This window comes from Phaseolus vulgaris, chromosome 3 (genome assembly GCF_000499845.2).
Source record: "Phaseolus vulgaris cultivar G19833 chromosome 3, P. vulgaris v2.0, whole genome shotgun sequence".
In the NCBI taxonomy this organism is placed as follows: Eukaryota; Viridiplantae; Streptophyta; class Magnoliopsida; order Fabales; family Fabaceae; genus Phaseolus; species Phaseolus vulgaris.
This window is the reverse complement of record NC_023757.2, coordinates 6,876,659-6,938,890: the sequence shown is the minus strand read 5'-3', so window position 1 is coordinate 6,938,890 and position 62,232 is coordinate 6,876,659. Positions and strand designations below refer to the sequence as shown.

Genomic DNA, 62,232 nt, shown 5'->3' with positions numbered 1-62,232 from the left:
AAAAAAGATTAAGAAAAAACTTCCTTTTGCTAGAGGTGCATGTATTAATAGACCACCAATGTTTGGAGTGATCAACCATAAATTTTGAAAAGTCATAATGAAAATCTTTATTGAATTCATTGATAGAGAGATATGGGATGTTATAGTAAATTCTCTTTTTATTGCTAAGCTTGTTGTTAGAAATGAACTTGTTGAAAAACCTTAGTTTTATTGGTCTGAAAATGAAAATAGAAATGCTCAATATGATTGCATGAAAAAAAATATTATAACTTCTGCCTTGAATCTTTATGAATTCTTTGGATTTTCTCAGTGCAACTCAGTGAAGACAATGTTGGACATTCTTAAAGTCGCTCGTGAAGGAACTATTGATGTCAAGAGAGCCAAAAAAAACATGCACTAATTTAGGAGTATGAGCTTTCATGATGCAACAAGGGGAAACAATTGTTGATGTACAAAAATTATTCACACACATTGTGAATCACTTGATTGGACTTGAAACTTTAATAAGAAGAACCAATCATTAAAGTGTTAAAATGTTTAGACTAGAGCTAACAACCCAAGGTAACAACTATCTTAAAGTCAAAAGAACTACATAAGAAAAACTCTCTATTTATAGAGCTAGAAGTCTCCTAAAGTGACTATTAGAACTCTAAAAAATTCTTCATTCATGGAGTGTCATGTGGCAACTTAAAAACTCTTCATTGATGGATTGTCATGTGGCAACCCGTGTCTTGAAAATCTCTCTAATTGAAAATGGACATGTGGCACAAGGGAGTGGAGAAAGCATGCATGAGGCACCCCATGCGCTTCATGAAGGAGAGGAAGAGTCATCTTGTGGAAAAGGAAGGAAGGGAAAAGGAAGGCACCATGTTGGAAGCTTATCTAGCTTCTTGTGTGTGTCATGTAGGCATCCTTCTTGGATTCTTTAAAGTCCTACAATCCTAGATTAAATGGCCCAAATTTCCTATACATAAATTAAAGATTGGAATTGAAATCCTATTTACTTTATACAATTTTTACAAGGCTACAAAAGGAGAATTCTCTAGAAAAATAACTTTTGATAAAAACTTCCTCTCTTCTGAGCCTAGTTGTTTTGGTGGCAGGATGGTCCTCCATCAGGTGTTCCAAACCCATTTTTGACCCATTTTTATCATATCTCTCACTGCCATGTCTTCCCCATTCAACAAAATCATTCCAAACCAGAGAACTTTAGAAAGAGCCAATGAAAACTCCATCAAGATTTGTCTTCAATTATAGAACATACATCATTTCTTGTAGCAGTATTTCTTTGTCATCAAACATCTTTGAGCTGTTAGATCCCATACCTTGCACCTTACAAGATTTATTGTTCCCAAGAAGGACCACTCCACCTTCTTTCAGTTCTAGGTTCTCAAAGAATTTTTTCACTGGACACATGTGATATGTGCACCCTGATTCCATCACCCAACTCCTCTGTCTACTAGACGCAGACAACGCCAACCCCCTCGCACACTCGTAGTTGTCAAATGCTACAACAACATCAGTAAAATCCATCTTGAAATGCAATTTCTTTCCTTTCCCATTTCTCTTCTTGGATGGATAACTTGACTTGTAATGACCTTTCTTATAGCAGTTAAAGCACTCAAGTTATGTCATATCGTCTAACGAGAATTGCTTCGTCTTCTTCCCCTTTGAATTTGACACATTCAAACTCAACCCATTCTCCTTCCCCTTGAACTCTTGAAACTTTTGAAGCCCCTCAATCCTAATTGAGGCTTGCACCTCCTCTAGGGTAATGGTGTGCTCCTTCCCAAATAGCAAAGCATCTTTAAAGTGTTCATTCGTCTTGATATGGCGTTAAGAAGAAGTAAATCCTTATCCTCATCCTTCAATTTCACCTTAATATTCTCCAGGTCATCCAAGATCTTGTTAAAATCTGCTAGTTGTCCCACCATTATTCTTGACTCGGTCATTTTGAACGACTATAGTCGTTGCTCCAGATAGAGTCTGTGTGCCAACAACTTGATCATATAAAATGACTTAAGTTTCACCCATATCAATGCAATAGTATTTTCCCTTGCGACTTCTCTTAATGCCTTATCACCAATACACATGATTATAAGGCTCCTCACTTTGTTAATCATGTCAATCTTCTCTTTCTGAGACATAAACGCTGACTTGTTCGCCTCACCCTTTAGAGTATTATCACAACCTTGTGGAATCAAGATGGCTTCCATCTTGAGTCTCCAAAACTCAAAGTCGTTCTCCCTCAAAACTTTTCTATATCAAACTTGGTGGCCATTTCTTTATCTTCTTAGCTTTCTTTTCTTATCCCCACAGACGACACCAATTGTTAGGTTCTCAACAATAACGAAGTAAGAAAATGTAAAATCACCATTATTAGCATGGACCTTGAGACATCACCATAAAGAACTTAGGGTGTTTCTTCCTGCACCCCATCAAAAATGTGAAATGATGAAAATGATCCTAGGAGGTCCCTAGTGCAGCCTTGCCTCTCCCCTCTCCTATGTGTTTTTTGTGACACTATTCCCGTGAACATTTCACGTGAGTTTGATGTGCTTTAAGTGGTTTGTTGTATACTGTAGTGTGTAAGAGTGCATATGATTGCATTTTGATGGTTAGTGGCAGGGTTTGGAGCCACTATTCTTCGAAGAAGAAAAGTAAGTTTCATTTTTTTTTTACTTCCAGAATCTCTAATTTAAAATTTTTGCGGAATTGTAAATCCAGAAAGCAATGAGTGAGTGCAAGGTAAATTAAAATTTGTTATTGAAATTCCATAACAAGTTTCCATAATAGACTTTCTGGAATGACCTTTCTGAAATAGGCTTTTGGATTCCCACCACCAAACCCAATCACCTATGTCATACCAATCCCATTCACAACATGAAGATCCTCCTTAGGAAGCTGATACTTGATTAACCACGACCTACCCATAAATGTCAACAACCTTTTGCACCAAATCATTGAAACTCACATCCTTCCTAACTCTAATGATTCTTGTCCCCCCCCCCCAACATATCTCAACATTCCATCACTAGGTCTAGGTAACCAAAAACTGTAGAGAAACTTCACCTTCCTCCCGGACTTCAAATCATCACCTCTGCCACCACCCTCATCCCTGCTACCATGATCCCTGTCACACCCGATCACTCTACTGCCCCAAACCACCCCTCCCCCCCTCCCCCCAACACCATAACCAAAACCATTTGCATCATTGCAGCCTTTGTCCAATCCATTACACCCCAATAAGCTTCCCCAAACTCAAAGCATTCCCGAGCATGACGCGATTGCCAAAGTTGGAACCGTCGTATTGCCACAGGGCTCACATTGGCATGTGAAATTGGGCGAACGCACCACGTTGTACAGGAGGCGAAGCACCCCATTCTAGAACACCCTATACCAAAATGGTTTTTTTCTCCTCTGAATTGTCTATTCTAAAAACAACTTTGCATTACAGAGCACCCCATTCTAGAATGCGTTTTTTGACTTACGAATTTTTGATTCTGGAATTCATTTTACCCATTCCAGAATACCTATAATGGAAGTCATTTTTGGATCTCGATTTTCGGACACTTGGACACCCCATAACAACCAAAAATAGTACAACATAATTCTTTTTTACCTCAAACCACCAATGAAGCCTTCTCAACACACAAGCACATCTACCGTAGCTCTGTCATTTCTACTATCTAAACCTACAACTCACACTGCCATGGAAGCTATGGCAAATACCTTTTCAAATAAAATGCCAAAGGAAATTTGGATATTTTGAAAAATGATGGGGTGTGAGAAGAGGAATGATGGGGTGCAGGAAGACACCCAAAACTTTTTGCAAGTTTTGTCTAATGACAATACAAACTAGGTTGTTTCTTCCTGCACCTCTATAGCTTCTCCTAGCACCCTATAGGTCAGGCGAAGAGACCACTTTGTCCTTAAAAAACATTCAAGATTCTACAATTCGAAAATATTTTTTTCTATTTACTTCTCTTGGATTATGGAATCTGGAAGATATTTCTGGATTCGAAAATACCTTACAAATTCTACAATCCAATTTTTTTTTTAAAAAAAAAACATACATTTTGGATTACAGAATCCGAAAGGTATTCTTGATCCAGAAATACCTTCTAGATTTTGTAATCCATAAATACCTTCCAGATTCCATAATTTGGAATGTAGTTTTTTAAAGAAACTCATTATGGATTATAGATTCTGGAAGGTATTTCCAATTCAAAAATACCTTTCAGATTTTATAATCCAGAATTTTTCTAAATCACCCATTCCAAAATGAAAAACATCAATGTAATAAAGGATATTTTTTATATTTTAAGAAGTATGTGGTGAGATAAGAAGCTATGGAGGTGAAGGAAGAAACAACCTACAAACTCAATGCACCAATTTTCTTTGAACCTTAAAGAAAGTTACCCAAGAATTTCATAGACATCTTTATTCTATGCAGGATGTTTATTCTTGCACCTCCATAGATTCTTGTGACACCCTCATACTTCTTAAAATACCAAAAATAACCCTTATTCTATTGATGCTTTTTATTTCAGAATGGGTGATATGGAAAAACTTTGGATTATAAATCCCATAATGTATTTTCGGATTTAAATTCAAAATGGGTTTCTTTAAAAAAAAATACATTCCAAATTATATAATTCGAAAGGTATCTCCATATTATAGAATCCATAAAGTATTTCCAGATTCGGGAATACCTTCTGGATTCTGTAATCCAAAATGTACTTTTTTTTTAAGAAAAATAAATATTTTTGGATTGTATAATGTGAAAGGTGTTTCTAGATCTGAAAATATCATTCGGATTATAGAATCAAGAGGTATAAATAGAAAAAAAAATGTATTTTTTTACGTATAAAATGATTTTTTGTCTAACCTATGGGGGTGTGAGGAGAAGTTATGGAGTTGCATGAAGAAATAGCCTTATATGCATCCTAGATCTATCAACCTTTCGCCCAATGGGTTTCGGAAGTAACACCGTTCTCCGTTTCTGTGACAGAAAATAACAGCTAAGAATGGCTCCAACACTTGAGGTGGGTCAACAGCAACCTTAAAATTTTCTTAACATGTTTCTCCCCTCTTGTAATTGCCACACTTCCGGTCTCCAAAGAGCAACATAAATTTCAGTAAGCTTCTTCTTCTTATTTGATCTTTTTCGTCCCCTTTCATTTCCCTGAGGTTCCAATCTTCTTGTTTTGTCTTTTTGGAGTGCAAGGGTGATGTGTATGTTGGTTGATTTTCCTCAATATGTGGGTCGGATTGAGTCTCTAGAGTGGCAGAGACAATAACATTGTTCTAACAAATAGGTAGGTAGTTGTCACTGTCTGTTCTGTGCTTAAACTCACATACTGAGACACACCGCAAATACATTAGGAAATGAGTTGGGTTCATTCTCAAATCTGCCATAGCAGTGATGCTATCAACAACCCCGCTAGTATTTCCCCATCTTCTTGTTCTTCTTCTGCACCATTGCCTTACAGTTCTGAGTACAAGAAACAACTGGCGCCTCCTCTATCTTCTTCATCTGGCACTAGAATAAGCCCTGCAATTGTTTTCATCTTTGTCATTCTAGCTGTTGTGTTTTTCATCTCTGGTGTCCTTCACTTGCTTGTTAGATTCCTCATAAGGCACATGTCCTCTTCGTCAATTTCCCAGTCCAATAGGTACCCTGACATGTCTGAACCTGATCCTTACCAGAGGCAGTTACAGCAGCTCTTCCATCTCCATGATTTAGGCCTAGATCAGGCCTTCATAGATGCTCTCCCAGTTTTCCTATACAAAGACATAATAGGTTTGAAGGAGCCTTTTGATTGTGCAGTGTGCCTTTGCCAGTTCTCCGAACAAGACATGCTCAGGCTGCTGCCCATTTGCAACCATGCTTTTCACATTGATTGCATAGACACATGGCTGCTATCAAATTCAACTTGTCCTCTCTGCAGAGGGAGTCTTTATGAGCCAGGCTTTGCCTTTGAAAACCCAGTTTATGACTTTGAGGGTCTGAGGGAGGAACCTGGGGTTTCGGGCAGTGCTGCTGGAGAGGCTGGTTCCTTTAACAAACATGCAGAAAATCACATAATGAGTGGGAAAAGGGTGTTTTCTGTGAGGCTTGGGAAGTTTAGAAGCTCAAATAATGGAGAAGGGGTGGAAAGAGGAGGAGGAGGAGGAGGAGGAGGGGAGAGCAGTACAAGTAATTTGGATGCTAGGAGATGCTATTCAATGGGGTCCTTCCAGTATGTGGTTGCTGATTCAGATTTGCAAGTGGCTTTGTGCCCCAATAGAGGTGATGGTGTAGGTACCAGTGGTGGCAGTGTGAGACAATTCAAAGGTAGATTGGACAATTTTGGGAATTCTTCCACTGACTTGGATGTTGAGGGCAAAAAAATCAACATTGCAAGGAAAGGTGAAAGTTTTTCTGTTTCCAAGATCTGGCAATGGTCTAGGAAGGACAAGGTATCAAGTTCACCACAAAACTATTTGGGTGGTTCTAATGTCACTACTGCAGCTTTGCCATGGATGAATAGAGCTCAAGGTACATGAAGCAACTCAGTATTTTGGGATTCTTACATATTTACAAATGAGTTCATTTTTAGTTTCTTTCATACTTCTGATTTTACATTTTTATTGGTAAAATACTTGTAAATTATGCCATAAACATTCAATCAAGCATTACCCTTTAAATAACAATCATTCTTGCGTGTGTATAAGGAAAAGCATTCCTTTTATACAAAGTTCCATTTCTGTACTGTAAACATCATCCGTTTTACTTGTGAAGCTCTTGGTAAGCAATACATGGTTATGAGCTAAATAACAAGCAGTTGTTAGGTAGCAAAAATCAAAATGACAGCAAATGATTTCAAACATAGTTTTTGAGTGTGGGTCATAATTGTGTTAGTATGACAAAAGTGGTCTTTATTAGCTACAATTTCTTGCTAAGTCAAAATTGGGTGTTGCTTTTTGGATGCTTTGGTTTTCTCTGGAAGTTTGCTTTAATCAAATCCACGGGTTAAAAAGAAGCAAAAGAAACAAGAAATTTCTCTCTCTCTATAAGCTGTCCCTTTTCTTGGTGGGTTTAGCATTTGATTGCCAAGATGAGAAGATGGGTGAAAAGTGAGGTGGATACATTTTCTCATCACTCCACACATCATTACATTCTTTTTTTTCCTGGTAGTGCTCCAAAACCAATTATTCCACATTTGTCTTTTGCAGTTTTGCTAATGATATCATACAAATCCCTTTTTTCATCATCTAAGTTACTAGTTTTGGTGTTATTAGTTTTTCTTTTAGTTGTTGAAATTTATTCTAATCATGTAATTTTCTTTTTAACTACGTTGTTCAAGAGAAACATGGAAGAAGTAAGAAAAGTTTATGACAAAATATTTGTAGCAAGAAAACATAAAGAATAATGCTACCAATGGCCCATGAATTTGATTTGATTTGACTCTGCAATGTGTGATATTATATTATCTCGTATCAAGTACAGGTAGCCAAACTACACAATAAATCCTAAATAGATGAAAAAGTGTGGTGGGCACCAGATGAAAAGTTACACTACCATGAATGTCATAAATATATTAAACTAGTTTTTTTTTTTCTCAATTGAAAGTTAATTATTCAAATAACTTTTTGATGATTACCGAAATATATTATGTTTTACCTTTGATAGAAAAAAAAAAACATTAATTATGGGACTGTATATCTTTCCAATTTTCATGTGAATTGTACTAGACAACTGCATTGATTATCATGACATGTTTGATTTTTATTTGACAGCAATGACATGTTTAAAGTTGACCACTCTGGAATCTTATGTCATTTACCTTTCAACTAATATTAATACTGATATTAAATTAGTTATATTATATTAAGATATATTAAAATTAAAAATAAACTAAAATTATATATTATCTACTTATTCATTATAAATATGGATATTTATTTTAAAGAGTATCTTCAAGAATTTATTTCTAAGATTTAACAACTCTCAAATATTTATTAATTTTGCTTCCAAGTTTGTTTAATTTTAAATTTTAAATATTGTATATCAAAATATAAATTATTTATCATAAGTTCAAAGTATAATTTAATATTTAAAATACTTATTCATTATAAAATAATTGTAATTTTCTTCCTATATATGCTTTTGGTGATATTTTTATCAGATACATTTTTAAGAGTTTTAAGACTTGTTATCACTCTCAGTGAAGTATTAGTCATATTAAATTGTATATATTAAAAAATTAGTTTTATTTTAAAATATATTTTTTAAAATTTTAATTTGACAGCAATTACTTGATAAACTTTCTTGTCAATAACTATCTCAAATTATAATATTCCTATTTTATTACGTCTAAAAACTATAATGTGCATAAAATATTAAATATATATATATATATCAATTTTATAGTTATTCAAAAATACATTTTTCTTTACAAAGAATTTAATATATGCATATATTAAACAAATTTTCTTAAGAAATTAAACATTTTATCTGTTCATGGTGGAGTTCTCTCACCTGAAATATTATTTGCTCTCGTGTAAATACATGATCCGATAAAGAAAATAAAACACAACACAAATAATAGGGTAATCTATAAATTTTAAAATTTTCAATAAAGTTTTAAATAAAACAAATTTCATTCACAAATGTATCAATCATCATACATTCTCCATTATCTAAAATCACAAACGTTCAAGTGTCTACAAATTTATCTTAGATTCCACATCACTCATACTAGAAATCCACTGACATCAACACATAGACACTCGACTCTACTTCTGGAGACTTGTGTATTGAAATTAGCATCCATAGACCTGTACTTGTCATACTACTCGTTGTGAATCCACACAGTTATGCACATAATCATCTCAATATCAAATAACCTCATATGATAGGGTAAATTCATATGATCTACTCTAATCAGCTTTGTCAACCTCAGACTCAGTCATATGAACCTTTTTCGACCCTCACCAATCAATATACTCTCCTAACAATCTCAACATAGTATATTAAGAAGTGGACTTTAAACTTAACTCAGCCTCATAAAATCGGTTTATGAGGTGAGATTTGCACCCACTTATATACTACAAAATGTTCTAATCTTTAGTCGATGTGGGATCTTCAACACCCCCCTCACGTCGAGAGTGATAGCTCGTGCATGGAACAATATATTATGGGTGATCCGATAACGACCCGATAGCGAGTGACCTGATAAGTCCAACAAACACTTGCTAGATAGGGTCGAAAATGGTTCTAATACCATATTAAGAAGTGGACTTTAAGCCTAACTTCTTAATATGGTATCAGAACCATTTTCGAGCCTATCCTAGCAAGTGTTTGTTGGGTTTATCAGGTCACCCGCTATCAGACCGTTATCGGACCATCCATAATATATTGTCTCACGCACGAGTGTCACTCTCGTGTGGGGGGGGGGGGGGTGTTGGAGATCCCACATCAAGTAAAGATTAGAGTATTTCATAGTATATAAGTGGGTGCAAACCTCATCTCATAAGCCGGTTTTATGAGGTTGAGTTAGGGTTAAAGTTCACTTCTTAATATGGTATCAGAGCCATTTAAAGTCTATCATAGCGAGAGTTTGTTGGGCCTATTGTCTCACCTGTTATCGGGTCGTTATCGGACCACCTATAAGTATATTCCCACGCACAAGTTGTCACTCTCGGTGTGTTGGAGATCCCACATCAACTAGAGATTAGGACATTTCATAGTATATAAATGGGTGCAAACCTCACCTTATAAGTCGGTTTTATAAGGTTGAGTTAGGCTTAAAGTTCACTTCTTAATACGGTATTTCCTTTCTTGAAAATACTATGTATTGGTCAAACTTTCACATAATTTCCTACTTCATATCACACGCATCAATACACCGTTAAAGATATCACAAAATTCACTTAAACACATAACTAATTACTTTTAACCTTATTTTTAAATAAAAATAAAAAATTTCACTTAAAAACAATAAACCAGGCTTTCAAAAGCAAAAAATAAAAATAAAAATTGTGTTTAGCTTGAGAGAAACTAACTTTGCTTGAGTAAAAATGGGTTTCGCTTGAGCGAAAAATGAACCCGAGAGCTCCCAAAAAATTCACCCATTTTTGTTTGAGCGAGATTCCCTCTCATTTGAACGAAAATGGAACTGAGAACACCTATTTTCATCCTATTTTTGCTTGAGCGAGAATTTTCTCGTTTGAGCGAAAATAGGTGTGGGATCAACCCAACACTCACTATCCCATTCTCGCTTTGTTCGCTTGAGCGGAAGTTGTAGAATAAAACTGCATAACACTGATATTTTTAAGATTTCCAATAACATTCATACTAAAACTTGAATTTTGTCAAACATATCATTCAAAATAATCTCATCTTGCTCAAAGTTGGATATATACTCTCATAAAACTCCCTTATCAACCTATATATCTATATATTAATGATTTCTAACTCAAATTCGTTTAGTTTTCAACATCCAAATTCCAACAACAATTATTCATCAATATTTACATTTCAAAAGATTCACAACACCGTTCAAGAATATTATTTACATCACATTTGAACTTGTAATTTTACCATATCAACAAAATCTCAATCAACACTCTAATTTACTAAAAAACAAACAATCCTGCAAATAATTTTGAAACTGCGTCACCCTCACATCCAGATCTTCTAACCTAGGGTTCTATTGAAAATTAAAACTAGCTTCCCTTAGTTTGGGCAAGTGTTTTCACAAAGAGCTTCAATCCTACAAAGGCTCAAAGGCAGCATAATTTGTACCATAGAGTCTTGATCAAATATCTAACTATATCACTAGAACTCTCAACGAACATGGACTAATCCTGAAGCTAAATGTGTTACATGCAACACGTATCATAACCAAACAAGCCTAAAATTAAAAATTAACTCAAGAGCAAAAATGAACTTACTATTATCTAAAACTCTGATCGGACAATCTAGTAGTATTCGTTGTCATAAACTCAATGGCGGACTTCGATCATCAGTCTGATGGTAGATGATTTCAGAAAGTTAGAGAAAGTATATAAGTGATAAAGAAAATTTCTAAAAAAATGATGATTATTTTTAAATAAAACCTGAATAATTGAGTTTTTTTATTTACATACTCTTTTCACTTTAATAATAAAATATTTAGGTATTATTTAAAATATATCATCTTTAGTAATAAAATATTTAGGTATTATTTAAAATATATCATTTCTACTATGAAACTATTTCCTAGATTTTTTTTTACACAAACAACTCTCCTTTAATCTAAACTTATATATTTAATTTTAACCACTACAAATCATAAAATATGTAAAAGTATTGTATCATGATATAAATTATTTACCATAAATTTAATTTTATATTAAAAAACTATTTTATAATAAATTTTAATATAATGCAATTTATAAACAAAAAATATTCATTATGAAATTTTGATTATATAAAATAAATTTTATTTTATCCATGAAAAAAACTAAAATATTAATAATTTATATATTCAAAACTTTTATTTTTTATAAATATTCGTTATATAAACTCACATATTTATTTTATGCATTTTTCTAGCTAAAATGACTAACATGTGTTAAAAAATACTGAAATAATTTTTTTTTAAAATTAAATTTTTTTATATATAAGATTATTTTTTAGAATTTTTTAATTTAATTTTTCAACTTTTATTAATTTAATTTATACATAAATTAATTTTAACCAATAAAAAATATTTTATTTTTTCCAAACAATTCTTGTGGAGAAGTTTTTTTTAAATATGTCTTATAAGTTATATAATTTAAAATCCTCTACTTAGTAGCCTGTACTAACGTTTTATGATACTATTAATAATGCATAAGTCTAGTTTTATATTATAAACAGAGATTTACACACTCTCTTATTTTATTCTCATTCACTAGTTTGATATTTTTAATTTTTTTTCTTTTTTTTTCGTTTGAATATACGTTCCTTACATATTTTATTATGTATATTTCACAATACTTACTGACTGGTCCAAAAAATTTCTCACAATCATCTCATTTATTATTCTTTTAATTTTAGTAGTACATATGTTTGACTTTCTTAACCATACATCTCTTTTAAATATGACATCTATTAATAATTCTCTATAAATAAAATTTCAAAATAATTTAAATTGTTCATATAAATCTAAATATAATTATAAAATTTTTAAAATTTTAATTTATCATAAATTTTAATTTTTATATATTTATATATTAAAAATATGTTTGCTATAAAACTTAATCATACAAAAATAAGTATCTATATGTGAAATAGATTAGTGAAAAATCTAATTAGGTGATATGATAATACCAATCACTTAATTAGGATATTGAATTTAAGATTTGGATTGGTATAAGATACTGACTAAACAAAATTTATAAAATAATCTGATATAATGGGACCTAAGATCATATGGAAATAAAGTCATATGAAAGCTACAATTAATAGACGTTATATTATTAATACTGTGTTTGAATTGGGTTATTTAGGTGTTGGAGGCGGGGATTGGTGTTAAATGCAAAGTTAAATGACCAATTTGCCCTTTCAATTTTGCATTTCCACTTATGGGTGAAGGAAAAACTATTGGAACCAATATAAAACTAATTTAAAAAAAATAGGGTTAATTAAAATTGTAAAATTTCACTAAAAAACAAATTTGAACCAACTTTGTTATGAATGAATATCAATGGTAAAAAAAGAAATCATTTTTTTTCACATTTAATAATATTCTTTTTGAATGTGGTGGAAAGGATGTTGTCTTCTTGTTTATTTTAAGTGATGGTGGTTGTTTGTGGTGATTGATTGTGGTTGGTGGTAAATGTTAGTAGTTGAAATTAGTTTTGTAATGTTTTTAGTGGTAATGACTCTCTTTTCGTTTACTTATTGTACAATCCGGAAGCCACAAAACTTAGAAAAAAAATAGCAAGATGTAAAGATGTAGTACAAAACTAAAAAAAGAATTATCTTCGCACTATAGAAGAAATTTTTGGTTCTGAGAATTCATAATTTACTTCAGGTTGAAATAACAGTTCATTTCATGGAACCATTGCAAGTGCAACATTAGTTATTTTATGATAAAAATTTTAAGATGTTGTTTGAGAAAAAAACTTCTAATTATAAATTTATTTTATGGAGTAAATTAAAATATGTCAAACGATGTAACTACTCTCTCAAAAGATATTATTGAAGAACAATAAAGGTGTTGCAATTCAAAGAGAGATATGGTACTAGAAGGGAGATATGATAATTTGAAATGAGCTGAAGTTATTTTAAAATGTAAAACTACAGTTCACTTATAGTTATTTAAAATTTTAATAAAGTTAAAATTAATTTTTCATAATTAATAAAAGATAAGAAAAAGGAATGAAGGTGGAGGGAGGATTTGCCTCTAAAAATACTTAGTATTTATCAACCTCTTGGAGCAAGGCAACAAAAAAATTGGAAGGCATTCAACGACGTAATTATTGACTTATAATGTGCCACATTTGTTAGCTCATCACCAACTGAACAACGCAAAATGACGATTCTAAGAAAATATTATGAAAATTAATGAAAGGAAAGAAAAGGACCTAGTTTAAGATGGGTGGTTGGATTTGCTAAAATCTAAATCTCATAAAGAGCAGACACCAACTTTGCAAGACAGAGACCACAATTTTGTACACACATATATATAATTGTTTCTTAAAGCAACTTACCGTCTGAAAGAGATTGAATGAATGGGAATTATATTTGGAAAGTTTGAGGTGCGTGAAGGAGAAGCTTTTAGTTACAAAAACATGTGTTATTGGTTGATTATAATGTGTTTTAAGATGTGATTTTCATAAATTTGAATAAATAGTAAAAAGTATGTTAATTTTTATACCGATGAAGACCGGACAACTGATATCACGTCTCGGTCTCTATTATTGGGTCGACCGAAGTTAGTTAAGGTCCACGTTCGTTGGACCGATAGCTCAAGTCTGATTACGCTCAACCAAGGTCAGCGAAGCTGATCCATGATTAGGAGTTAAGTAATGCAGCCCTAAGCACGGTCAAACTCCCAAACCTGACCCAATAAGGAAGGCTCAGCAAAGATAATATAAATAGCACATATTCAAAAATCAGATACGTTATTATCTATAATGCTCTAATAACCAAGTGTTGAATACCTTTGTTGACTTGAGTTTCGGAGTGTCTTCTGTAGGTACCCTCCAAGTCTGGATTATGAAAAGACCGAGAGTCGAGACTAGTAAGGAAAGCAAAGAGATTGCGAAGAAGGAAGCAGAAAGACCGTCTGTACAACCAACAGAGTAGAAGAAGACTAATCTCTATAGTTCTCTAGGTCCCAACCCCGTACGAAAACAAATTTAATAATTTTAACAAATATTAAAGAGTGTGTTAAAAATATACTATCAACATTTCTCATACCATCAAAACACATCAAAATTATATTTTAAACTAAAGCATACAATAAATATTTAATACAATGCTAAGTATTTTAAAAGTAATGATTTTATCTATGAATTTACATTTTCAAAAGTACTTGATACAAATATGAAAAAGATTTAATTTAAGCAAACCAGATCAACCCATTACTGCACGATGCACGGGTTTAAATTTTAGTAATAACCAAACAAAGTGTTATTTCTTCTTCTTCTTCTTTTAACTAATGAGCGTACTAATATTGTCAATAAATTAATTAATACATCTACTTGATTAGAAAATAAGTGAATGTCTTATCAATTAAGGTAGGTAACAATAAATAAAGAGTGTAGATAAGATTAGCAATTAATACATTGAAAACAATTTATTCGGCGTAATAAGACAGGAAAAATATACGAAATTATGTTTTATGAAAATAATATGAAGGAGTATTTTTTATAAAAATATACTAAATAGATGCATTGTCATCGTATAGTTTTATAGTGAAAAATTTACAAAAATACGTAATTGTTTGTAAATTATTGAGACTATCAAAATGAGTCAACTAGTTTAGAGAGAATAGTTTATTATGAGTTGAGTTAAAATAAGTCAATTCAACTTAGATAATTTGTTTACAAGTTGTAAATTTTATAACCCAGATCAATTTATCACGAATTAAAGAGTTAGAGAGACTGACTCACTTAAGTATTTTTTTTTTTTATCTAACTTGTGTTATAAATCTACTACAATACAATTAAAATAAATTGTTTGGCTCACTTATTTATAGTACCACAATAAAATATTTCATTAAATATGAATTATAATTAAGAGATAACATTATAAAAATAATATATTATAAAGATAATATGTGAAAATTAACGTGTCAATATATAATTTAATTGTACAAACAAATAAATTAAGTATTCAAACTTTTTATATTGAACAACATTGTCTTAAAAGTGATCAAACTGTCAACCTATATAATTAAAAGTAGTAAGCAATTATAAAAAAAAATAAAATGTTTGTTGTTTGAGTCACTAACTCTCTAAACTACAAAGTAATATTAGGTTTATTTGGGATTGGTTTAACCAAGTCCAATTCAAACCTATAGTGGACCAAATTAGCTCACAGGTTTAAAATTATTTAGAAATGACTAATATCACACACACCAAACCGAATTTAAATCTATAATGAACCAGGTTAGCTCATAGATTTAAACATATTTTACCACTATTTAAAAATGACTAATAACACACAAAAAGACACATATGCATATTGACACACACAGACGCACAACCACACACCCATTTGCACATGCACATGCATACACAGACAAATATTCTCAGACACACACACTCAGACACATGTACACACACTCACACACGCACATGCACATGCACCCACCCACACTTGAGCACACACACACCCGCACCCACCCACATGCGCACACTCACACACACATACACATACACCCACGTACACACAAAATACACATAATCACACACACGCACACACATGTACGAACACACATAGGTAAGGAGTATGATTATTTTAGTTATTCTCTTGTTATAATAGAGTGGATAGGAGTATTCAAATATCTAACCCAGATATAATCATTACTTGTTAATCATTATTAATTAATTTTATTTTTATATTTAAAAAAATTAAGTGATCGAAATAAAATTATCTCTCTCAAAAATATTCACTATTGTATAATTTTTTAAAATTTGATTTTATATGCTATATTTTTATTTAAATCTATGAAATTAAAGTTTTTTTAAAAAGATTATATTTTTTAAAACTTGTACTTTATGGTGCAACTTACTTTAGATTTATTGTTTAGGAAGATCAAATTTATATACACTGATATTTTATTATGCAATTTTATTTGAACTATAATTTCAAATTATTATTTTTATCTAAGTTTATATTTCAAAGAATTATTTTTAAATGATTTTATTAATTAAAAAAATAGAAACAAAAATATTTGTACTAAGTATAAAAAAATCCAAAGATATTTTTTCGTGAATACACCGTGAGTAATGAAGCAAGTAATGAGACCAATTATTTTAGATGAGGTAGATAGCAAGTGATACTCATTGTATCTGCCCCCAATCTAATCCTAATCCTAATCCAAAGGTAGAAGCTGACGTGTCACTAAATATGTAAAATTAGCATACTAACTCCTACAAATAAACAAATCTTTAATTTTGTGATATAATTTCAAGTTTTCAAAACATTATTTTATCTTTTAGCATCCGACATATACTGTGATTTGTAAGTGGAATGTAACAACATAGTTGAGGATTTTATTGTGTCATAAGAGATAAAAGAACAAAAAGTGTCATATCCAATTGGGAAGGATAATTGTTGATAAATTAGATGTTTTTTAGTTTAAATGCATGATTTTTTTTACCAACAATAGTATAATTTTAATTTTAATTTATTAAAATAGACAAATTTAAAAAATTATACTAATGAGATAAGTTGTTTTGGAAGCAAAATCATTCTTCCAAAACACGTATTTAATTATTATTTTTTCAAAAATCATGTTTTAGATACACAACTTCTCTTTTTTTTTTTTTAAGGAAGTCATACTTGTACAACTTCTCTTTTCGTGATTTTAATTTTTAAATTTTATTTTTAAAGAAAATATATTTTCCTTTATAAAATATTTTTTATTTAATTAATAAATTAAAATTTAAATATTATAATATTTTTTTAAAATATTCACCCGCGTGCCCACACATATATATTAATAAATAAAATTCACGTATAAAATTTTAATAATCAAATTATCCAAGAAAAAAAATATCAAAATAAAAAATATGTTTATATAAAAAATAGAAAAAGAAAAAAATATTTAAAAAGTAAAAAAAAAAAAATTTAAAATTTTTTAATTTAATTTTGATTTATTAATCAAATAATTTTTTTTAAAAAAGTCTCAAAAACTAATTTTACGTATTTAAAACTCTTTGAAAAGCAAAATATTTTTATTGGAACGTTCTTTCAAATATTTTCTAAAAATCAAGATTCAATATGCATCTCAAAAACATTGTTTATAAAAGGAGTTAATATTTTAGTGGTGATTTTGTTTCTTGGATTTTGTAATTGATTTATTGACTAGGGTTGTTAAGATGATTTTCTTGTGATAAAGTTTCACAAGAGATTTAAGAGATCTTGTAAGACTCAGGTGTAAGAAATTATGTAAATTAATTTCTATAAAGTGACTCACATGCCTTAGAGTTTGGGCTTTGAGCCCAAATATGATTTAATAATAATAATAGAATTAAAGACCCATTGGTTAATGTGAGAAATATATATCTGATGATATACCTAATGGAAAACCTACATCTGATGGAGATTGGGTACTAAAGGCTATAGGGTTCTGTCTCTGCAAATAATAGTTGTCTCACTGTTAACCATCACGAAAGTGTGTGACAAGAACGGAATTGCAAGAGATGGATTGGGATAAAGGAGATAAAGTAACTGCTCAATTAGGATCACTCATGGATCAAGGTAAGTGCCTATTCCTTCTTCATTGTATGTTTTGTGTGAGAATCATGATATGATAAGATCTATTTGTTCAATTTAACGTTTATTCATGTTTATGACTTACATGTGGTATCAGAGCCTTGTTGCTCATTTATGTGATTCTCCATTAATGTTTTTCCAAAATTCAAAGAACCCTAATTTTAAAATTCCCAATTTAAGAATCTTAATTTAAAATTAGGGTTTATAAATTAAGGTTTTCATCCCTCTATAATAGATCCCTAATTGTCCTAAACCATCAAAATTAAAGAACCCTAATTTTAATTAATCCCAATTAAAGAACCCTAATTTTAAAATTAGGGTTTATGGATCAACGTCATTAACGGTGTAAAACGCTTTTGGATTCAAAAGGTTTTACGATAAATTTGAAAGGGAAAGTGAACCCTTTACGCTAATGCATAAACCTTGCCTTCAATTGCATGATGCGTTTCCTGCACCTTAGAATAAAGCTTAAATTCATTCCTGCACCTATTGAATTTAATTAATAATTTATGTTAATTCATGTGCACCTTACGTCATTGGCTGCATTTTATTGTGAATTATGTGGGGTAGCATTTTGGTTCCAATTTTTTTTTAATTCAACTTTACGTCAATTTTTTATTATTATATTTGTAATGTAATTTTAAAGAAATTTTGTTATCTTATAATGTAATTTTATTTGAATTAAATTAAAGTTTAATTAAAGTTTTAATGAAATTTTATTATGTTATAATGTAATGCAATTTACATTTAAAATAAAATTTAATTAATTAATTAAAAGTGAGTAACGGAAAATTAATTTTTCTGTTTATGTATTATTTTTTTTAAATGTAATTTAATTTGCATTAAATTAAAGTTTTAATGATTATGTTCATTAAATTAAAGCTTAATTAATTGATTGAAAGTGAGGAATGGAAAATTATATTTCCGCTTCATGTATTTAATTTTAAATTGAAATTTTGGAATTACTTGTATGATGGATTTGTAATCACCAAAGTGATCAAATCTTTAAGTTTTATTTAATTCCAAATTATGGATGAAATTTTATTTCATATAATGATATTATTTATGGAATTATTTGTATGATAGATTTGTAATCACCAAAGTGATCAAATCTTTAAGTTTTATTTAATTCCAAATTATGGATGAAATTTTATTTCATATAATGATATTATTTATGGAATTATTTGTATGATAGATTTGTAATCACCAAAGTGATCAAATCTTTAAGTTTTATTTAATTCCAAATTATAGATGAAATTTTATTTCATATAATGATATTATTTATGGAATTATTTGTATGATAGATTTGTAATCACCAAAGTGATCAAATCTTTAAGTTTTATTTAATTCCAAATTATGGATGAATTTTATTTCAATTAATGATATAATTTCTGGAATTATTTGTATGATAGATTTGTTAATCACCAAAGTGATCAAATCTTTAAGTTTTATTTAATTCCAGATTACTGATAAATTTTATTCCAATTACCTATAGAATGGATGCTAAATTATGAAGTATATGGGTAAATGGAAATTCATTATTATAGGGCATTTTGGATCACCCAAAGGTTGATTAGTTGTCCTTATAATTGATGGATATGATTGTTGGTAGTGAGTATGTGTCATTAGTTTTGCTTGTATATCCAAAGATAACAAGTGTTTCTAGTTAATGCATATATCTTACCAAATAAAGTTAATACTATTAGCATCATTATGTTTTGTGTATTAATGAATCTCCCAAAGGAGAACATTAGTATACATAGAATGTTTTCTGAATCTGTATAGTATGTTTAGTTTATGACTCAAAGTATTAATGTTAAGCATGTGTGATCAAGTATTGTTCCTGTATCTTTATGCGAATGAGCATAGCAAGTAATATTAAGTCTGCTCTTCCCAAAACTGATGGTGCAAAAGAATTTATGAAATTTGTGGAAGAGCGCTCCCAAACTACTGATAAGTCTCTTGTTGGGACATTAATGAGTATATTAACCACCATGGAATTTGATGGTTCTCGTACTATGCACGAACATGTCATTGAAATGAATAATATTGCGGCAAGACTTAAGTCTATTGGAATGGCAGTGGATGAGAACTATAACATGTTAGTTCAGGAAAAGACTAGATTGAAGAATCGAGGAAACCACTCTATACACTATGTGAACAATCATGGAGCTGGAAAGAAGGTCTTCAAGAAACATGGAAAGGGTAAAGGACCAGTGAAGATAAATGAGTCTTCTACTAAGCTCCAGAAGAAGAATGACAAATGTCATTTCTGCAAGAAATTGGATTTGGTACTCTTTATGATGGATTATATAGATTGAACCTTGATAATCTATATGCTGAAACTCTTATGACCTCGCATCATAATGTTGGCACTAAACGAAGTTTGGTGAATGAATGTTCTGCTTTCTTGTGGCACAAACGTTTGGGACATATTTCCAAGGAAAGAATGGAGAGATTGGTAAAGTATGAAATACTTCCAAGTTTGTATTTTACTTATCTGAATGTATGTGTGGATTGTATTAAAGGCAAACAAACAAAACACACAAAGAAGGGAGCCACAAGAAGTACTCAGCTTCTTGAAATTATACACACAGATATATGTGGACCTTTTGATGCAAGTTCTTTCAATGAAGAAAGGTATTTTATCACCTTTATGGATGATTTTTCACGTTATGGTTATGTTTATTTACTGCATGAAAAATCGCAAGCGGTGAATGCCTTGGAAGTTTATATAAATGAAGTGGAAAGGCAATTAGACAGAAAGGTAAAAATTGTCAGGTCAGATAGAGGTGGTGAATATTATGGAAAATATGATGAAAGTGGACAACACCCTGGTCCGTTTGCTAAGTTCCTTGAAAGACGTGGTATTTGTGCTCAATACACAATGCTAGGTACACCACAACAAAATGGTGTTTCAGAAAGGCGTAATCTAACCTTAATGGATATGGTTAGGAGCATGTTAAGTAAGTCAACTGTACCTGTTTCATTGTGGATGTATGCTTTAAAAACTGCCATGTATCTGTTGAACAGGGTTCCTAGTAAGACAGTTCAAAAGACACCTTTTGAATTGTGGACAGGAAGGAAACCCAGTTTGAGACACCTGCATGTTTGGGGATGTCAGGCAGAAGTTAGAATATACAATCCGCAAGAGAAGAAATTGGATGCAAGAACAATCAGTGGATATTTCATTGGTTATCCAACAAAGTCAAAAGGGTATATGTTTTACTGTCCTACCCATAGCACAAGAATTGTTGAATTTGGAAATGCACGGTTCATTGAAAATGGTGAAACCAGTGGGAGTAATACTTCACAAAATGTGGAGATTAAGGAAGTTAGAGTACAAGTTCCTTTAACTAGTACCTTTACTTCAAGTATTGTTGTTCCTAATGTAGTTGAGTCACTCAACGATGAAGAAGAACAACAAATTAATGATCATGAATAAAACAATGAACCTGTAGTAGAACAACCACAAGAAATAGTATTAAAAAGATCTCAAAGAGAAAGAAAGTCTGTTGTTTCGAATGATTATGTGGTTTATCTACAAGAGTCAGAAAATGACTTAAGTATTGATAATGATCCAGTTTCATTTTCAGACGCCGTCAATGATGATAATTCTGATAAGTGATTAGATGCCATGAAAGATGAGCTTAAATCAATGGCACAGAATGATGTATGGGACCTTATAGAATTGCCAGAAGGATGCAAGAGAGTCGGGTGTAAATGGGTCTTTAAGACTAAATGTGACTCTCATGGCCATATCGAACGTTACAAGGCCCGACTTGTTGCCAAAGGTTTTACTTAAAAGGATGGCATTGATTATAAGGATGTTTATATGGACCAACCAGTGGGGTTCATTGAAGAAGGAAAGGAACACATGGTGTGTAAACTTAAGAAATCAATATACGAGCTTAAACAGGCTTCTAGGCAATGGTATCTTAAGTTCAATGATACTATTGTGTCCTTTGGGTTTAAGGAAAACATCGTTGATCGGTGTATATACCTGAAGGTCAGAGGGAGCAAGTTTATATTCCTGATTCTGTATGTTGATGATACCTTGCTTGCAACTAATGATCTTGGTCTATTAAGTGAGACTAAGAAGTTTCTCTCTAATAACTTTGAGATGAAAGATATGGGCGAGGCATACTATGTGATAGGAATTGAAATATTCCATGACAGATCACAAGGACGGTTAGGTTTGTCTCAGAAAGCATATATTAATAAAGTTTTAGAGAGATTCAGAATGAATAAATGTTCGACATCTCGTGTTCCAATACAGAAAGGAGACAAATTTAGTCTCATGCAATGTCCAAAGAATGACTTGGAACGAAAACAGATGGAGAATATACCTTATGCATCTATTGTTGGGAGTTTAATGTATGCTCAAACTTGTACACGACCAGATATTAGTTTTGCAGTTGGTATGCTTGGTAGATACCGGAGTAATCCAGGATTGGATCATTGGAAAGCTGCAAAGAAAGTTTTAAGATACTTGCAAGGAACGAAGGATCACATGCTTACTTATAAAAGATCTGATCACCTTGAGGTGATTGGATATACAGATTCAGATTTTGCTGGCTGTGTGGATACACGAAAGTCTACATTTGGTTATGTGTATCTTTTAGCCGGAGGAGCGATTTCATGGAAAAATGCGAAGCAGTTAGTCATCGCTGCGTCCACTATGGAGGCTGAATTTGTGGCATGCTTTGAGGCCACAGTTCAGGCTAATTGGTTGCGGAATTTTATTTCAGGACTTGGAATTGTTGACAGTATTGCCAAGACGCTGAAAATTTATTGTGATAACTCCGCAACAGTCTTCTTTTCTAAAAACGACAAGTATTCCATAGGTGCTAAACATATGGAATTGAAATACTTTGCCGTTAAAGAAGAAGTTCAGAAACATAAAGTGTCAATAGAACATATTAGCACTGATCTTATGATTGCTGACCCTTTAACAAAAGGGTTACCGCCCAAAACATTTACTGGTCATGTTGTAAATATGGGCATTATGTCTACTAGTGAATTAAGAATGTTGTTAATGCTTATTTGACACTCTAAGCTCATTGATAAATAAAGTTTCTGAAATTTATGTTGTTTTCTACTTTATGTATATGCATGCAAATTATGTTATTATGGTGTGGAAAACAAATTATGTTGTTATTGATGACAATGACATTATGTTTGAACCTATTATAAATTTCTCACTATAAAGTCATATTAAGGAGAAAGAATGATATAGTAGTACATGGAAGGAAATGTGTTGATTCAAATGACATGTAACCGCCATGACTCTTATTATTTCTGTATTCTTGATTATGAATAATGATAGAACCAATTTATGTAAGGCCTTTTAAATGCGCGTTTATGTCATTATTAAATCGTGAAAGTATTATAACTCATATGAGTCAAGTGGGAGAATGTAAGAAATTATGTAAATTAATTTCTATAAAGTGACTCACATGACTTAGAGTTTGGGCTTTGGGCCCAAATATGATTTAATAATAATAATAGAATTAAAGGCCCATTGGTTAATGTGATAAATATATATCTGATGATATACCTAATGGAAAACCTACATCTGATGGAGATTGGGTACTAAAGGCTATAGGGTTCTGTCTCTGCAAATAATAGTTGTCTCACTGTTAACCATCACGAAAGTGTGTGACAAGAACGGAATTGCAAGAGATGGATTGGGATAAAGGAGATAAAGTAACTACTCAATTAGGATCACTCATGGATCAAGGTAAGTGCCTATTCCTTCTTCATTGTATGTTTTGTGTGAGAATCATGATATGATAAGATCTATTTGTGAACATAAATTGTATGTGTTCAATTTACGTTTATTCATGTTTATGACTTACATCAGGATCTTGTGTTGTGTTGTATTTAATTTTTTTATAGTGTGCTTGTAAGAATGTAAAATTAGTGGAATTGTTTAATTAGGGTGATTAAGTAACTAGATGTAGTTGTTTTGTGAGGGTGAACCAGTATAATTCTTGGTGTTATTCTATTTTCCTTATCTCTTACAACTCATCTAAATTGAATTCTTATTGCATGATTATGGAAGATTAAAAAACATTAAAAATATCATTTATTGAAGTTGAAACTAGTTTTCTTTAAATAAATCATTGTTTCATAGTTAATCTTTCATTTTGTTGACATTGAATATTCAGGCAAACTTAATTGAATTGATTTGATGTTACCAGCCACTTGAACTTGATGATGGATGTGTTGAAGAGTTACTCATGTGGTTAATATTGTGTTGAGTTGTAATTTTTAGGTTTAGGTTGTGTATGAGTGAACATGTGATGCTTGATCTTGATATTTCATGTGCTAAAATTATTTTCAAAAAAGATTTCAGTTTGAGACGGATTTTAACTTGCTATGTTCACAAACCTTATTGACAACACAAAGTTAAACATTGCAATTGACTAAAACAAGGTTTCAGTCGGTTAAAATCCTGGAGCTTTTATCATAATTGAATTTGCTCTGCTTCAACATATTGAAATGTCAATCAATCAATTAAAATCACTAAAAAGGTCATTTTAAATGATTTCAATTGATTGAATTGAAAAATCAATTGATTGAAATCTTTTAGCAACCCATTTTAAATTGTGTTAATCAGTTAAAACATATTTTCAACCAATTGATTTTATTAGTTCAACAAAATTGATTTCTACCTTTTGAGGACTACAAAAAAACTTGAAATAGCTTTTCATATATGATTTTTACACATTTGAAATTCTTTTTGAAAAAGAAAAAGATATTTCTTTGATATCTTTTAAACATTTTCTAAAGATCAAGATTTAAGTGATACATCTAACTCTTGTTGTGAATCACCTAGCATTTCTTCTAGAGGGAGTTAATTTGTGTACTTCATTTTCTAGGTGATTTTGTTCTAGTTATGTTTATTTGATTTTTTAATTGGTTTATTGACTAGGGTTGTTGTTAAGGAAAAATCCAACACCCTATAATTTTGATGAAGTGCAGAAAATCACAAACCATAAAACATGAATCATGCATCATCTAAAAGATGAATGATTTCAACAATAGATCATGTAAGACACAAGTGTTTCATTTGTTAAACGATACAACATTATGCATGTTTTCTTTACATTTGATCAAATGCTCTCATGATTGTGGAGGAAATACCCACTACCTTTGTCTCTCAAAGAGATTCATTAAAGGTGCAAGTCAACATTAAATGATCTATTGGAAAAATAGCTAAAAAGAGTTTCTTTCACCAACCTCCTGACAGAGAGAATTCCAACTTTGACCAAGTTTTTTGCCTTAGGATGTGCACTTTTACCATGAGTTGGTGTAAAAGGTTATGCTACCTAAGGAGATGAGAATTATCATCTATCAAGGATGTTGCATAGAGAAGAAGCATAAATAAAACTTGCATGAAATGCGATCAAGCTTAGATGAAATGAAATGCATAGTGCTAAATTACTACTCAAATGAAGAGAACTTCCCAAGATTGTCAAAAATCAAAAGAGAGATTCTCACACTTAGAGAAAAGAATTTGTCACATACTAAACCCAGAATAGGTTCATGAAAGACACTACAAATGTTCATCTAACAACCTAAGAGAGTAATATTGTTTACTATATACGTTGAAAGATGAAATCCTTTTTCTATAAACTAAATTCAATTGACTAAATTAGGAGAGAGCTTAAATCATATACTCGTCAAAATACATTATCCTCCTTAGTAATTAAACTCAATAATATGTTGATCATTAAAATCTTCAACCTTCCTATCTTAATTAAAGGTAATGGTAATTGTTTGATAAAGAGTACTCTAAAAAATAGCTAAGAGTAGCTTGTGGCCAATGAATTCATCATTTTGAACACCTAATAGTTGTAAAAACCAATAACTAACTTCATTACGATTTCGTGGACGATCCGTGGCAGTGAAGGCGTACGGAATGGAGTTCCGCGTGTGACGTACTCGCTAGATTGCAACACAATGACGTGGAAGGGCCCGTTGGAGCGACACACGGTGTTCTGTGGTGCCCATGTTGGGCTTCAAGATTTGAAGAGGGCGATTAATAAGAATTGTATGTTTGTGGAGAAAGTAGTGTTAAGTTACAAACTCTTTATATTTCATTACTTCAGTTGTATATTTTATCATCAAATAATGTGATTCCATTGCTTCCCATTCAACTATACTATTTTGGGCAATGTGTTTCCATATCTATGTACTCACTCCTTCATAAGTAATGAACACATTCAAATCTACCAAAATTCATCTTCATAGTTCAATTTTTTGGAAAAAATAATGACAAATTATGGATAAATGAGATAAAAGTTATACAATTAAATTAGTGCCATATATACTTCTAATTTTTTTTTTATTAAAGTTGTATTTAATAAATACAAGTTATCAATCAACACTTGAGTAATATTGTTTTTTAAACATGACTTATTTAATTTTGTAATTACCTTATCTATTTTGATAATTCTTTTTTGAGAAACTGAGTGTTAAAGTTTTCTTAATTCTATAAACATATTTTATGCACAAAATTCTTAACTTGTACTATAATATCTAAACTTTCGTTGGATTATATTCACAATTTTATCATTTTTGGAAAAAAACTAAAGAAAAATAGATATGAATGATTATAAAATAATATATATTATCATTAATTTAAGAGACTCTCCAGTAAATTAACAAAAATAAAGTAGATGCACAAATATAATCAAACTCAGGAAGAACTCTGAATCTGTTGATCCATCTATATCTGTGTCTTCATCTAAGTCGATTGACTCTCATCTTGTTCGAGTTGCTTTAGATATTCCTCCTTGACTGAAGGAAATGCTTAGAAAGAACAAGAGAAACAAAGAAGTATCTTCAACTCCTCTAGAGGATGAGGAAGTGATGGGGACAGTGCAAGATAAGATGACGACAGACTAACTTACCCAACGGATCCTTTGAGTATAAAGGTTCGGGTAGATTTATAAATGGACCATTAAAATAATCTAAATTAATAATTGAGATGTCAAGACCATGATCCAAACTTTGACTTCTATACTAGATATCAACATTACAATCCTTGGTTGATTTTGTATGTAATTGATAGATAAGCAAATATGACTAGTATCTTAAATCCGTATGAGGTATTAAACTACTTGCAATGCAACACTTGTAGTCTGAAACCTGAAACGCATTGGCCAAGTGACTACTTTCAAAGAAAATATTTAACACCTAAAGAACTCAACATGATGCAATACTCTTTGCCCCAAAACCAAAAAAAAAATCGATTTTTTCATACAGGATTTTGTACTGATGGAAGATGTGAAGATATGAAGATGTGAAGCCATCAAACTGACCACAACTTGATCCCAAAAAGTGATCCAGTTAATTGCATGAACCATACTGAGACCTCATGAAAGAATGGATCATGAAAATTCCACACAAGACTAAAGTGCGGAAAATATATAGGGGCTTTGTGCATACCCAGAATGACCTCTGACTATCTGGCCTCATAACTCACGAGGAAAGTTGCTGATTTGTCCTTCTTCAAGTGTCTCTTTGCCATTTATCTTGTATGCAACCTTTATGCGCATGACAAGAGGCTTCTGAAATAGAACAAGTGGTAGTCGTCACGTCTTCTCTAAGAAGCATTTGTACACAAAATGTAGAGCACAAAATCTCGATAGGAAAGTCTACCTTTCCATGTTGGCAATTAGTAAGTCTCATATTTTGCTTGATGGACTCCTTTCCACTAGCAGTGAGAATATTGCCGCTAGCTGGATCTAAGTGCAACTGAAGAAACTGAGAATTAAAATACCAAAATAAGTAAGGAGACAAATACGATAGCCATGGTTTGCAAACTGTAAATAGTTAGCACCCAAAAATCGGAACAACTAAACGCATAAATAGGATATCATTCATAGTAGCATTTTATTGCTAGAAGTTCTTATTACAGTCATAGTCATAGTCATGGTCAACCAAAAATCGAAACAACTAAACAGCCTTAAGCTCTGGTTTCTTTAAGTTGTGAAGTTCTTATTAAAGTTTTTTTCTAACCAGAACGGTAGTGCTAAAACAACATTGTGTTGTTTGTCATCCCAACTAAATATGCACCAGGAACAACACCGACTATTTGCAACACCTCAAAATCACATTAGTAAAGAAAAAAAAATATATGAGAAGTGACCAAACTAAAACCCACTGTTTAACAAAAAATCCTATAACAAGGAACAATTCCAATCTCTTCCTAACAAACTAAAAATATTATTCCACTAGAAATAACCCTGAAATCTAGATCCATAATCAGCAAACTTGTGTTTACCTTCCATAAAGATATGAGAAAAATGAAAGCTAAAATGTCAACTCTGTTCAATATAACTCAACCACCTGTGTCTAAGTTGCCAAAGAGTTACTTTACTATTCTAAAAAGCGTGTATTAGGAAATATAATTTAAGTCTAATTCAATCTCACAAAATAAAGTTTGCATCCACTTATATATTATAATTTGTTCGTATCTTTAATCGATGTGGGATCTCCACACCCTCTCATGGTGAGAACTGGACATCATAATAGTGAGACTAATTATTTGTGGGTGTTCAGATAGCGGTGACACAATAAACCTAACAAACTTTGCTAAAATAGGGACTCTGATACTATATTAAAATGTGGACTTTATGCATAATTCAACCTTACAAAATCGACTTATAAAGTTAGATTTGCACTCCACTAATATATTATTTGATCATATCTCTAGTCGATATGGGATCCACACCCAATCCATAATTTATGTCCAAAGCCAAAATTACACCCATCACCTCTGCATATAAAGCATATTGAATTCCCAAAGAAGCAGAGAAACAACCTACTATAAAAAAAACACGGTGTTCCTTTTGCTGTCCCATCTGTATTGCACTTTACCCAAAAACATGGAGGAATCTTATTATAGTTTTGTGTCAAATAAATGAATGAGAAAACATTTTTCCATAGCAACTGTAAATGCGTGGAGCCATAAGCTAATACAATAATTATAAAGATCATTAAACTATGGAAGGAAGTAGACAAATATTATATGATAAACACCCTCAGTATGATGATCTTAACAGTACATGTAGAAACTCTCCCTCAACAGCATATTAAGTAGCATACCTTTGGAACTGCAGCCTGAAAAACAAAATCTGTATATACATTTGAGGTCAAATTTGTAAAGGTGGCCTGAATATTCGTAGTCTGTAAGTTTCCTGGCTGTTTTGAGAAATTAAACACCAACCTCAGGGAGCCACTCTCAAATGCAGTTATAGATGGATAAACCAGTTCATTGTTTTCTATTCAAGACATGAGAAGAACGAGGAATTAGTACTTGGACAAGGTATAAATTACCTGTTTGCTAAACAATGCTTACCTTCTGTTGGTGGGCTGGGGGCAAAACCATCTAATGAATCCATCAAGGGAGCAGCTCCAGCATTTAAAGTTGCTCTAGAAGAAAGTGAAAGTGATGCGAGATCATCTAATGGTGAAACCGGTGCCTTCTTACTAGGTTTGGGGGACAATATGTCCATTTCAGATGAGTTTCTTTGTGCAGGTAATTCAGTTGGTGCAGAAGGCGATCCAATACACAAAAGATCCAAAAGAACATCTGGGCCATTTTTTGAGGCTTGACTAGCATCTAAATATGCAAAAGTAAATGTCAGACATGATATCAATATGTTAAACTGAACTATTCACCAAAAGGGAAACAAAATGATTTTACACTCCACACAAAAATCGAAGATAAACAAAAAAAATGCATGTGTTGATTTTTCCAAGGAAAAAGAAAGCTTCACATATTTCAATTTGTACTTCACAAAGTACTTCTAGCTAATGAAACTAAACCCACAAAATAGTAGATATTTTTAAAACTGAACAACCACCGACTTTTTGGGATGTCTCTCTGCCTCATTTCTTGTGGAGCAACTTACGTATTTGTTGGACAACTTTGCTTAATGACAATTAGTTTTAAGATAAATCTAATGACATCAGAGTAGCTCATTTTGATAATCACCTATTCAGATGGATTACACAATAATCAGAACCTTGTTTAGAGAGTTTACAGCCTGATATCATTGGAGGAGCAGTAGGCTCAGCCTCAAGTATGTTAGTCTTGGCAAGAAGGTCCTGAATGGATTTAGTTTGAGTCATAAGAAGAGACCCATTGGATTGAGTTGAACTTGTATACCAAAGTAATCGAGATTGCAAAGCTGTTTTAGAGAGGAAAAATTGAATCCATTTTCTTAACAAGATGTTGAAGAAAAAAAGGAGAGTTGTCTGTGATAATGGATTGACCCTTCATCTTAAATTTATGAATTGGCCCTTCATCTTAAATTGGTTTAACAAAGGCAAACAAAACCCGACTTGGTCCAACAAGTCCAATCATTTGAACCAAAGGTAAGTATAGATAATACTAATGATTTACCCACTGCCTTTAGAAAAAGAAAAGTGGGCTTGTGCAAAGTAAGCCATCTCCCATTTTGTCTCTACTGAGCACCTTTCCATGCAACACTCGATTTTTCTTTCTCCTATTTAATCTATTCAGAATCCTCACATCAATACATCAATACATGAAGCGTTAAAAGATGAAAATTGGGTTGAGACCATGAATGAATGAAGGATGCATGCACTCATGGTTATCAAACTCGCAAGTTAACTCATTAACTCGTCCTAGTTTATATTGTCACTCACTCTGACGAGTTGAATCGAAAGCAACTCACTTTTGGAGCAAGTTCGATAAACTTGTTGTGAACTTGGTGAATTCAGTTCAACTCGCGAATCTGCAACCGAGTTGGCGAGTTCAGAGGATTTTTTTAACCCAAAACGACCCCATTTCTAAACCCAAAATCAGAGAAACACACCTAGGTTGCTGGTGTTAGGGTTTGTGTTCGTGTTCTGATCGTGAAGTCAGTGCGCCTCTGTTCCGATCGTGGTATGCCTCTGTTCCAATCGTGGTGGCGTTGGTGGTCGCATTTTGTCTGTCATGGTCGTCTCTATTCCGATCGTGGTAGTGCGTCGTCGTCGTTCGCCGTGGTCATGTTGTGTTGTGGTCATCTGGTAAGATTAGTGATGTAACATCTCTGTTCTGTTTGCTTGGCCATATATGTAAGAGAGAACGCAGGCACCAATGCACCATATCTTCAGAGTTTCTTCTTTTTAATTGAAAATATTGGGAGATTAGGGCAATGGCACATCTGCAGTTATTTAGAGTTTCTTTTTTCAATTGAATTCTGTTTTTAATTTCAGAAAATTCCATTTTTTAAATTCATCACTTTTGGTATGTCTAGGAGTGGATCAAATTCAACTTGGGAAACCCAATTGCAACCTCGTTCAGTTTCTCTATGAACGCTGATGACATTCTGTCTTTGTCTGCGAGAATATGGCTCTATTTTATGATAGCATTTAATGTCATTACTATTTGATCATCTGGTTTTATGACAGGAATGACTAAATTATACACCTCCTAGAATAGAATTATGTACATGATAGCAAGTAGGAAATCTAGAATTCAATTTCTATTAGTTTCCTGTTTTGTATCACTGAGAGGTCATTCTCTTAATCTGTGTCTTTATAGCCTCTATTGCACCCAATTCAATTCAAGGAAAACACATTACTTTTCTACACAATCTATGTGTTCTAATAACCAATTTGACTTGTTTATGTCGTGGCTAGAAATTTGTGTCATCAAGTTTCTCTAAAATATGATGGGAAAACATTACTGGAGTTGCTAGCGGAACAAAGATTACAGAACCACCATCAAGCAGCATTATGGGTTTGCAAAGTAGTACCGCTTGAGTAGCTACAAGCGGCAAAGAGGAAGGAGGTGGAACATTTTCTGAAGGCATGGATCACTGTGCTCTTGATACAATATTTAATGAGAAATTTGATACTAAAATGAATATGTACATGCTAAAAAGAGTTGTAACTCTGTTACAAAAACCTATAAATAGATCAAAGAAATACAACGGTTATGAAGGAAAAATACAGAAAAGTAAGTTTATATTTGACAGTAAACAAAAAAAGAGAAATATCTCCAACATTGGGTGCAATTTATATTTTTGTTGGACAACTTTGCTTAATGTCAATTGATGAAATATAACATAACATTAGTTCTTTTGGCTTTTGATGACTCTAATGGGAAAGGACTGCCAAAGTTTTCAAGGGAGCTTTTTCATCTATAGACAACATTTGGAACAGGTATTTTATCTTTCCTTTTATCTGCTGGTCATGGTCTCTATAGGGATGTTACTTTCTTAGATATATACAACCTGATCCGCATGCCCTGTTTCGTGACTAATATCTTAGGTTGTAGGTGTCTTATCATCTTTCTGTATTCTTCTGCACCTCCAAAAAAAAATCTATCTAAAAAAACTGTCAAATCCGTATTGATAAAAAATGGAGCTGCTTATCTTTTTTTATGGAATAATAAACAATGATGGCAATCATTAGATACGAACACTTCATTTATAGAAGCATTATGATAATTTATAAGATACACCGCAAACACTAACCAGACTGTTGTGATGGCAGTGAAAGATCGACACCAAGAAGGTCATGAAGAAGATCACCACCTGAAGAGCTTGGTACAGGAGCATCATCTGAATTTATATCAAGGAGATCTACAATAGGACTAACAGCTTTGGCTACTCCATTTGTACGTGTTGAAGCTGCATCTGGCAAAGATCCAGCCCTCCTAGCAATGAAAGTAGCCTCATCCAGAACTGGAATCCTGTCTACAAGTGTAGGCCTGCACGATGATAAATATTTTCTCTATATGATTTCCAATTAAGGGCGCAGTAGCAATTTAAGCTTTTGATAGAATATATTATACATACATATTGGTTAACCTCACCTAATATTTTGATGCTTCGTAATAATCAAATTGAATTCTATGGATCTTTGCTGCAATTCTAAAACAAAGTTGCCTTTGTACTGAACGACTATTTCCCTGATTCTCCTACATATTGAATGAGAATGTTTTCGTGTCAAATGTATAAATACAAGCAAGATATGAGATTATCATACGTACATAATTTAGTAGCACCCTTTTCTGTAAAAAAAAAAAGCAGAAACATATTAACACATGATTTTCTGATCAAAAGAATATTCATTGATAGAAACTTCTATAGAAAAAAATGTTGAAAACTGTGATGTACATTTCATCTGTTAAAGGAGAAAATTATATATCTTAAAATAAAAAGAAAAAGAAAAATCAACAGTAAAGTATCTCGAGGTAGGAGATTGTAAAAGATATTTAGGTCATTATTTCTAAGAAAATTTTCAAAATAGAGTGAAGTGTAATATGTTAGGGGTAATAACTTGCATGTCTTAGGAGATGGTTGGGTTAAAAAGGATATTTTGGCAATAACCTCTTTTAACGGAAATTAATGAAACATTAACAAGTTTAAAATAAAGTCATACAGTCAAATATGTTAGGTGAGGGAAGTATGTGTTTAACACAAGAGGGAATGACAATATAAAACTCTCGTGTCTTTGAAGAAAAGAGTGTAATTTACTCAGAAAATATCCATTTTAAGTATAATGTAATATATATGTACAACCAAATGAACAGGCATATCATACTCTGAACGAGAAGGAAACCGTGAAGATAGCTTCAATAGGGAAACCAAAGCCATTGCTTTTGTGGTAAGATCCGATGAATGGCGTTTTAAAGCAATCTCTACAACACGCACAACATCTGACTCGGTCACCTGCTTGCATGAAAGAAATGAAGAATGAAAAATTTTAAAAAAAAACAGTAAGAAAAGAATGTTATGAAGATTAATCTTCTAGAATTTTCTAGCTGCTACAATATACATTACAAGCAGAGAGTCTTAGACACATCAATAGCCAACACTCCAATCATTATTAAACTAAGCTACATTGTGTAAAATAATTCAACCCACTTACAAATCGATAGGTACATGTATTTATATCTGAAAAGCTAAGAAAGTTACTGAAAGTGACTAAAAGTTAGTTAGATCTGAGTAACAAACTCTTAACAAACTAAGCACCTAATATCTAATTGACTAACAGTTAGTTTGTCACAGAGAAAAGAATATTCTAATTGTTCTACAGTTGTACAAGAAAGTAAAGAAATACGAAATAAAATTATACACCAATACCCACCCCCACGAAAGCTCATAGGGAGTGAGAAGCAGGCCCTGATTCCAACACTCTGAGCTTGGAACGCAAAGCACTGAATATAGTAGGAGAAATAGCTTAGGTGAGAATGCCAGAACATTGATCACTACATGAAGAAGCTTAACAACCTTTTTCCTGGCAAAGAAAAGATCTAGTTCCATATGCTTAGTTTTGGTATGAAGAATAGGATTATGTGCAAGAGCAACAATGCTCATATCATTACAAAACACAAACAGTGGTGTGAGAAACTTGAAGCTCTGATAATAATGTCTGACTCCAAGCAACTAGCAGCAATATGAGTCAAGCTTCTATCTTCTACTGCAATACTAGATACACCAACAACCGTTTGCTTTAGACCACCAAGACAAGAAATCCGGTCCAAAATATTGAAGCATCTGAAGCACATCTCCTATCATCCGGATCTGATGCCTAATCTACAACACAACATGCATGGATAGTAAAGGACGTTTTGGAAGGAGCAAGTTGAAAATGAAGACCATAGTTAAGTGTTCCTTTAACATGTCTTAGATTCCCTTTTACGACAACCCAGTGTTCTATAAGTTGGGACAAAACTTAGCATATCTTGTTCAGAAGACCCATTTCAGGACGAGTTACAGTAGCATATCTATTGTGAATAGCAGCGGATTATTAGGACAAAAATATCTTCAATATCTCTCCATTATGATTAGGAAAGAGTATTTTTAGAATCTTCCTATTCATTTCAACATATTTTTATTTCTTTATTTTAAAGAATTTGATTATTACAATTAGATATGATGAGAATGTAATTGGTTTTATTGTTTTTAGTAAAATAATTCTTTATTTCTTTACATAACTCAAGTTGGTACTACTAGAGCTACTAATCTTAGGAGGCCTGTTTCTGCTGCCACGTTAACAGTCCATTTGATACCACTGCTGCTCACCATTGCTGTTGAGGTTAGTGATGGGCAAAGAAGTTACGCCCCACCCCAGCGATCACAATGCCGATAGTTGCATCGTCAACAGAGTTGTCCCACATCATCACAAACCACAACCAATATTGACACATGTACCCCACGTGCCTTGCTCTGGCAAAGCCCACTCACCTCCGAGATAAACGGGTCATCAGAACCTTGTGAGCACATTCCAAGTGGTGGTGATGTATCATTTGGCTCCGATTTGAGTAGATCTAATTTTTTTGTTCTTTTTGCCAATCAGGTTCTCTTTGTTAAGTCTGTTTTGTGATTTTTGTTTTCAATATTTGGTATGAAAACCTATAAGGAGGAACTTGCGATATCCTTAAAATCTACACATTCATTCCAGCAGATTTTATTTCCTTTTTAAGAGAATGTGATTGTTACAAATAGAGGAGTTAAGAATGTAATTAGCATGATTGTAATTAGTAAAATATTTCTTTATCCCTCTCATTATTCAAGTTAAAAATATTATACTCACCGTTATTGGATCTTCTACATCAAGCATTCCAACATTATTGATCAGGAAGTCACCATACTCTCCAATGCACCACACTGCAACGCGAACAAGAGTTTCCTGATGAAAAATATTAAGCAATGATATTACATCAATTGCAGTAAAGAAAAAATCCAAAGGATGAACAGACTTTGTGAAAGCAGAAAAGAGCACCTGTTCAGCTGACCTCTGAAATGCCTGGTATAATGCTCTTACTGTATATCCATGAAGTTCAGAAGCATTGCTTATCACAACAATTAAGGCGTGCCAAACTTCATCTTTCACAAAGTTCCCAGCCTACTAGTATAGCATAAAGATCACTATTTGCACTCAATGTGCAACCGAATAAAATGACTTAATATGAACACTACAAGTATCAAAATAGAAATCACAACACAATACATCCAATTTATTTAGTGGTACAAATACATGAAAGAAGCAGTACAGAATTGTCCTTGTGCAAACATTAAATGTTAAAAAAGCTTGGGCAAAAAGCATAATAAGCTGTCATAGCAATCATTTTTTCCTTGAATGTAGCATGCCAATTGTAGAGATAAGAAAAAAAACTTCACTATCATAAACAAAAAAAATACTAATTAATTTAATACCATAATAAACTATAACAGGTCAGTTTTTCCAGATGGAGATTTTAATTCACTAAAAAAGTTTGTTTCATATGTTCATACCTCAGACAGAACCTTGAGCATCTGATCAATGTACCAGATCTTCTCTGAGGAATACCTGAAGAATAAATAAGTAAATACTAATCAACCAAATACTTTTTATAGATGTGTGGGGGCAAAAGACTTTAGTTATAACTTCTAAACTGAGGAAGGTGAACGTATATGACACCTATGTGAAATCTACCAAATTGCTCTTTTTTACCAAAAGGATGAAGAAAGGATACAATATCCACTGCACAAAAGTTGTAAGGTCAAATAAGATGCTTAGTACTGTTAGTGTTACACAGAAAAAAAGGTTTATGATGTTTCTAATGATAATCAATAATTAACAATAATAAAACCTGTTCCACAAAACAAACCATCTTAAAATATTGACAGGTCATGAATGTCCCAAAAAATCATTTCATGATGACAAATAAATGTTAAAACACATAATTCTAATACACAAGCAACTCTAGCCTGCTAAAGCCACCACAAAAAAAGCAGAGTACAAATGATAAAAATAATACATTTTCACTCAAGAAGGAATACCATTGTGAACCTATATGACTCACTTTGAAACTATTGAACAAATTTTTTCAGTAAGGTCTACCCTGAAATCTGGATCACTGACTTCCAGATAGTCAACTAGCACCATTGTTAAGGCCTTCACATTAGTTTCATTCACCAGAATACAAACAAGTTCAAGGGCTCTTTTCCGAATTGAAGCATCAGAATCCTAAACCAAAAAGTCAAATCACTAATGTCGCAAAAGAAAGCTAAGTTTCACCATTAAATAAGAAATAGGAAGAGAGACTGCTCAATTAATTAATACCTTTATACATTCCAGAATTGTTGCACGATGCCTCTGCACTGCCTGAGCATCAACAGTGATAGCCTTTATCAACATGTTTAATCCTACGTATCTGAAGGGATAAGTTTGAAGATTCCAATTCACTTCGATAATGAATACAACAAGAAAAGCAAAAAAGTTTACAAAATTCTTTAAGAAAATGTTGCATAATCTGGAGAATTATGCTGTAATTAAGTGCAGACTCCATTCTATATTTATTAGGACAGATTTGTTAGTGATTTTATTTGATTTGGTTTGTACAGCTTTAAACACCCATTATTTCTAGCTTGCAATTATTTTTTTGGACAGCCTGCTGCAACTTTTTTTTTATCTTTTCTCCATTGACCACCACCTTGTACCATTGACCTTACTGCCACCGCCATTCACCGCTGCCAACCACCACCGCCGCATATCTCTGGAAACCGCCTCCGGCCGCCGGAAACCGCAACCGGAAATTTTTTCCGATGAGTTTTTTTTTGTGAACAGGACCAAATTTTACCAATTTGCAAAACTTAGTTGGTTTTGAGGTCTCATGGACTCCCTTAGAAAGACATCTAGTTATTGTTCCTTCAATATGAGTGGTAAGAGTTCTAGTCTCTTATCCTTTAATGCTTTTAGTACTGAAAATATCTGAATTATAGACTCTGGTGCTACTGATCACATGACATATTAGGTATAACAGTAATAACTGTTTATAACAGTCCTAACTGTTCACTTGTATTCCATACTGCACTGGGTACTATTAATACCCAGGCTGCTCTACATGTAAATTAGAATCTCAAATACTAAAGTTCTCTCAATCTCTCTCTCTCTTCTTCCTAATCCTTTCTCTCACCCTCTTTACTCTTTTATGGTATCCAGAGCCAAAAATGGCCTCATCATCTACCACTGAACCCAATTCTGAAACTTTTTCTGCCAAGCCCGAAGCCCTTCCCCCTCATATCTTTCATACGCCAATTCCTCTAAAACTGGACTCAGAAAACTTCCTTGTCTGGCGGCAGCAAGTTAATGCCACTCTTCGCAGTTTAGATCTTCTTTATTTTCTGGATGGGTCTTGCATTCCTCCACGTCGAAGAAGACGCTTCTCCAATTGTGAATTCCAAATACATCCAGTATGATCGTCAAGATCAAGCAATCTTGGCCTGGTTACTGGCATCAATGACTGCAGGTGTCCTCACCCAGATGGTTGGCATGGACACGTCAGCCCAAGTCTGGGAAAAGCTCCAGACCCATTATGCGTCCCAAACCCGTGCTCAAATCAAGAAGCACAAGCAGCAGCTGCGTACACCCAAGAAGGACCGCTCCATCTCTACCTACCTTCTTGATATCAAGAAAACTGTAGATCAATTGGTTGCTGTGGGTTGTCCCATCTCTACCGAAGATCACATTGAAGCTGTTCTTGATGGGCTGTCTGAAGAATACGACTCCTTTATAACCTCTATCACATCCCGTCTTGACCCTTACACGGTTGCAGACATTGAAGCACTGCTTCTTGCTCAAGAAAATCGTATTGAACGAAACAAACAATCTGTTGATCACATTCTGCAGGCAAATGTTGCTTCTGTCCCATCCTCCTTCTCTCCCTACAACTCCAGTTCTACACATTCTTCCTCCTTTTTCCGCCCCTCTGGTCACGCCAAACAATGGTTCTACTCTAAACCCCGCTTTCAGTCATCCCAGAACTTCCCCAAGATATCTTCTACTGCTTCCTCTTCTCGGGTTCAATGTCAAATCTGTGGAAAATATGGGCATACTGCCCTTCACTGTTGGCATAGGTTTGATTCTTCCACTCCATCTCAAGTTACTGCTAATACTGCTCACTTTCCTTCATCTTTTTGTGATGATGAACCTTCGATCCTCAGGACTCCCAAAAATCTCCATGATCCCCTTTGGTACCCTGATAGCGGTGCTTCCCATCATCTCACTGCTCATGGCACCAATCTTTCCACAACAACTCCCTACACAGGTTCGGAAAAGGTGGCTGTAGGTAATGGTTTCCAGCTTCCTATTACTTCTATTGGTTCTGCAACTTTTACAGATATTAATACTCATCATACCTTCTCTTTACACCACCTTCTGCATGTTCCTACTATTTCTAAAAATCTATTAAGTGTTTCCAGGTTCGCCCGTGATAATAATGTTTTCTTTGAGTTTCATGCTGATGTTTGCCTTGTTAAACGTCAGGGAACCAACAAAATCCTGCTCCAAGGCAAGCTTAAAGATGGTCTTTATGTGTTTCCCAATCTAGTTCAAACTGCATCATACTCTGCTTACAATACTGCACTCTCTGCTGGCTCTTCTGCTTATCATTTGTGGCACTCCCGGTTTGGTCATGCCCAACCAAGAGTGATTCATCAAATAATGAAGATGTGTAATATACCCTTTACTGCTAAACATGAATTTTGTGAATCCTGTGTTGTTGGCAAGTCCCATCAGCTTCCTTTTAAAGCCTCTCAAACTATATACTCTAAACCTTTACAACTTGTTTTCATTGACATTTGGGGGCCATCGGCTACCCCTGCCACTAATGGTGCTCCTTATTATATCTCTTTTGTGGATGCTTACACTAGATATGTTTGGTTCTATTTAATTCATGCTAAATCACAAGCTCTCACTGTTTTTAAATCTTTCAAAATATATGTTGAAAAACAGACTGGTTTTCCTTTGTTAAGCATTCAGACTGATAATGCAAAAGAATTTCTCTGTTTTAAATCCTTTTTGCTATCCAATGGCATATCTCACCGTCTAACTTGCCCTCACACTCATGAACAGAATGGTTCTGTGGAACGCAAGCATAGACATATTGTTGATATTGGTTTGACTTTACTTGCTTGCTCTAAATTACCCATGCATTTCTGGGGCTATGCTTTCACTGCTACTGTATCCATTATCAATGTTTTACCCACACCTGTTTTAAATAATCAAAGCCCATACTATTTGTTGTTTAACACACACCCTGATTATGTTTTTTATAAAACCTTTGGATGTGCTTGTTATCCTTTGCTTCGCCCATATAATAAACATAAAATGAGTTTTCGTTCATCTTTGTGTGTGTTTCTTGGCTATGCATCCAATCACAAAGGCTACATGTGTCTCTCTCCCTCTGGGCGTATGTATATTACTCGCCATGTTACCTTTAATGAATCTGTTTTTCCCTATGCTGATTCTTCTAACCTTTTTTCTTCTGTCTCTCCACCCACAAATAGCCCCTCCGATGCTTCACCTAGTTTAACTGTTTTTCAGCAACCAACTTTCTCTGTGTCACAACCAGCTCTTCCTGCCTCACAACCCATCGCCTCTGCCTCTTCACATGACCAACCTGCTTCCTCTGCATCCACATCTTCTCACTCTGATTTGTCTTCCACGGTTTCACCCCCACAACATTCTGCTCCTCACAACACTCACCCTATGCTTACACGTGCGAAGGCTGCCTTACTTGGTCCAAGTGCTTTCACTGCTGTCCCTGTGTTGCCTCTCCCAAAATCCACCAAAGAGGCCTTACAGCTTCCCCAATGGCTTGCTGCCATGCAAGAAGAACTTGCTGCTCTAAACACAAACAACACTTGGATTCTCACTACCCTTCCTCCTGGAGTTCAACCCATTGGCTGCAAATGGATTTTCAAAATAAAATACAATGCAGATGGCTCATTTCAGCGCAATAAAGCTCGCCTCGTCGCCAAAGGTTTTCATCAGCAATATGGTTTTGACTATTTTGAAACATTCAGTCCTGTGATAAAGCCTGTCACCATCCGTATTATCCTTACTCTAGCCCTTCAACTAAACTGGTCTGTCAATCAAATTGATATTAATAACGCCTTTTTGTATGGTGACCTTGAGGAATCTGTCTACATAAGTCAACCTCCTGGTTTTGAAATTGGTGACTCCAACACTGTCTGCAAACTTACCAAAGCTCTCTATGGGTTGAAGCAAGCACCTAGATCCTGGTTTCACAAGCTAAGTACCACTTTGCTTTCTCTTGGTTTTCATCCTACTAAAAGTGACACCTCTCTTTTCCTTCACTTCCACAACAATATTACTCTCTTTGTCCTAATCTATGTTGATGACATACTAATCACAGGGAACTCTAACAGTGCCATTCAGCGTCTTATTCACTCTCTCAGTCAGCACTTTGCCCTAAAGGACCTTGGGACTCTTCATTACTTTCTCGGGATTGAAGCCACTTGGACGTTGGATGGCGGCTTACATCTATCTCAAACTAAATACATTCAGGATCTCCTTCGTAAAACCAACATGCTCTCTTCCAAGCCTCAACCAACACCTATGCTCTCCACTACTCGTCTAACAATAGACGCTACCACTGTTGTAGATGATTCTTCATTCTATCGCTCAGTGGTAGGCTCTCTTCAATATATCCTCATCACTCGTCCTGAACTCGCCTATAGCGTCAACAAAGCATGCCAGTTCATGAACAACCCTCAACATCACCACTGGAATGCTGTTAAACGTATTCTTCGTTACCTAGCTGGCACTACCACTCATGGTCTTCATCTTCGGCGCCCTTCTCAACTCACTCTCAATGCCTTTGCTGATGCTGATTGGGGTTCTGATCCTGATGACAGGAAATCCACCTCTGGCCTTGTTGTCTTTCTCGGCTCGAACCCTATTGCTTGGCTTTCAAAGAAACAAAAGGTTGTCTCTCGCAGCTCCACTGAAGCAGAATATCGCAGCATTGCTGCTACGCTTGCTGAACTCAAATGGATCCAGAATCTGCTCACTGAACTTCGTCTTCCTCCTACGCTACCCACCATTCGCTCGGATAACCTTGGCGCTGTTCTTCTTGCATCCAATCCTATTATGCACTCCAAGACCAAGCATTTTGAGCTTGACCTCCATTTTGTTCGTGATGCTATTCAACAAAAGCAACTGCACCTTCTACATGTCCCTGCCACTTTACAGATCGCGGATGTTTTCACGAAACCTTTAAGTGCTGGCCCTTTTTCAGCCTTCTCACATAAATTAATGGTGTATCCTAAACCATCAATTTAAGGGGGGGATATTAGGTATAACAGTAATAACTATTTATAACAGTCCTAACTGTTCACTTGTATTCCATACTGCACTGGGTACTATTAATACCCAGACTGCTCTACATGTAAATTAGAATCTCAAATACTAAAGTTCTCTCAATCTCTCTCTCTCTTCTTCCTAATCCTTTCTCTCACCCTCTTTACTCTTTTATGACACCTCATTCCTCTTCTTTTTCATCCTACACTGCTTCATCTGGTAACCAATATATTACTGTTGCTAATGGTTCCAATACCCCCGTTACTAGTTGTGGTAACATTTACCTTCAACCTTCATTTCCTTTAAAAAATGTGTTTTATGTTCCCAAACTATCCAATAACCTCTTGTCTATTCAAAAGGTTACCCAAGATTTAATTGTGCAGTGGTATTTTTTCCTTCCCATTGTGCTTTTCGAGATCTTGCCACGGGGAAAACTATTGGAATTGCTAAAGAGCAGGGCGGGTTATATTATTTACAGCATGAAGAAAATAAAAAGTGTGCTAGACTACAGGCACACACTTCTAATCTTCAGCAAGGCCGTGAATCTTGGTCATCCTCTCAGATATGGCTTCACCACAGACGTCTTGGTCATCCTCCATTTAATACCCTAAAGTCCTTATTTCCTGTTTTATTTACAAAAGTGTCTGCTGAGTCTTTTCATTGTGATGTTTGTCAGTTTGCTAAACACCATCAGACAACTTTTCTTCCCAATGGTAATAAAAGTTCTAAACTTTAGATGTATGCGGACCTTCACCTATTCCTAATATATCGGGTGCAAAATGGTTTGTTTCATTTATTGATGATTGTACTCGTGTTACCTAGTATTGTCCATCTTCTCCCTTCACTCTCCATTGACAATGTACTCGTTTAATTTATTATTCCATAGTCGTCACATCTATTCTCTTGATTGTCTTATTTCTTTCACTCAAGATTTTGTTTTCTTACAAGACCAAATGTGAGTCTCGGGACCTATATCAACTACAACCTTTGCTTATGTCGGCTTGATGGTGAATTCCCCTTCTCTGATCCATGCTCAATAGGGCCATCGTATCCTTACCAAGCTTCAACACCTTGTACATAGAGATGGGATCAAGCCCATATATAAAATACATCAAACATCATGTATGGTTTCATTCTAAATCCATCATTTCATCAATCATCACTTATCACCTTGGCTCATAAAGGATATTGTTGAGAAACAGCTGGGCTAGAGAACCAAAGACTAAATATGACACGCAATTTAAAAAGTAAAATAAAAAATACTAGTGAGAGGTGTGTCCATCAGGTGACAGGTATGCACAGATCTTGCTTCTTGTTAGGTTAGGCCATGATACTATGTTAAGAGTGAAAAATATGAAAAATTTAGTGAATCTGATTCCCATTAGCAATTTACAAAACATATCTAAAAAAAAGCATATTGTTGTCATAATTTAAATAAAAATATGTTGTACAACTATGATCTCCTTATTTGCATTCTTTATAGAAAAAACTTACATAGAAACAAACCTGATATTGTTGTCTCGGTGGGACAAGAACTTTCCTAGAATATTGATGGCAAGCACCCGTAAGCCACCAGTATCTTGAACGCTCATTATTGTTTGAACACACTCATATAAAATGGCATTCCCAATGATTTTATTTGACTCGATCTTTGTAGCCACCTAAAAGAAATATCAAGGTAAAGAAATGACCATAATTTAGAGAGACAAAACTTGGTTGTTTATAATTAGCAACAATAAATGTAGCGTAGCGAAGTGTCATAGACAATGTATTTGGCTTGAGTAACGGAAAGGACAGATTTGCTCCGATGACAAAGCACAGCCAGAATCCCTTCTTTTCAGTTATTTCCCTCTTTCACTCCAATCTTATGCATTCCAAGCTAACATGCGTAACTCAAGCTTAGAAGCATATGTGGGATTGGGGATTGAATTGGAGTTTTGGGTTTTCAAGTTCTCAATCAATTATAAGGGGTTATGAAAATGGAAGATACTCTGCTGTTTTTTATGTTTATTCTTTTCTAGCACGTTTAAACACAGAAAAAGGTATTTCAAAATTACACTCTAAATCATTTTGTTTGACAAAACTCCCAACAAAATAACACATAGGTTGCCACGTCATCAACCTTTGTAATGGAGGTAATAGATACAGACTAAAACCAGTGTTAAGAGACATAATTTGGTTGTATTAGGGAAATGTATGATCTTATTATATCGAACAGGGATATATGATATGGTTTGATATAGGGAAATATTTGCTAAAATAACTCCCATTATTAGTTATTGATTTTATTCCTTACTTTCAATATAAATAAGAGTATTCACGTGTGTATACAAGACAAATAACTACAACCACCCTCCCTCCAACCAAATTTTCAAAAATTTGGAGGACTAAAAAGTGGAAAAGAAAAATTTGACTAAAAAAAAGTCGAACTTTAAGGGACTTATAATATATTTAAGTCTATTTTCAATTACTTGATTCCTTAGAATATTCTTTTAGAACTTATTACATATGGACTCAAACTAACTATATGGACTCCTGTTTTATAGCTTCACTAGTGTAAGCTAAACCAAAATGTGCTTTTATATTGTTCAGTGATCTATCATGGAATTATTATAAATACCTCTTAGCTTCTGTAGCTTTCTATTAATCATGTCTCCCCCCTCCCCCCGACTACATTTAAAGTTTAGAGTATTGAACTTTCAAATGAATACATGTTAAAATATGATTAATAAATTAATGTTTTTTAAAGGCCAAAACCAACTATTAAAGCATAAAACCATTTTTAAAGGCCAAAATTGGAAGTTTTTTTATTTTAAAAACCGATTTTGGCTATAACTGATCATATAGCCAGTTTTTAAAAAATTAAAATCAGTTTTACCAAACCAAATACGGTTATGGAAAATATCACCTGGTTTGGTTATAAAATGCAATTGTCAAATATGGTTATGGATTGGGTCATATATGGTTACTATATGAACACCACTACTTTCTCTAGGCGTACCTTGAGATAGCAATATTATTTACAGAAACAAATGCTTCTTCCTTGGAGAGTACAAAATAGACTGACAAATAATATCTAGTCTAGTGCAGAAGTAGTGGCAGGGACTATGCCACAACAAAGGCGCTATAGCCTACTAGTTAAAACCCTGCTTCTAATGCATCCATTTCCTCAAGAACAAAGTTCTCCATTTTTCATCTTCAAAAACTTTGAAATTTGAATATTATCCAACCAAATCTGTAACAAAAACTCTATCTAGGGAACAAATTAGCATACTAAACTTTAACTTTCAAAAAATAAAAAGAAAATAAAATAAATTAAACATGAATTTAATTCTAAAAATGGAAAAAGATTTAATGAATTAATAGCACAGCCAAAAAGGATCAGAGTAAGACATGAGAATTAAGAAATAGCAAAGCAAAAATGTAATAATGAGGGAAAAAAACTTTGGATGCTTTACGATCTGATCAATACTCCTAAAAAATTCACAAGACTTTATGACAATTTCATCTAAACTTTTGTAAAAGAAGTTAAAAGTATAAAAAGCAAAGAATGCTAAAATAGGACTTCGATCCGTAGAGACACCAGGCACTCTGAATTACTCTTGTACCTTGTGCATCTAGTTTTTTCAAATTTCACAAATATCTCGTCATCATCCAAATTGTATTTTCCCTATTTTTCTCCAATAAAACTTACTTTTGAATTTAAAAGGAAAAAGAAAAACAACAAGGAAACAAAAGTTTCCTTCAATCCTTTATTAACACACCTGCTTTATTTTGTCTTGGCACGTAAGGCAGAATAATTTGCTTTTATCAAATTGAATAAAAGTCGAGAAAATATCCAAACAGCATATACAATTTTCAACAAGGTTATTAACAGAACAACACCGAAATGACATTTTAAATCATTTCTGAAGTAGAAATACAATATAAAACCATAAAACTGACATTGAACACTAACCTGGGCAAGTATGTCATTCATAGAATCACTAGCATCTGCATCACCTTCACCCAATACCCGCAACAGTCTTAGCAATCTGATATGCAGAAAAGGGTCCGTGAAACCACCAACATCATACTCTGGTGAATAAGCATTGTTTGCTAAATCCTTTAGAGCTCTGACCAAACCATCCATGCATTTCTACGATAATTGTTCAAATTGTATTTTAATATAACAAAATCTGACCTCAGTCAAATAAAACACCCTAAGATGAAATATAATATAAAGTTATGCATATGAGCCTAGTTTGCATGCCTTTACATAAATAAATAATTCATAGAATTTGAGCTTAGGACCTAACTCAACTGCAAAATAACTAACCTATAAGATGAAGATTGCCCAAGCCTTATAAGCACTAACTTAACCCATATCTACATTTTTATTAGACTTGACACTTATCTATAGTTGATATGTAATCTCAACTACCTAAACATAATTGACATCCTACTGACTCCATTATATGACACTTCACTCAGCCTTGAAAACCAATTCCCATGGTGAGACAGACCCTATCTACAGGACCCAAGTACATATTCACCACGGCATGATCCACAATTACTAGTGATTCCAACATCAGGTTCACTTTGGCAACATTAAGAGTTCTAATAAATCTAATTCTAATAAGATATGTCAATATACTCATTACATAAGGAAGCAAAATAAAAAAGAATAAATTTTAAGAGATATGTTTTGTATTCTTTTAATCATAAAAAAATGTCACTTTACTTTTTTCTTTTTTTTTCCAAGATATGTTAATAAAATAGTTAAACAACCTTTTTTTTATAAAATTCATATTAGGCATCACTATGAATTTTGACATCTCGGCTAGGTTGATACATCAAAGTCCACTAATCATCTGTCATCACATGAACCATAACATAAAAGAGAAGAAAAGAATACAAAACGTGGGGGACCAAACTAAGACAAGGAGGCATAACAGAGTACCAAAAAATGTCTAACTTATTATCAACACTCAAATTAGCCAATTTATCAGCACAATTATTTTCTTCCCTAAAAATATGAGAAACTTTGAAATCCATGCGAACACATAGTTGCATACATCTTCTCCACCTCTCTCTAAGAGTCCAAGAAACCACTTCCACAAAAGGAAAAGCTTGACAGAGCAAAGTAGAATCACTCTCCAACCAAAGCTTTCTGAAACCAGCCCTCTGAGCATGTTCAATGGCAAGAGAACTCAGCATACAAGGCATTATGATTCCCCAAAAAAGTAGAAAAACCACCAATATATTTTCCGTGACTCCCAATGAAGATACTCGCACAAGCAACAGGGTCTGAATGAAGACCCCTGAGCAGCACCGTCAATGTTCACTTTAGTCCAACCCACATGTGGGAAGTTAGAATACACTTGTACAGGAACATAGACCTTACCAAGTCTGATGCTAATGCCAAAGAACTTCAAGACAGTGAAGTCATCCATCTGATTAGACATACATTTTTTAGACCTATTACCTAAAATACGAATGCAGACCTTAACCAAGTGAATGGTACAGACCATACTGATGCACTGTTGAAATCTGGTATGATTCATCATCCTCCATATCATCCAAAGATAGAAGGTGATAGCGACAAGCTTAATGTGCTTAATAATAGGGCTATCGGGAGACTTAAGAAAAGTAATAAAACCAGAACATGAAAAATTATTAACATCAGGAAAGATATTCTGAAGCCAAGACCAAATAAAATAAACATGGTCAATACTCTCCTCTTGCTCCCTGCATAGAGAGCACATAGAACATAAAACAACATCTCGTTTCTGAACCTCATTATCAATAGGAAGCCTCTTATGAATGACTTACCAAAGCACTAGAGATTTGGCAGAAGGAATGGAACTAGACCAAATTAACTTCCCCCTGTCCCAAGGAGAAGGAGGAGAGAAAAATATTCCTGGCAGTTTTCTGATTAAGAACCCCCGCTGTCCTCCATTCTCCAATTAGGAACATTAAGCAAATCGGAGAGCACCAAATAATTAATAGAATGAATATCAGGATGTCTACAAATATCTGGAGAAAGATACCAACCAGGTCCTATCCAACCATCAGCAACAGTAGAGGTAAGACTAATTCTTTCAAGATAAGGCACCCTAGTAATAAAGGAAATGCATTTAGAAGAACACCATAAATCATTCCAGAAATTAATTTGATCACCCCTCCCAATAATCCAGAAAGTGCTGTCTAAAACAGAATCAAAATACTCATTAATTCCAGGCCAAATAAACGAAGAATGACAAGAAGAAAACTTCAAATTCTTAGATTTCAGGAATCTGGAACACATAATAATAGACCAAGGCATATTAGTGTAGGCAAAATCCCAAGCTAAATGAAGGAGATAGGCTTTGTTTTCCACCTGCAGATTAAGCACTTGCAAACCCCCATCTTCTTAGAACTGCAACAAAATTCCATTTAATAGTAACCAAACTAGCCTTATTAACATTCCCAGTCCAAAATTTCTAATCCATCTGTTAACCTCTTTTAAAAGAATAAGAGGCCATTCATAAATTTGAAAATTGTATGTCATAATACCAGAAATAACAGAGTTAACTAATTGGATCCTCCCCATCATGTTTAAACTTTTACCATTTATTTTTAACCTTATTAGCCAAGGCTTAAAATAACGAGACTTAGGAGCACTAACAAAAATCGGAACACCAAGATAATTATAAGGAATAGACCCCCTATTGCATCCTAAAATAGTTAATTCTGTCATTGAAAGAAGGAGAGTTATCAGCAGTGAAGAAAAGACTTTCGGAAACATTCATCCATTGGTCAAAAGAGGTACCATATGCTTGTAAAAACTCCATAAGTTTGATCAAGGATTTATTGTTAGTCCTACAAAAAAACAAAAAGATCATTTGCATACAGAACATGTGATGAAAAAACAATCCCTTTAAGACCAGCCATAGGAAGAATCTACTGCTCAAGAACCAACAGAAATAATTCTCTACTAAGCACCTCTTCAGCCAAACAAAAGAGAAGAGGAGATAAAGGATCTCCCTGCCTAACACCCCAGCTGCAAGAAAATACCCAACCAAATTGCCATTGATTCTTATAGAAAGAAAAGCAGATTTAATAATGGTATGAATCCATTTGATAAAGATCTAGTGAAAACCAAACTATTGTAGAACCTGCAACAAAAAAACTCCAGCTAAGAGTGTCAAAAGCTTTGGGAATATCAATTTTAATAGCAACATTATCACCCTTGACATTATCACTCTTTAATATTCCACCCTTTGATGAAATCATTTTGATAGTGAGAGATGATCCTACTACAAACACCAGCAAGTCTGTCAGTGAGGATTTTAGAAATTACTTTAAGTTAGCAACAACAATAGGCCTGAAATCCTTTATAGAAACAGCCCCCTGAATCTTGGGAATAAGGAAAACAATATTGGAATTCGTGCCAGGAAGGATCCAACTTTGAATAAAGAATTGCTTAACAGTGGCACAAACATCAACACTAATAATATCCCAACAGCCTTGAAAAAAAGAACTCCCAAAATCATCCGGACTAGGAGCACCATCCATGTTAAGGCTAAAAAAAGATAGCTTAATTTCCGCATTATCCGGAACTTTAGTCAAGAGCAGATTCTGATCTTGATTAACAAGAGGAGGAATATATTTAGAAACCAAAGCAAAAATTTGAGCCTGAGTAGCATGACTAGGACCAGCAGCATCTAAATCATTATAGAAATTAAGAATAGAATCTTCAATGAGCTTAGGGCTTTTAAGAACAGAATCACCAGTAACAAGTTTGTGTATACCACTAGCATTATGTCTTTCTTTTTCACCACAGAATGAAAGAAAGTTGTGTTCCTATCACCAACCATGAACCAATTCATCTTAGCTTTCTCCTTCCAAAAGATAGCTTGGCAATCCAAGGCCATGTTAAGATCATCCATAACAATCTTGTCCTGAGCAAGCAGGGAAGAAATAACAAAATTGGAACAACTAGCAATAAGGTTATGAATATCAGTCAGCTTTTTCTGGTTTCCAGTCACACCAGAGTGAACATTCCCAAAAATTATTGTTGTTCCAGGCTTTAAGAACCACCTTCAATCTTTTCCGCTTTCTTTGGAGAACCAGCATAGGGCAACCAGAAGCAGGACCAGCCCAAGATTCCTTGACCAGAAAAAATAAGTCAAGGTGTTGGAACCACATTTTAAAAAATCTGAAACTAGGCGTTCTCTTAACATCCACGTTATTAGAAATAGATAGAACCAAAGGGGATCAGAGCAAAAATCTAGGGAGATCCACCATATATACTGCATAGAGGAATGTAACAGGGTAAATCAACCATCTCCATTTTAGCTTAACTCATTCATCAATATAATCTAACAGCACAAAAAGGAAGTAGGAGAAAGCAAGGCAGCAATACAGCAGAAACAGGGACCAGCAACCCAACAATAAGAGACTCAGCCAAAACCAATAAGCTAACCAGAAAAAGAGAGTACAAAATCAGTGGTTCATTCACTTTTAATGAAGGAGCAGAGTCCCACAGTAGGAACTTATCAGGAACAAAGAGATGAGAGGTCCATAGCATAAACGAAGCCAAAAACAGAAGATTAGACAAAAACAACAAAGAAAATGAAGGAATGAAGGAAGGATATGTTGAAGAGAAAAACAGAGAAAATGGTTGTAATTAGTGCATGAATGGAGTTTAAGAAAAGAGCAAGAATGCACAGAATAATCCCAAGGAGAGTTACAAGCAGCATGATTAGAGACAATATTTTTAGTTCATAAAAACAATTCTTTAATTTCTCTTTTATTTTTTGGATTCATAATTTGTAGAATTTAATTTCTTCAATTTCTTTTTAATTTGGATTTTAATTGTAATTGTAGAAGGGATGAAATTTGGATTCAATTGAAGATTCAATCAAACCCAAATTGGAGTTCTAAACTTCAGCAATAGGAGAAAAGAGGCAAGGAAAGCATGTGCTAATTAGTGCCTTGAGAAGAAAGCTACACAAGTATGAAAAGTGTGACCAAGGCATGATTGCCCCTAAAACTCATGGCCGCATGTAGATTTAGAATTTGAATTTCAACTTTATCCCTCTTGTATTTCATTTCGAAAATTTTCGAACCTTGATGGCTATAAAAAGTCATCTCCTCTCTTTGTAAATCAATTTTGAGTATATGAAATACAGAGATATTATAGAGCACTGTCTCTTTTGTGAGAGTGATTCTCCTTACTTGAGTCTTATCTTGATATCTTAATGTACTTATCCTGAAAATGGATGTTCCACTTCAAGTGGCGTTTTCTTCCATCTCAAAAGTCTCCACGTTTTCTTTTTCTTTTTATCGTGTTCATTCGGTTCATGTGTTCCTATCTTCTATCCTATTCAGATCACAAGTTTTTATGTTACTGTTAGTTTGATTCTTATTTACTTATAATGATCTTAACCAATATGTGTTCTTGTGCTGATAAAATCATTAATTCAAGTCTTTCATGGATTCAATCCATTACTTAAGGAAAGGATGTGATTCTATTTTGATCTGGTTTTCTTAATATTATATGCTTGTGTTTTTTAAGTTTTCCATGTCTATATGTACTCTGAGACTCTCTCACACGAAGGACACATTATCCATCTTGTAGGAGGACAAAAATTTGACTTGTTTTGTGAGTCTTTACAAGAGATTTAACAAAAAGATCCGTCTATGACTTTTTTGAATTGGGTTGCACAACCTAACCAGCCACTAGTGAAACCTGACCTATCACAAAAGTCATCCAACTTTGTTTCAAAATCGCACAACATATACATTGATCACAATTCCATAATTCAAGTAGTGATTCATGATAAAAAAAACAATTCACCAGTGCAATTCATTTTGCCACTGTTCACTCAAATCACATTAAATAACTGGAATCTTATCATGAAAGGATAAATATCTAAATTGGCCCTGAAAGATGAGTAGACTAGCTAATAGGTCCCTGATTAAAATTTTCATGACTTGAAAGATTCATATGTTTGCATACAAGTCCCTCGTATCAAATATAAAGAAAAGTTTGTGTCTTCATATCAAATACAAACAAAACAAATGAATTTTGTGTGTCTCCATATCAAATACAAAGAAAACAAATGAACCTTTCAAGGACTCATTTATAAAAAAAAAATTAAACAGAGATCTATTAGTCATCACACTCATCTTTAAGGGATCAATTTGGGTATTTACTTTATTGCATACTAACTAAAATAATTAAAAATGAAAACAAAAACAAAACATTTTCTCAAACTAAATAGACCTTAACATTCTTGTAACAACTATCAGTAAAAAAGAAAAATATATTCTTTAACTAAATATTGCATATTAGTGTATCACGTGGCACTACAGAATGATTTTGTTGTGCTAAGTTTATAGTGGATAAAATTACTAAATTTAATCTAACTAGTAGATGGAGGAAAATATACTAGCTAAAGAGAAATAATCATAATAAAGATTGAAAAACACCTTTCTAACATGTTCAAGAGCTTCTGAGCTAATTTTGCACAGATCTGTACAAAGCTGAACCCCAGTGATCAAAACTCCATGATGTTTCTCCCTTAGTAAGGCAGTAGCAGGACCAACAAAATTTTCAGCCAAGTCTGGAACTTTCTTTATGATTCTTGCAGAGCACAATGCTGCCTATATAAAAGTGACTATACTAAGCTGATCAGAGTGAGTGAAGAATAAAAATTCAAAAAAGTTAAATGGAAAAGGTTTTGCCTATGACTCAAGAACTCAACATTAAATTATAACACAGCTAGAATCATTAATCAAATGGGAGGCAGACTTCTACTCAAAATAATAGTAATAATAGTAGTAGTAGAAACATCCAAAAACACATTGAACAAAGTTAGTACTTGAATGGGAAAAAAATTGATATCCAAAACCAACTAAGATGTCATGATCTCGTAGGTCTGAAACTACCTTTGGTATTATATGATCATACATAAATATATAGCAACAACCAAACTTTCAGAAGTTGAGGTTAGCTACATGAATTTAATCAATGCAAAATGAGTTCTACCAGAAAACTAAAATTCAGTGAAATCATTGAACAGGAATTTAGTAGTGATTTCTCTTTAAGTTTTTCAATGTCTTCCTCTACCCCTTTTAATTGAACTATCTTCCACTCTCTCATTGGAGTTTTTGTTGATTTTCTTGTCCCTTTATCAAACCACCTTAGGTGAGTTTCCATCCTCTTGTCCTCAGTAGGTGAGCCCTTGATAAATATAAAACTTCTTTATCCTTTCTCTCTCCCTTCTCTATGTATAGTGAACTCTATTAAGAAGTTTCAAAACTAATTGCTTTAAGTAAGAGCAAATAATTGTCATTATGTACAGGAGACACTATAAAGTCATAAAAGCATTTATAGTCTTCCTTTCCTAAGCATACATGAATGCATGACTCTGAATATCCAATATATCTATCAAGTTTCAAAATTCCTGAAGAGATTAAATTTTGTTGAAAGGGTATGAAATATAATTAAAAGTTCACCTTCTTCCGAATATTTGGATCTCGAAAATCCAGTAATCTCTCAACCTCTTGTGCAAGATCACGAGCCATTTCGGTGATATAGACATAAATATTTCCTAAAGCACAAAGGGCAAGTCCCACAATATATTGATTTGTGTGATTAAGATCTCTGTGACTTAGCTAAGGTTGATATATCCCATCATCAATATTGCCAAGGAAAGTAAAATTTTGAGGAACTAAAAAACAAATGATCAATATTGACATGAAATTGGATACTGTTTCAAAGAATTGGTTACCAACATTAGAACTTCTTGTTTTTCATCAAGAAGCAACATAAGACCAAGGTAACCCATTCTCTTCTCCGGAAATCCAGGAGATGCTATCAACGTTAGGCACTCCATTTGACCAAAATAAGTGGGGTAGCCAAGTATGTGGATGAACATTAGCTTAGCCAGATTCCGATGCCTATAGTGTTGATCATTTTCATTTATAGAAGTACGAATGGCTGCACATTCTTTTCTTACAACGGCACGTTCTTCTGCTGCAGTTTTGCAAGCACGTATGGCCCGAATCATGTCCCTAAATGCAGGGATATAAATTACAGTGTTAATAGATACTGATAATATTTTAAAATATATTATAAACATTTATATCTTTGAAAAAGAACAAACTACATGTTAACTGTATTTGATTTACAATAAAAAAAATACTGAAAAAATTCATTCACGATTAGCGAAACACACAATCGCTAGGACTTACAGAAAGGAAGTGTTTGAGTCAGTGACCACATAGCAGGACTGCAATTCCAACTTTCTTGTATAATGTTATATCGAAACAACAAAACTTATGATAGAAAGGGTGGAGAAGAGAATCTCATTACCCCAAGTTAAAACCAACTTAAGCATTTTAAATTTTATAAAACCTCTATCATCTAACTTCTGCAAAAGTAAGGGTGCATGAATTGATTTTAACTCAAGAAAGAAAATAATTCATTTTATCTTCATATTTTCATTTCGTATAAATACTTCCTAATAAATTTATCCAGAGACTTCACATCCTAAACAAAGATAGCATATTGAATAAAGGCCTTCAAATTGGTTCCTGACAAAATACTTAATGACACATGCACAACAATTATTAAGCAATACCGGCATAGCATCAGGCAAATGGCAATGTCTTCAATAGAACTTAATGAAAGGAAACAAAAGAATCAATTGAGACACTAAAACTGCTAATCAACTTAATCATTTGCTAATTGCATCCATGCCGAACAATTTCACAAATTATTGAGGTTCTTCTGAGTGAGCAATGCTTATTATTCTTCTTTTTCTTCAGGTAAGAAAAATGAAAGACCGTGATTTGCATTGCATACCTCAAACGTGTAGGAGAAGAGAATGCATTCATGATCGGAAGGTCGAGCGGATCCAGTTTGATTCGATTCCGATGTGAGAGTAAAAAAATATTTGGATCTGAGAGCAGCGTTTTTGGTGTGAGCCTCTGAAATTTCTTTCTCTTTCTTTTTCCTTCTTCCTCTCTCACCCGCAACGATCATAATGCAATGCGCTATGCCAACATTGCTGTATATGAATTTTGTGAAAGGAAACGAAAAAGAGGAAAATAAATGAGGGAACTAAGTTGGTTGAACATTTAGCTTTGAGGAGTTCAACCATTTTTTTAGAAGGTGCAATTTAGCATCATGGATTTGCATGCTTCCTTGTGAAAAACACTGATATGATTCAAGAACATATATTATTTTCATTTTTTTAATTTGATCATACTTTTATAAAATAAGTGTTAAATAATGAATAAACATATATTTTATATGGCCTAATATAAAATACATTTAAAAACTTTTTGTAAAATGCTTTTAAGAATTGAAACGGCAACAAATTAATTAATTTATTGTCGTGATTATATTAATAAATTATATGATCATTGGATAATTCACAAATAGTTAGTTATTCACTTTGAATGATCGATTATTTGACTTTAAAAAAAACATGAATAAATAATTTATTGTCTCGTAAATTAATTGATTATATTTAACAATACAATAAATTATTTTTTTATAAAACTATCATCTTTGTTTCTAGTCCATAGAAATATAGTTTTGAGAGATGAAAGTAAAACTTTCATTTGGTCCAACACAATCATATACTAAAAAAAAAAAAATGTGATCATGAATTCAAATCTTATAATGGTTCACAACTATGTTACGAGAGTATTGAGTAATATAAGGCGAATTTCTAGATGAAGAAAAAAAAAGTGTTTTCAAGAACATACGGTTAAGATTTAAAATGTGCATTTTTTTACAAAGAGATAATATCTTCTTTTTTTTTTTATTATTATTACTATTATTATTATTATTATTATTATTGTTGTTGTTGTTGTTGTTGTGGTTCTTGTAGGGGTTGGAAAGGTCTCGTCGTTTAAAATAAAGTGAGAGAAGTACACACATAGTTTATATTGGTTCATCCAAGACTTGGGCTACATTCACTCCTCTCAAGCAACCCACTTAAGAGTAATTCCTAACACAAGTATTGTGTATCTCTCTAGGTACAAATATTCTACACCTTTCTAGGTACAAGTATCATACACCTCTTTAGGTAGAAGTATTTTACACATCTCCAAGTAACCAATCTTAATCTCCCCTGAGACTAAGACCTCTCAATAAGCGAGACTAAGACCTCTCAATAAGTGAGAATAAGACCATTCAACAAGTGAGAAACACTCTAATCAGAGAGCAATAATGAAAGCGCACAGGGTTATCTTCACAAAATGAAGGATTTATAATGATAGACTCACTCTCCAAAGTATGGATGCTCTAAACCACAAAAACGAAATACAATCAATGTAAGACTATGCACACTATAGATTTTGATCGTGTTGTATATATTCATTGTATCTTCTTCATCTTCAAGGTATTTATATAGCTTTCATATTATTACCCTTGAAGCTTTTATTTCATTTTTTGTTGTTCAAATAGTCGTCAGATGCTGAATATAGAAACTCTTTAATCTGATTGATTTAAATGCATTTTGAATTATTTCTTTTTTACTCCCAATGTGATAATTCAATATTGTAATTTTGGGTATCTTCATCATATCCTTCTTTGGTATGTATTGTTCATCATCTTCTATCAGATGCTTAATATGGTACTAATAAGTGTCATATTTCAGTAATATTTCATATTAAAAGATAGATACTTATGGATTTTTAATGATAAAATAACTATAATTCAATCCCTAATTTAGGAATTCAAACCTTGTTACATACTTTGTGATCATAAGATGAATCAGAATGATTTATTTACAAATGGACAAGATGGAAATGGAAAGTTGGAATATTGGAAACTCGCCCAAGCAAGATCACTCTAGAGGAGACAATCGAGAAGGAGAAATATCCTAGATCTTCTTTTCCATGCTTGTAATGGTTAACACGAGTGACAAATACATCCAAGCCCAAGGGCCACGCACAACACGATTGGAATATTAAAATAAAATAATATTATTATTTTATTTGGAGTTAGGATTTGAACTCAAAACCAGGTACAAAGTATCAACCTAACCACTAGGCCAAATGATCATTCTTGAAATATAAGGATTGTAGTATCGTCTTATTTTCTTACAAACAAGAAAAGACCTTTGTAATTTATACACTGTTGAAACTCATAATAGGGACGAATATTTTGACAATTTTAGAGAGTGTTTCTCTGCTAGGGTTTTTCCCTGTATCTTGCGATCTTATCAAGAATCTACCAATTCTTGTGGCGATCATCCTTAGGCTTATCAAACTTTGTTTGTGGCGCCTTCCTTTATCCATGTTTCTGTTTTGAATTTATTTCGTTCCGTAACTCTAAATTTCCAATTTTATTGTCATTTCTATTTGGATTCATATCAGTCGGTATTTATAGCAAAGGTTTGAGTCATAATATAACTGTGCATCCTGAAATTTTATTTTTTTACCCTCATTACTGTTCACGGGGTTACTATTCACAGGGTACTGTTCACGACACTGTTCATTTTTTTTTTAATTTTTTTAAAATAAAAAACAGAAACAGAAAAAAAAAATAGAAAAAAGAAAAGAAAAAAAAGGAAGAAGAGGAAAACAAAAATAGAAAAATAAAAGAACAAGAGGAAAAAAAATAGTTCTTATTCAGTGCATACTTGGTGTTTGTTAAAAGTTCTAAAAGTGTCCTGTCTACATATTTTATTTTCTCTATATATTGTTTTTGCTTGCTGTTTTTTAATTGTCTCGCTTGTTTGTTGATAGTGAAATTGTTCTTCACTATTTTGTTCTTTACTATTATTTTTAATTGATTCTAATTGCTACTTTTGAAAGTGATTCTGGATTATTGATTGTTTGATTCTTGTAAGAACCTTAAGTAGAGAAAGAGTGGTAAAAGGCAGTATGATCATTAGAAGAAAAAAAAAGCCTTATTGTGTGAAACACGAGTGTTGAGTGTAAACACGTGAGAAAGTGGTGTGAGGCCCAAACTTATTGTTATTTGTAATCTGTTTACTTGAGCATGGCAGGGGAACCGTCAGATAGTGAACTGTCTCAACTACAGATGCGAACCTTAACACAACACTTGGAAAGGATAATGAAACAACAAAGTGATGGACTCCATGAGAGGTTGGATCAAATGGAACAAGCACAACAAGTAAATCCAGAAAATAGAGGGGGAGATAGGAGGAGGAGAAGAGAAAATGATGGAGAACAAAGAACTCTAAGAATTGATGGAATAAAATTAAATATTCCCACATTCAATGGGAAAAGTGATCCTGATGCTTACTTGGAGTGGGAAATTAAAGTAGAGCATGTGTTTGCTTGCAATGAGTACAATGAGGAGCAGAAGATGAAGTTGGCAGCAGCTGAATTTTCAGCTTATGCTTTAACTTGGTGGAATAAATACCAAAGGGACAAAACTAGATATGAAGAACCCATGATAGAATCTTGGACAAAAATGAAAAGGATTATGAGGAAGAGATATATTCTAGCAAGCTACAATAGGGATTTGCAACTCAAGCTCCAAAGAATTACTCAAGGAAATAAAAGTGTGGAAGAGTATTTTAAAGAGATGGAGGTAACCATGATTAGAGCTGGAATGAATGAAGAAAACGAAGCAATCATGGCTAGGTTTTTGAATGGACTGAACTACGATATTATGGAGCTGCAAGAGTATATTGACATTGAGGACTTGTTGCACAAGGCTAACCAAGTAGAACAACAACTCAAGAGGAAAGGAATCATGAGGAGGAGTTCTAACAATAATAATAATTCCAACTAGAAGGATAAGGTGATGAAGGATAAAGGAGTTCCCTCAAGTTCAGCCATGTCTTCAAGTGGGAAGTCATCTAATAGATATAATAATTCACCACCTAAAAGGAAGACAAGTGATGTCAAATGTTTCAAATGCTTAGGAAGGGGAGATTATGCTGCAGAATTTCCAACAAAAAAAACTATGTACATGTTATCAAATGGACAAATAGACAATGAACCTTCAAGTGAAGAAGAGAAGGAGGATGTAGAGGTGGAGTTGGATGCATTGGAGGGTGATTTGTTGATGATTCGAAGGCTTTTAGGAAGCAAAATGCAAGCTATGGACCAAACCCAAAGGGAAAATATTTTCCATACTAGATGTTCCATTCAAGGGAAAATATGTTCACTCATAGTTGATGGAGGAAGTTGCACCAATGTAGCTAGCTCAAGACTAGTTACCAAATTGAATTTGGAGACAAAACCACACCCAAGGCCATACAAGCTTCAATGGCTTAGTGAAGATGGAGAGATGACAGTGAGTAAACAAGTGGAGGTGAACCTATCCATAGGACAATATAATGACAATGTCTTGTGTGATGTGGTTCCAATGGAGGCAACTCACATTTTGTTAGGGAGGTCATGGCAGTTTGACACCAAGGCTATTCATGATGGTTTCACCAATAAAATCTCTTTCATGCAGAATAATAAGAAGATCATTCTCAAACCCTTATCTCCTAGAGAGGTGTGTGAGGATCAAATCAAATTGAGAGAAAAGAGAGATGAATGAAACACCTAAACAGAGCAAGAGTGAAACACTTAAAAAGAGAGAAACACATGAGAGAAAAATGAGTGGATTACTGAAAGTGAATGAAGTGAAGAAGTTGCTACTTTCTAGCAAACCTGTTTATTTACCTTATTGCAAAAACAACACTTTGGTTGTTGACCATTCTAACCAAATTAATTTTCTTCCTAGTGTTGATTCTGTTTTGCAGGAAATCCAAACTCAAGTTGAAGAATTGATGAACAAAGGATGGGTACAAGAGACCATGAGCCCATGTGTTGTTCCAGTAATTTTGGTGCCTAAAAATGATGGTTATTGGAGGATGTGCATAGATTGTAGAGCACTCAATAACATTACCATCAAGTATAGACACCCTATTCCCAGGTTAGATGATTTATTGGATAAACTGTATGGTGCTTGTATATTTTCAAAAATTGACTTAAGAAGTGGTTACCATCAACTTAGGATTAAGGAGGAGGATGAATGGAAAACTACCTTTAAAACAAAATATGGATTGTATGAGTGGCGTGTGATGCCATTTGGGCTAACAAATGCCCCAAGCACTTTTATGAGATTAATGAACCATGTTTTGAGAGAATTTTTGGGCAAATTTGTTGTGGTGTATTTTGATGACATCTTGATCTATAGCACTAGTTTGGAATTACATGAGGAACATTTGTGTGCTGTTTTGAATGTTCTTAGAAAATAAAAGTTGTACGCTAATCTTGATAAATGCAGATTTTGTACTGAACAAATTGCGTTCTTGGGTTTTGTGGTAAGTGCCAAAGGTGTTCAGGTAGATTATGAAAAAGTGAAGGCTATCCAAGAATTATGTTTACATCATGTTGAGTTTGCTTACAATATGGTTGTTGACAACACATCGAATTGTGATCCATTTGAAATTTTGTATGGATTAAATCCTTTAACTCCAATAGATTTGTTAACTATGCCTAACATTTCTGTTTTAAAGCATAAAGATACACAGGCTAAGGTTGACTATGTGAGAAAGCAACATAAAAAGGTTGAAGCACAAGTTGAAGGAAAAGGTGAATGTTCTTCTAAACAAGTTAACAAAGGAAGAAAGAAAGTAATCTTTGATCTTGGAGATAGGGTCTGGGTGCACATGAGGAAAGAAATGTTAACTAGACAAAGAAAATCCATGCTCCAATCTAGACGGGATGGACCTTTTCAAGTGTTAGAAATGATTAATGACAATGCCTACAAGATTGATCTTTCAAGTAAGTACAATATGAGTAGCACTTTTAATGTGTCTGATTTGTCTCCTTTTATTTCAGGTGATGAAACTTTGGATTTAACTTCAAGTCTTTTTCAAGAGGGAGGGAATGATGCGGACATCCAAGCCCAAGGGCCACGCACAACACGATTGGAATATTTGAACTCAAGACCAAATACAGAGTATCAACCTAACCACTGGGACAAATGATCATTCTTGAATTATAAGGATTGTAGTATCGTCTTATTTTCTTACAAACAAGAAAAGACCTTTGTAATTTATACACTGTTGAAACTCAGAATAGGGACGAATATTTTGACAATTTTAGAGAGTGTTTCTCTGCTAGGGTTTTTCCCTGTATCTTGCAATCTTATCAAGAATCCACCAATTCTTGTGGCGATCATCCTTAGGCTTATCAAACTTTGTTTGTGGCGCCTTCCTTTATCCAGGTTTCTGTTTTGAATTTATTCCGTTCCGTAACCCTAAATTTCCAATTTTATTGTCATTTCTATTTGGATTCATATCACTCTCTTAATAACTTTGTATGCGGGGAATTGATATGAATGATTTTTATATGTGCATTAATATCAATCAAGGTTGAATATTATAATCTTTTGAAAAAATACAAACGAGTGAGAAAGATGAATCTCAATCCCAATTTTCCCAATTGACTCATACAAATCTTTTAATTTGCTTTATTTAATTTCTTGCAAATTCACAATACAAACAACCTTTTCAACAAACTTTTACAAATTGTCTTATATTAGTGAATATTATACTTGAGAATTTAATTGTTCTTTGTGGGTTCGATATCCTTTCTTAGGGACAAATTATTACTTATGACACGGTACATTTGTCGTTAAATAGTCATCAGTAATTTCTGTTGTGATCAAATCATGCGCATCTTTAAGCATGTGAAACAATTTTGAATTGTTTCCTTTTAACCCTTCAATGCTTAGTGACCGAATCTTCAATTATCTTTGTCACGTTGATTGCTCTTTAATGCAATAGACGCTTAATAAAGAAGTTTTAGCTTTGTTAATATATGTGCGTCATTGTCAACTCATATATGCATCAATGCACTTTTGAATTCCTTTCATTATTGTGGTTGTTTGAACATTGTAGATATATCTGGCAAGACTTGAATCACATTTTCCACTTGTTTGTCACAAGTTCGTTCATTCAAATAGCTTCCTTAACCAACCGAATCAGAATGTTATGCTTGATATAATTGAATTTGAATCTTCATAGTGTGTATCTTCGGTTCTTGTATAAGACGTTGAATTAGGAATGTTCTTATATGAGCCTTGAATACATCTTTGATACATGGTTACTTTCAAAATAAATCTATTGTGTGTTTTCTCAAAGTAATATCTGAAT

The 62,232-nt window shown here is 33.4% G+C and overlaps 3 protein-coding genes and 1 long non-coding RNA gene across 7 annotated transcripts; 3 read left to right on the top strand and 1 right to left on the bottom strand.

Annotated features, from left to right (window-relative positions):
* The first annotated feature begins 4,951 nt into the window (after positions 1–4,951).
* Positions 4,952–6,764, top strand: LOC137806483 (RING-H2 finger protein ATL47-like). The gene has a single exon (XM_068606623.1). It carries the CDS (start codon positions 5,392–5,394, stop codon positions 6,550–6,552), a length of 1,161 nt encoding a protein of 386 aa, XP_068462724.1. The 5' UTR covers positions 4,952–5,391; the 3' UTR covers positions 6,553–6,764.
* Positions 6,765–26,984: 20,220 nt separating this feature from the next.
* LOC137806481 (AP-1 complex subunit gamma-2-like) lies at positions 26,985–55,299 on the bottom strand. Of its 4 annotated transcripts, none has more exons than XR_011080354.1 (18): positions 54,948–55,299; positions 53,852–54,154; positions 53,597–53,744; positions 52,568–52,741; positions 46,065–46,244; positions 43,613–43,767; positions 37,064–37,154; positions 36,804–36,967; positions 36,253–36,307; positions 35,741–35,863; positions 35,552–35,647; positions 33,557–33,684; positions 32,826–32,930; positions 32,485–32,720; positions 29,327–29,612; positions 29,096–29,191; positions 27,647–27,751; positions 26,985–27,555 (listed from the first exon to the last, which is right to left on the bottom strand). XR_011080354.1 is itself a non-coding variant. In XM_068606621.1 (18 exons), the coding sequence occupies exons 1-18, from the start codon at positions 54,977–54,979 to the stop codon at positions 27,460–27,462; spliced, it is 2,631 nt and encodes an 876-aa protein (XP_068462722.1). In that variant the 5' UTR covers positions 54,980–55,299; the 3' UTR covers positions 26,985–27,459. The 4 variants fall into 4 exon arrangements, 2 of the variants coding, with proteins under 2 accessions (XP_068462722.1, XP_068462723.1); XR_011080353.1 differs by having other exon boundaries at positions 29,349–29,612; XM_068606621.1 differs by having other exon boundaries at positions 29,096–29,271; positions 29,349–29,612.
* LOC137806482 (uncharacterized) lies at positions 30,357–32,860 on the top strand. The gene is made up of 3 exons (XR_011080355.1): positions 30,357–31,030; positions 31,261–32,170; positions 32,504–32,860. It is a non-coding gene; the product is annotated as an uncharacterized lncRNA (long non-coding RNA).
* Positions 55,300–58,877: 3,578 nt separating the features above from the next.
* LOC137839018 (uncharacterized) lies at positions 58,878–61,062 on the top strand. The gene is made up of 3 exons (XM_068648147.1): positions 58,878–59,579; positions 59,830–60,002; positions 60,357–61,062. The coding sequence occupies exons 1-3, from the start codon at positions 58,878–58,880 to the stop codon at positions 61,060–61,062; spliced, it is 1,581 nt and encodes a 526-aa protein (XP_068504248.1).
* Positions 61,063–62,232: the final 1,170 nt, after the last annotated feature.

Bases quoted from the DNA above. Each gene is read 5' to 3' on its own strand.
- LOC137806483 (XM_068606623.1), top strand. From the start codon at position 5,392: ATGAGTTGGGTTCATTCTCAAATCTGCCATAGCAGTGATGCTATCAAC.
- LOC137806481 (XM_068606621.1), bottom strand. From the start codon at position 54,979: ATGAATGCATTCTCTTCTCCTACACGTTTGAG. The intron at 53,745-53,851 runs GTATCCAATTTC...GCTAAGTCACAG, and splicing joins GTAACCAATTCTTTGAAACA to AGATCTTAATCACACAAATC. The intron at 32,931-33,556 runs GTATGATATGCC...TTCAATATGTAG, and splicing joins CGGTTTCCTTCTCGTTCAGA to GAGAATCAGGGAAATAGTCG.
- LOC137839018 (XM_068648147.1), top strand. From the start codon at position 58,878: ATGAAGGATAAAGGAGTTCCCTCAAGTTCAGCCATGTCTTCAAGTGGG. The intron at 59,580-59,829 runs GTGTGTGAGGAT...TCTGTTTTGCAG, and splicing joins AACCCTTATCTCCTAGAGAG to GAAATCCAAACTCAAGTTGA. The intron at 60,003-60,356 runs GTTAGATGATTT...TGATAAATGCAG, and splicing joins TATAGACACCCTATTCCCAG to ATTTTGTACTGAACAAATTG.